This window comes from Antechinus flavipes, chromosome 1, assembly GCF_016432865.1.
Source record: "Antechinus flavipes isolate AdamAnt ecotype Samford, QLD, Australia chromosome 1, AdamAnt_v2, whole genome shotgun sequence".
NCBI lineage: Eukaryota > Metazoa > Chordata > Mammalia > Dasyuromorphia > Dasyuridae > Antechinus > Antechinus flavipes.
The window spans coordinates 541,257,877-541,329,965 of NC_067398.1; the positions used below are offsets into that span (position 1 = coordinate 541,257,877).

The window sequence follows — 72,089 nt, forward strand, 5'->3', positions numbered from 1 at the left end:
ATATATATATATATATATATATATATATATATATATATATATACATATATATATAATTTGCTTTGATCCCCACACAATTCTATATGGTAAGTACTATTTTCATCTTAATTTTTATATAGCTACTTTGAATACTTTTATTGAGATCAAAACTGTGATTTTTCATTGTTATAAGAAACTTTGAGTGAGGAAGTTCTACTTCCCCCACATTAATCTTTTTGGCTATTATATACCATTATAAAATTTGTTTTCAACATTCATTTTTGTATGAGAGTTTGAGATCCAATTATTTTTCCCTCTCTCATCTCTCCCCTCCCAAGATTATAAACAATCTAACTTAAGTTATATATGTACAATCATTTTAAATGTACTTCTATTCTTAGTTCTGTTATGAAAGAAGAATCAGAACAAAAGGGGAAAAATCAGAAGAAAGAAAAAAAGTACAAATAGTATGCTTTCATCTGCATTCAGAAGCTATTGTTATTTCTTTAGATATGGAAAGCATTTTTCATCATGAGTCTTTTGGAATTGTCTAAAATCACTATTACTGAAAAAAGCCAAGTCTCTCCTAATTGATCATCACAAAACATTATTGTTATTGTGTACAATTTTCACCTGTTTCTGCTCATTTCACTCAACATCACTTTTTTTTCTATTTTCTATGAATTTTGTATACATACTCATCTACAAACCTGTTGTCTCCATGAGAAAATGTGAGTTCCTTGAGGGCAGTGACTTTCATTTCTATCTTTGGAAACTAGCACAGTATCTGGTACAGAGTAGGCATTAAATTAATGCTTCTGTGTTAATTTAGGAATAAAAGACATATATATATGCATATATACATATATGTATATATATACATATATATGTATACATACATATATATGTATATATACATACACACACACACACACACACATATATATATATATAGTATTCTTTGGTTAGAAACATTAAGACAAGAGGTGATAGAGTGTGGTCTCACTTCCATAGGACTATATTACACAGTACAAGAGAAACTAGAAAGACATGAAACATGAAAAATACATCCATGAAATACCTACATAATGAAAAGTTATTGAGTTAATTCCTCAATACAAAGAAAAAGGAAAAATAGATTTTATAGAGTGATGACTAACAGAAGGAATCAAGAGATGTTAATGGTAGCAAGTTAAAACCATAGGAATATAAATAATTCTGTTCCTGAAAACACTACTCAGAATAACTGGAAATGATTACTCTATCCATTAACATTATTATTTTCCCCTATACTATAGCAAGTAAAAGAAATTACTATTATCTTATAGTATAATGCAACTGCAATGGTCCCTGGGTGTAATGACAAAAATTAACCTTCAGGATGTCATTCCCAAAGCACTTTCTTTCAAAACTCAAAAATTCTACTTTAAACAAATAAAATAAATAAATAAAATTCTGGTATTTTCCTCATTTGGCTCAAAAATTCATTTCAAAAAACATTAATCTTTTACTCTACTGTTTTTAGTCCAATTCTTAGATAATTTTATCATGTGTTAAGGGGAAAAAATGTGGTTCCATCTGTATCTTTACAAATCCTCCAAAATTCTTATTACTTACTGTCATATATTGGTTTGGTGTTTCCATAACAGTCTATTGCCCAAATATATTATTCAAAAAGTACTTGATAGGTACACAGTAAAAGTGATGAGGTGAAAGCAATGTGATTCTTATAGGCCCCTCACCACCTGACCTCCTGGCACCTGCTGGAAGAGGGCTTTGCTGAAAATAAGCAGTTCAGATTTCAATCTGATAATATGTAGAGACTATCCCTCTGGAGACTATTTTCTCAATTCCCAACCATTTTGGTGGACCAAGTCCAAAGAAGGACTACCAAAACTCCCAGTGTTCCAATCATAACCGGTCCCTGAGGGAATGGAGCTATATCAACTCTCTCTTTCATGCATCACATATCACTCAATCAGTAGACACAAATGAATTAATGAATAATAAAGCTTGTTAAATACTTTCAATTTGGCAGACATTATACTAAATACTAGGGATACAAACTGCTCTCCCCAAGGACCTTATATTCTTTTTTTTATTTTCAATATTATTTTATTTTTCAAATATATGTAAAAATAGCTTATTCATTTGTGTAAGATTGTGTTCCAAATTTCTTCTCCTTCCATCCCTTATCTTCCCCCTCCCCAAGACTGCAAATAACTTGATATAGGTTAAATATATGCAATTCTTTTAAACATATTTCTATATTTGTCATATTGTACAAGATCAAAAGAAAAAAATGACAAAGGAAAAACAACAAAAAGTGAAAAAATTTTGCTTCAATACATATTCAGTCTCCATAGTTCTTTCTCTGGATGTGAATGACATTTTTCATCCCAGATGTGTTGGAATTGCCTTGAATCAATACATTGTTGAGAAAAGCTAATCCATCACAGGTGATCATCACATAATCTTCTTGTTACTCTGTACAATGTTCTTTTGGTTCTGCTCAATTCACTTTGCCTCAGTTCATGTAAGTTTTTCCAGGCTTTTCTGAAATGAGCCTACTTGTCATTTCTTATAGAACAATAATTCCATTGCATTCTCAAACTACAATTTATTCAGCCATTCCCCAACTGATGAGAATTCATTCACTTACATTCTAATGGAGAAAGATAATACATAAAAAGAGGTTGTAGGTAGGGATGGGGCAATGGAGAAGAATGTAGTACTATTTAAGAATTGCTAGAAAATGATGTAGAGACTTGGTAATAGGAAAGATAAGGTGAATGAATGGTCACCATCTATCAATCCTGTATCCCAGGTAACAAGTAAAAAGTTCTTATAGGAAAGGGATAGAGATTAAGGGGAATTTCTGGAATATAGGCAGCATAGTTTGGAAATATCTAGAAAGCAAAATGGAGGCAATTAGCTTTTGAGTAAAGGGCACTTTTCTAAAGTTCTATAGGGAAGAGAAAGTAGTCTCCAGAGGGATATTCTGTGACAAACTCTCCCACAAGCATATTCATCGAAATCCATGGGATATTGGATTCTAACTGTGTAGGTCCTGTGTGGCAAAGAATAAATACAACTCTTAGTTACTAAAAGTCTTTTATTGAGTATTTAAGTAGGGCCACATTATAAGAGATTTGATAAGACAATTAGATAAATTCAAGACATTTCTTGTATAAAATAATCTCTCTTCATCCAATGTGCAAAACAACTTCATTTCCATCTGGCTGTTCTCTGATTTCCTTATTCTTTCAGGAACCTCATACTCCTGCAAGACCTCATCAACCCTGGAACTCACATCTCTTCAAAAACCATCTTCTTTTTGACTGGAAAAGGTGGAAGATGAGACTGCTCTATTTTAGGACAACAATAAGTGAAGCCATCTCTACACTTCCCATCTGTCTGGACTCCACTGATCATTAATCCCCTTGCCAAGTACTTCTACCTCTCCTTTCACCTCCATTTTAGCTTTTAAATGAGGTGTGTGGAATGATCTGAAAGGACTAGCAACTCTGGGATGAGGACTTGTTGAGTCCTTTTCAGGCCCTGTTTGTTGGCCATCTGATTCACCCAACTCTTACCTGTGATTCCAAGAAGCTGTAGCTAAGCCAGGTTGAAGGTAACAAGGGGTTTCAAATTTGTCAGTAGCTGGGGGGGGATATCCACCTCAAACATGTAAGGACTTCTCAGGCAGAATGAAAACTTGTTCCCATGGATATGAAAGTGGCTGAAGCAAACACTGTGAAGTACTTAAGAGCTTGATCAGATACTGAAGACACCAAAGTCATCATCCACTACATACCATAGTCATTTGTCTTGACTTTTGTCCTGTCACTGGACTTTGATGAATCTAGAAGAGAAAATGAGACTGATGACTTTGTGTAATTTTTCCTCACTTAAATCCAATTCATATGAAGTCAAATCATTAGCAATGATGTCATTGGTTCTCTTGGGGGGATGGGGAGGAGGGACAAATATTTTTTTCAGTGTTGCCTCTACCCATATCTCAGTTTCACATCCACTCCAGCATTAAATTGTGAGCTCCTTCACAGAGAGGTATTTTTGCCTTTATAAGAGATAGTATTTTTTTTTAATGATGAAATTAAGGGGTGAGAGAGGAATGTACTGGGAGAAAGGGAAAGAGAGAAGAAATTCTCTGCCATAAAAAAGGCAAGAAAAAAGTTTTTACCAGTGGAAAAGAATGGGAGGAGAAGGTGAATGAGTGAACCTTATTCTCATCAGAATTGGCTCAAATAGGAAATAACATACATACTCAATAGAGGTATAAAAATCTATCTAATCTTGCAGGAAAAAAAGAGGGGAATGGGATATAGGAAAAGGGCAGAGTGATAAAAACAAGGGCATTTTAAGGAAGGAAGTACTCAGTAGCAAAACACTTTTGCGGAGGGATAAAGTGAAAGGAGACAGAGAATAAATGGGGAGAAATACAATTAGCAATAGTAATTTTTTTTCCTTTTTTAAAATAATTATAACTTTTATTGACAGAACCCATGCCCGGGTAATTTTTTACAACATTATCCCTTGCACTCACTTCTGTTCCAACTTTTCTTCTCCCTCTCTCCACCCCCTCTGTCAGATGGCAAGCTGTCTATACATGTTAAATATGTCACAGTATATCCTAGATACAATATATGTGTATAGAACCGAACAGTTCTCTTATTGCACAGAAAGAATTGGATTCAGAAAGTAAAAATAATCCAGGAAGAAAAACAAAAATACAAATAGTTTACATTCATTTCCCAGTGTTCTTTCTTTGGATGTAGCTGCTTCTGTCCATCATTAATCAATTGAAACTGAGTTAGATCTTCTCTTTGTCGAAGAAATCCACTTCCATCAGAATACATCCTCATACAGTATCGTTGTTGAGGTATATAATGATCTCCTGGTTCTACTCATTTCACTTAGCATCAATTCATATAAGTCTCGCCAGTCCTCTCTGTATTCATTATGCTGGTCATTTCTTACAGAACAATAATATTCCATGACATTCATATACCACAATTTACTCAACCATTCTCCAAATGATGGGCATCCATTCATTTTCCAGCTTCTAGCCACTACAAACAGGGCTGCCACAAACATTTTGGCACATACAGGTCCCTTTCCCTTCTTTAGTATCTCTTTGGGGTATAAGCCCAGTAGAAACACTGCTGGGTCAAAGGGTATGCAGTTTTTGGTAACTTTTGGGACATAATTCCAGATTGTTCTCCAGAATGGTTGGATTTGTTCATAACTCCACCAACAATGCATCAGTGTCCCAGTTTTCCCGCATCCCCTCCAACATTCATCATTATTTTTTCCTGTCATCTTAGCCAATCTGACAGGTGTGTAGTGGTATCTCAGAGTTGTCTTAATTTGCATTTCTCTGATCAATAGTGATTTGGAACACTCTTTCATATGAGTGGAAGTAGTTTCAATTTCATCATCTGAAAATTGTCTGTTCATATCCTTTGACCATTTATCAATTGGAGAATGGCTTGATTTCTAATAAATTAGAATCAATTCTCTATATATTTTGGAAATGAGGCCTTTATCAGAACCTTTAACTGTGAAGATGTTTTCCCAGTTTGTTGCTTCCCTTCTAATCTTGTTTGCATTAGTTTTCTTTGTACAAAGGCTTTTTAATTTGATATAATCAAAAATTTCTATTTTGTGATCAGTAATGGTCTCTAGTTCATCTTTGGTCACAAATTTCTTCCTCCTCCACAAGTCTGGGAGGTAAACTATCCTATGTTTTTCTAATTTATTTATAATCTCAGTCTTTATGCCTAAATCATGGGCCCATTTTGAACTTATCTTGCCATACATTATTAAATGTGGATCCATGCCTAATTTCTGCCATCCTAATTTCCAGTTTTCCCAGCAGTTTTTGTCAAATAATGAATTCTTATCCCAAAAGTTAGGATCTTTGGGTTTGTCAAACACTAGATTGCTATAGTTGACTATTTTGTTTTGTGAACCTAACCTGTTCCACTGATCAACTAATCTATTTCTTAGCCAATACCAAATGGTTTTGGTGACTGCTGCTTTATAATATAGTTTTAGTTCAGGTACAGCTAGGCCACCTTCATTTGATTTTTTTTTTCATTTTTGAGATTCTCGACCTTTTGTTCTTCCATATGAATTTTGTTGTTATTTTTTCTAGATCATTAAGATATTTTCTTGGGAGTCTGATTGGTATAGCATTAAATAAATAGATTAGTTTACAAAGTATTGTCATCTTTATTATATTTGCTCAGCAATATAATAAAAAAATAATATTTTTCCAATTATTTAAATCTGACTTTATTTGTGTGGAAAGGTTTTTTTGTAATTTTAGCAATAGTAATTTGTAAAAAAAAAAATTTCAAAATGAGTTTCTCTGATAAGCCTTCATTTCTCAAAGGCAGAGGGAATTAAGTCAAATTAATAATAATAAAAAAGAGCAATGCCCCAGTTGATAAATGATCAAAAGATATCTATAATTCATTCATATCCTCTGACCTATCACCATCACTACTAGGCATGAATACCAAAAGAGTTTTTGGGGAAAAACAGGGAAACAAAGGAAAATGTCCTAGATGTACAAAAAATATTCATAGCAGCTCTCTTCTCAGGACCAAAAAAAAAGTAAATTGAAGGAATGTTCATTAATTGAGGAATGGCTCAATAAACTATGGTATGTGTTTGTGATGTGATATTATTGTTCTCTGGGAAATAATGAGCAGGATGATCTCAGGAAAAAAATACCTGGAAAGTCCTCCATGAAGAAAGTGAAATATACAAAGTAATAGCAATGTTCTAGGATGGCCAGCCGTAAATGACTTTGTTATTCTCAGGAGTACAAATATTCATAAATACTCTGAAGGACTTATGATGAAAAACCCTATTCATACCCAGAGAAGGAACTGATTATGTCTGGATGCAGAATGAAGCATTTTTTTATTTCTCTATCTCTTTCTTTTTAACTTAATTTTTCTTGAAGGTTTTTTTTTTTTATTATTTTCATTAGGTTAGGAGATCAATGTTTTCTTTTTTTTCTCACAATTTGACTTTTATGGAAATGTTTTACATAACCTCACATGTGTTTTCTTAATTATAAGTGGGGTTAAGGGAGAGAACCTAGAATTCAAAAATATTAAAAACAAATGTAAAAAAAATGTTTTAAATGTAACTGGAGGAAAATATTAAATAAATTACTTTTTAAAAATAAAGAAAATTGCCACATCTCAAACTTAGCTTCTTTCAATGAAGTAATACTGATATCATCAACAACAAACATTTATTGAGCATTCACTCTTTTGAAGGCATTATATTTTCAAAGATCTTATAAAATAGTTGGGAAAATAGCATATATCTATAAAAAGATAAATAGCAATACAGAATCATAGAATGTTGGAGTTTAAAGGGACCTTACAAATTTGAGTTCAAAACCTAATGTCTGATGCTTATTACCTGAGGGATACTGGGAAAATCACTTAACCTCCCAGGGCTTCAATAGCCCCATGTGTAAAATAAAGAGAATCTACTAGAAAATTGTAAAAGTACCTGAGCTACAACTCTAAATGGATTATCCTATGTTCTTGTCCAACTCATATTTATATATGAGGTGTAGAGAGGAAGGATGACTTACCCAGAGTCAAATAGTAACAAAAATGAGGATTTGAACTCATGTCTTATGACTGGGAAACCTCCACTCCACCATACCAAATCAAGGTAGCCCATGTAAAAAGCTAAACTTATAAATGGTAGAGACCCTAAGGACTATAAGACTCACGCTCATTTATTTCTTCCTCTTCCTGACCAAGAAAAGATGCATGATAAATTGACAATGGAGGATATAAAGTAGGTATTTTATTTAGGTACCTATAGATTCACAGAATAAAAGAAATGTCCACTTGAAAAGTAACAGCACGTGGTGCAATTTGTACATTTAGGAGTTAATAAATGAGTCTCTTTATATGAGTTCACATAGATCAGTAAATCAATCAATATTTTTAGGTACCCACTATATGCCAGACACTATGCTAAGATATATAGATATAGAAATAGATATACTATATGTATATGTGTGTGTGTATTATATATACTATGCTATATTAGAATATACTACTGCTATACTAAAATAAAATCACAAAATGCTACATTATAGAGATTTGCTTTAAATGTAATTTGAAAATGTGGAAAAGAAAGTCAACATGTTGTGAGAGAAAAAGTGGGATAACTTATAACAAGGCATCACCTCCTGTATCCTAGTATATACATCCATACCTACATATACATACACATTTAACATTTTATATATTTATTTTATATTTATAACAGATTATATATAAATATATAATCTGTTTTGCACAGTCCAACACACAATATCCCACAGTTCAAAGACAACATGGTATCATGCCCCTGTCACGATAATGAGCTGCTCTGGGAAGACACTGTGGTGCAGCCCAAATTTCCAAATTTGGAGTGTAGAGATGAGTTCAAAACTTGGCTCTGCCATTTACTACCTGTTTGACCTTGGAGCAAGTCACTTAATCAATCAACAAGGAGTTATTAATTACTTCCTCTGAGTAAAATACTGTGTTAAGCCTTAGGGATATGAAGGGGGGCTAAATCAATAGTCTCTGTCTTCTAGGAATAGATTCAACCTCTTAGAAAAGAGGTTAGTAAAGAAACAGAAAAGAAAAAAAAAGTGTTCTTTCAAGGAGCTTAGTTAACCATAGTTGCCCCATTAAATGATTTGGACGAGATTACTTCTAAGGTTCCTTCCAGTTTTAAATCGATGATTCTAATTCATTGCTGTTCTTTCCAATGCATCCATATTTTTCTTCTTTTCTTTTCTTCTTTTTTTTTTCTCCTTACTTTTAAATGGCCAAAATAAATTAAAAATAAAATATCTACAACAAATATGTGATAAAGATCAAGCTCATGTTGTGGCTGACAGAAAAGATCAGATACTAGGCCAACCATAGAAACAATCTGTTCATTCAACATTATGATTTGATTATATGGAATCCATTCAAAAACATTCTTAGAAAAAACTCACCTTCCTCTCTTAGCATCTCAATAAGTATGCTGCAGATCGTGAATCATGATAGTAATTATAATAGCTTGGCCATATGCCTTCTAGAAGACAGTGTGGCACACCCTTGTGCTAAAAACATGTTCATCATCATCATCATCCTTTGAGCTCTTTTCACAGTTGAACAGCACATCATGTCATTGCTGTTTATTATCATAAATAATGGGGGGTGTAGAAAGTTAATTGCAATTAACAATATCAACCTACAACTGCTCTGTGACATGTGATCTAAATAAATATTTACACACAGCTCTATGGAAATACATCATATCACAAAGTAACCTACATATAATAAATGCATGAATAACCTTGTAGTTTCCCCTTAAAACCTAAATGAATTATAAAGTCTTATCTCAATGACTTCTCATTGCCATGCTATGCGTATGCTGTAAGCACTAAATTCAATAGCATTTATTCTTTTAACCTTGAGATTGGAATGTTGGGTAAGTGTCACAGTATTGATTACCATGAAGGTTAAGATGATTATATAGGGGTTAAAGATGAGGAGCCATTTCCAACCTTTAAATGTGAAAATATTTAAGATGTGTAGAAATGTAGCACAATATGTCCACTCATCTATATCATTTATAATTATTAATTTAAATATAATTTTCTAATAAAATAATAATTATAAGGATTCTAAGTCCAAATAACTATTTCCATGTCTGAGTATGAGGTCCAGATTTCTCGATATGAAAGTACTATTCAAAATAGTTCTACTCTTCATGTGTGATGGATTTATGTTTCTAAATTCTACTCACTTATAGTGTAAGAGTTTTCATTGGTGATAAACTGACCCAAACAAGCCATAAATTCTACCCAGAATAATATTTTTCTTGGTTTTTATTGAGCTAAAATGTCTAGATAGCCTTGCTTACAAATCAAAATACATTTTTCCAGTTGGAAACTTGGCTTTCCAAAGGTCTACCACTTCATCTTTTTATTGACTGAATGTGCTCAAACACTGCGCATTTTCATAAAGAGATTTCAAGACAAAAATGCGGCCAACATCATGTGACCCAGTGAGGAGCTGCTATGCTTTTAAATAAAGAATGTAAGTCTAACATTTGGCTTTTTCAATTCCCAATCCATATTGTATTATATAATCAATAGATATTCAAAGTGTCTTAAAAGGAAAGCCAATATTTAAAACAAACAAACCAAAAAAAAAAAAAAAAAAACTCAACACCAGATTTTTTGGATAAACAAACCATGAGCTACATCTCAATTTTCACTTATCAAGGACTATTAATTTGCTCAATATTATCCTTATACAGTAATGAAGAAGAACATCTCAGACCTTTACTTCCCAGGCATGCATTATATTCCCAAATCTAAAATTATATATTATCAAATATTAACTCTTGCTATGATCTTAGAATGCTTGGTGAAGATCTAAATTTGTTGCTACTGTAAACATACAGACAAAAGAAGCAGCTCCACAATCATCTTTTCTCATCCAGAATAAATAAAGGATGGGAGTAACACAAAAATTTGGAAGGAAAGAAGGGAGAGAGGGAGGGACAGAGGGAGAGAGGTAAGAAAGAAGGGAGGGAGGAAAAGAAGAAGGGAGGGACAGGAGGATGGAGGAGAGGAAAGGAGAGAAGGAAAGGAAAAAAAGAAGAAAGGAGGGAAAACAGAAAGGAAGGAAGATGGAAAGACAGACAGAAAGAAAGAAAGAAGAAGAAAGAAAGAAAAAGAAAGAAAGGAAGGGAGGGAGGAAGGAAGAGAGGGAGGAAGGAAGGGAGGAGGGAGGAAGAGAGAGAGAGAAAAGGAGGGAGGAAAGGAAAGAAGGAAAGAAGGAAGGAAGGAAGGAAAGATGGTAGGAAGGAAGGAAGGAAGGAAAGAAAGAAGGAAGGAAGGAAGGAAGGAAGGAAGGAAGGAAGGAAGGAAGGAAAGAAGGAAGGAAGGAAGGAAGGAAGGAAGGAAGGAAGAAGGAAGGAAGGAAGGAAGGAAGGAAGGAAAGAAGGAAGGAAGGAAGAAAGGAAAGAAGAGACATAAGGATATAGTGGCTAGAGCACCAGCTTTAGAGTTAGAAAGATTCAAGTTTACATTCTGACTCCAATACTATTAGTCTGTCCATGGACAAGTACCTTAACCTCTCAGTGTCCTATGTCCCTGACTGACAGGAATCTGAATTGACAGATGAAGTTTCCATAACAAATATTCAATATTGATGAAATCACATATCAGGACCAAAAACTGCATCCATCTACTCATATACACATAACATATATATTATGGTGGCATGGGAGCCACCAATTTTCTGCTTAGTAGATGCTCTTTATTTAGTTTAGTAAATAATTAAGTCTCAGTGTCTCCTATCTTCTGTGGTTCTAGATGGCCCACAAAAAATATGGCTGCCTAGACTGAGCTTAAACTTGATGAATCCATTTCTTTCTGTCATGCCAAATAAAATACTAAATATCTTACATAGTCTGTGGATGTTCTGCCCAGGTCACTGACACCATTCAAGTAAAATTCAGAAGGTCAAAATGAGAAATTAATGACTTGATTTCTAATCAATAGACATCAGGACCCTGTGTATCTCCTCTCCCAGTCCACCTCAGTTTTCATCTTCCTTTTGTGTGTTGTTTTTTCACATTAGATTATAATCTTGAAGGCAGTAACTTTTTCTTCTTTGTATTATATTTCTAGCATTTGATGCAGTGCTTGGCACAAAGTAAGACCTTAATAAATGTCTATTTACCTTAGAACAGAAGTGCAAGGAGAAAGACAGGGTCATTAAACTATACCTAAGGATCCCTGTGGACTGTATATTTGCTTGAAAAGCTACATATTCATATATTTCTTTTTATTAATATATTAACACATTGAAATCAGATAGAACTGCATTTTAATCTGATTTGGTCAACACTTGAGACTGTTGTGGTTGCATGGAGCTTACCACATATTTAATACCTCTGCTCTGGAAAGCAACTTATTATTCCTGTTAAATATTTGTTCAAAGCTTTTGAGCCAAGATAGGGATTTGGAGAGGTATGGGCAAAATTACATAATTCCCCATAGTATTCCATTCTCAGGTGATATTTTTCCTCTATTAAACTCTTCTTTGGTTCACAGAAATTTTCCATATTCAGGTAAACCATCTCTAGTCTGGCTCCCAATCTTATCATTCAAATAAGTATGTTTTCCCCAAAGTTACCAATTATCTCTTTACTGTCAAATATGATAGTTTTTTCTTAGTTTTCATCCTTCTTGATCTCTCTGTAGTATTTAAAACTTCAAGAATGCAGCTAGGTGCCAGAGTTCATGGAGCAAGATACATGGAGCAAGGACTCAGAAACTGGAAGATTTGAATTCAAATCCTGCTGTATTTTCTTGAACAAGTCATTTAATCTTTCTCAGCTTCAGTTTCCTCATCTGTAAAATGAGGATAATAATAGCACCAACTCCCAGGATAGTTGTTAGGATATTTATAGTATTTATTAAATGTTTTTCAAACTTTAAAGCACTATATAAATTCTAGTTGATGATGATGATGATGATGATGATGATGATGATGATGATGACGTCACTCCCTCCTCCAGGAGTCTCCTTCCTCTGTGGTATTTTAAGACTGTTATATAGCAGTAATCCTATATCTCTGACTGGCCATTCTCAATATTTTTTGCTAGATCACTATCCATATTGTAGTCCCTAATAATAAATCCCCAGGAGTTCTCATAAGCCCTCTTCATATGTCTTTCCCTTTCTTTTCCTTTCTTGTGTCTTTGCAGTCTCCTCTTCCCTCATGTTTCTTTTCTTCCTTCTCCTCTTCTTCCTCCTCCTCCTTCTCCCTCCATCTAATTCTGTTTGTCTCTCTGTGTGTCTCTGACTCTGTCTCTCTCTCCTTTTCCCTCTTTCTTCCTCCCTACTTCAATCATCATTTCTATGATACAAATGCCTCAAAGACTTATCTGTACAAGTCTTTTTATCTTCTTTTGAAATATAGTCCTACAATACTAATTCCATATTGAGCATTTTTAAGTGGATATTGCAGAGGTATCTCCAAGTCAGTGTATTCACAATAGAAATCATTGCCTTTCTCAAAAATCCAAGCTTCTTCTAAGCTCTCTGATTTCTGCTATACTTCTTGCCACCCATCAGCAAATTCAGAGTCATCCCCAACTTCTCATTCTCACTCACCACAGAAATCCAATCACTTATCAAAACTTGTTATTTCTACCAATGTGCTATCTCTTGCGTCTTTCCCTTTCCTTCTACTCATAGAACTCTCACCCCAATTCAGAAACTTATTACCTCTTTCCTTGTTAGTGAAATAGCTCCCTAATTGGTGTCCTTGCTTTCCTCAAATCCCTCTCCAATCCAACAATCATTCAGCTACCAATGAGATATTTCTAAAACTTATATCTGATATCCTATTCAATAACAACTTCCATTAGTTCCTTAATTAGCTCTGGGATGAAATACACATTCTTTTACTTGGTAAATTACCTCCACAATCCAACTCTAATTCACCATGGTGGTCTTATGATGATTTCCTCCCCTTCACTGTACAATCCAATCAAATTGGTCTTTCTGTTCCTCACATATGGTATTTTTTTATTACAATATATGTATATTTATATATGTATGTATTTTATGTTACTTATATTTGTACATGTATCATATGTACATAGAATGTAAGCTCCTTGAGAAAATGAACCAATTTTTCTTTTTCTCCTCACTGTCACATAGATAGATAGATGATTGAAAGAGACTGATAAAGAGTCATGTGACATTAACCTGGGGTTTATTGAGTGTTCTGGAAAGGCTAGCACCTCTGGTATGAGGGCTGCTAAAAACCTTCCCAGCACTGCTCATATGCATGGTCTAATGTCACCAAACTCTCACCTGTGGCTCCAAGAAGCTGTAGCTTACACAGTGACCACAACCTGATAAAACTGTCTGGGAAAACAAGCCAAAGTATATTGAAAGTAATAGAGAGGCCTCAAACTCTGTAGTGAGTTAGAAAGAAGTCTATCCCAAACATGTGAAGACTTCCCTCAGCAGAATGATGGATAAGAACTAGTTGTTTCAAAAGCCATGAAGGTGGATAGAACAGGTGTCGCGGAGTACATAGGGCTTGGTCATTCAAGGAAGATGTCAAGTCATCTACTGCATCCTGGGCCATCCGCAGTCATCCTGACTTTTGTCATACCACTTGGACTTCAATGACTCTGAAAGAGAGAGTAAGCGTGATGACTTTGTGCAACTTTGCTTCCCTTAAATCCAATTCACATGTGAGTCAAGACATCATTCTATGATGCCATTGGTCCTCTCTGAAAACAAAGCACAGATAATAACAACTACAAAAAGACAGATAAAAGTTAGCAAGTCATCCTATGTCCCCAAGGAGATTATATATTAACAGAATAAGGCAAAGACTGAAAGTGGATCAGGGAAGAAGGGTCTAGTACTCTTCCTTGGAGGGTGCAAGATGGTAGCAAGACCTGATTTCCAACAAAATAAGATAAAGGTCATCGATAGGGGCCAAGTAAACCAGGGATAGAGCCCAAAGTTTTGTGTTGTCTCCTCTGATAAAATGTAAACTATTTCAAAAGTCATGGGGAGGGGCAGCAGGGGAGAAGAGGATGATGGTCAGGCTGTATAGGTAGGTTCTAGAAGGTAAAGTCAAAGTATATATTCTTAATGGATATTAGTGGAATGGTTGTGATTGAATTTGACCCAGTAAAGTTTATTAAGTACCAACTATGCATTAGGAGGCAGCTAGGTGACATAATAGATATAGCATAGGGCTTGGAATCAGGAAGACCCATTTTCAGGAGTTCAAATCCAGCCTTAGATATTTTCTAGTTGTATAACTCTGGGTAAGTTGCTTAATGTTGTTAGACTCAGCTTCTTCAACTATAAAATAAACTGGCAAAGGAAATAGTAAACCATTCCATTATCTTTCCCAAGAAAACTCCAAATGGGGTCATGAAGAATTATATATAACCAAAAATTATTAAGATGTGCTAAGAACTGTTAGGTTCTAAGGATATTAAGGCAAAAATTCACATAGTACTTTCACAAAAAGACCTTACATTATACTATCTTAATTCACATAAAAATAAGAAAATACAATATAATTTTTGAGATGAACCCCAAAATCAAGAGAGGCTCAGAAAACATTTTGTTTAGGATGTAGCAGATGAGCTGAGTTTGGAGCTAGAGATTACCAAAAGGCTTTTCCAATGAATTCACATGGAGGCTACCCCTTAAACAAGCAAGGAAACAAGGTTGTACCACGCCCAGTTTCAGCCTTAAAAATACAAAGACAAAAATAAAATAATCTCTCTTCTTAGAAAGTTTACATTATATCAGAGGAGACAGCACACACACACACACACACACACACACACACACAGGACATAGAAATAGAAAATGGTGGGGGAATGAACCTGGGATTTCATTATTGAGGGGGGTCTCACTGCATCATTGCAAGTTAGCACCTTCTTAATAATTTGTATTCTTAGAGTTTCCATTTACACAAAACAAATAACAAGTACTTGTGAGACAGGAAAAAGTCTGAATTGGAGTATCTAAGGGATAATGGCAAGAGGTATAAACTCTTCTTTCCATTTATTCCTTTACCCTGATAGGGCATAGGTAATATATTTCATTATGGACCCAAACCCTGTTACTTCATAGAACTATATAGTTCATTATGGTAAAAATTTCAAACTAAAGTTCAATAGAGAACTTTAATTCTTTCTCTCTCTTTTTCTCTTTAAAAAAAATAGTGACCCTTATTTCATACAAGATAGAATATGATTAAGTTCTATAGGAAAGATTGAAAAAAATATTTTGAGAACAATGAGACAAAGAAAAGGACACACTGCATTATTTTTCTTAACTTTTATTTATTTTTCTACAACTATTCTAGTATGAACTATCAACTCAACAAGAGATATTTAATGCAGAAAGACAGGTTATCAATAGTGACAAAAAAGTTAACATCAGAGACTAGCTAGACCTGTTAGACACATAATTTTCACAGTAATCCAGAAGCACTTTTAGTAGTAACTGACCTTAAGTGGCTGAAGATAAAATTGTGTTGATTTCCCTTCAAAAAAAATTTTAATAGAATGTCTTTCTGACTTCTTCATATTAATAAGCATCCTAATACATAGTATAGAGCAATCAAAAGATTCAGGCTTGTTTTCTTCTATTTGGGTAGATTTAGTATTACATTGTATATGTGTGTGTCTGTGTGCATCTGTGTGTGTACTCCCTGGACATTTCTTCAAAGAGATCATAAGCCCTCCAAATCTTCTCATCCATTATAATTCTTGCCTATATATTTCCATTAGACATATGTAGATAAGTAAGACAAAGTTGACGGTGATAGTCAAAGGAGTGATCTACCTCAGAAGTTTCAAATATACCTCACAGGCTATATTGTTATCTAAAACACTTGGAAGTGCTGTCCAAACTAGATTAAAATATAATTGAGATATATTTAATGAAATTAAAAACAATGGAATATAAATAATGTTATTATGTGGTTTTTCTAAGTCAAAATATGGTACCTACTGATTTTTACTTAAGATTTAGCAGCCTCAAACTTGGAAAAGGTCTCAGAAGCTACTAAACCAATTTATACTGATTATTATTCTTGTCTAAAATGTACCAAATAAGTGGTCAATAAATCATCTAGTTTTTGAAAACTTCAAGTTAGGAAAGCCTACTACTTGCTAAAGAAGAATATTCCCTTTTAAGACTGCTATAACCTTTAGCAAACTTTCTTTAAAATATATAACTAACAATAGGGAATAACTAAATAAATTATGCTATATGAATGGAATGGAATACTATTCTGTCATATGAAATAAGGAAAGGAATAGTTCACTCCAAGAAATTTGGAGTGAACTAAAGCAAAATAAAGTGAGTTTTAGCAAGAGAAAAATGTATATAATAGTAACAGCATTGTAAAGACAAAAAACTTTGAAATACTTAAGAACTCTAATCAATGTAATGACCAGTCACAATTTCAGAGCACTATATCCATTTTCCTACCAGAAAACATATATTTTTGGACATGGTCAATGAAAAATTATTCATATTTGTTAGAAAGATTTCCACCCATCCTATCATGGATGAATAAGCAGATGAAAAAAAGAAAAAAAATAGTGCTTATTAATTGAAAAAATTAAAAATATAAAAACACACAGAGAAAGAAAAAAGCAAAAGAATAATGACACTTGTATATAGATCTGGATCCTGAAGGAAAGATGATGTTGATTTGACCTCATTTTTTCACTGCTGCATTCCAGATGTGCTCCACACATGTGGTTAAGAGGAAAATGGCTGATGCAATAACTTGCTACATATACATCTTTTTTCCCAAATGCTAGCTTTCATAGAAAATTAACAAAATTCTTAAATCAGTACTTCTTAGGTATATGAAAATAACAAATAATCTTTTTTTTTCTAGGCCTGACTTTCTCTTCAATAAACAAGGTTTTTCCATTTGATATTTCTGTTTTCTTGGTTTATAAGGCATCTCTCTTGAAGAGTTGAAAGCATTTCCCTATCTACTTTAAAATTCCTTAATTGTACATTTATTGGATTATTAGCTATCTATAGGAGGGAGAAAAAATTGTAACATAAGGTTTTGCAAAGATGAATGTTGAAAACTGCATATATTTTAAAAATAAAAACTTTTTTTAAAAGGATAATTGACACATCCCTTCCAAAAGAGAGAGAAAGAGAGAGAGATATTACTCAGTTATATAGACTCCCTGAGATAAGGAGAATGAGACATAACTGTTCTTGTTTTACAAATGAGAAAAAGTGATTAAAAGATGAATACAAGGAATCACAAGAAATGGAAGCTCAAACTCAGAATTTTTGGCTCCTACTCCAATATTCTTTTAACATGTAGCCTGGGTTTCTGAGCATGCTTGGAGCACGCTCAGTTTGTGTAACTTGGAACTTGTTTTGTTCTCTACATCACATACATAGGGTTAACCTCTTTTGACTGTCTATGTCTTTAAAACTGGTGAGACCTATTTGCTTGATCTTTTCTGCCCCTATTTTGAACCTGTTCTTTTTGGATAGTACTATCTGATGGGGCCAATAAAAACACTATGAATTAGAAGGAAAATTCTTTTCCAATTTTTTTCTTTTGCTCTCAGCTCTGAAAAAATGTGCCTAGGGTTGTTTGTTTCTATTCTGTGTTATTTGTTCTCAGTTTCAGGTGCCAGAGCTGTTCTACACAAAATGGGAGTTTGAAGCATGATGACCTAGGAGCCAAAACTGCAGGCAAGGGTCATACAGACAGCTAGGCTAGCATAGAAATCCCAAAAAGCCAGGGAAGCTGGCATTCAATTCTAAGGAAAAATAAGGATTTGGAAGTGGGACTATATTCTATAGAATATAGTGGACTATATTCTATAGTCCATAAATATAAATATATATTTATGGAACTAAACTAAGCTACAAGCCTAATACTCTTCCCTCCCCCCAGAGATTGCAGGAAATAGGATTGTGCCTCCCACATATGGGAGGAATAAGTTTATATATTTATTAACATGCAATTTGAAGTAAACATTCTTTTGTAAAAGATCCTTTGTTATATGTGTCTGGGAAAACTGGGCCCTTTGCATTTATGGGGATCTCTAGAGAGATTTTCTGCCCAAAACTTTAGTTTTTCAGATATTCTGAACTGTAAAATCCTAAAAAAAAAAAAAAAAAGTTGGCAAATTTTTTTAGGCTCTAAATGTACAGTTGCTCTTCCCCTCCCTGCTCCAAGAGTATCTTCTCACAAGTCAGTACCATGGGTATAAATTTGTGAACTTTTCCTGACTGTTAAGTACTGATACTTCCTGGTTTGTTGAATTCTGTATAGTCTTGGTATAATGATGTGTTCCATAGGTTGAGACTTATAAAAGTATTAAGTTTACTGTGTGAAATTTGGAACCATTAAACTGCTACTATCTAGTAAATATTTGTATTGCTTTTGTATTTAAAGATACATACAATGCTTACCTTGTGAAAGCAAAATGACTTACCATCATGTAGCATAAGAATTACCTGTGCCTTAAATTTACAAGTAGCTGATATTCAGGGAAGGGGGATTAGTTTTATACCCTAGTTTTGTTCCTATAGATCCAAGTCCAAACATCCCCCTCATGCTCAAATATTGGTACCCTAACTCCTCAGGGTTACCATGACAGAGGCTGGCTGTACTATACAGTCTACAATTCTGGCTCCAATATTGATATGGCTCAAACCTCTGGTCCTATGGGAATCCTCTCTGGCACGTGAAACTGAGGATGACAATTCAGAAAGAAACAAATAGCCCCAGTCCCTTTTCTGAAGTGAGGATAAAAGAGAATGAGCAGGGGGTGGCAAATTCTTCCCCTCTCACTGATTTAGTTCATGGCATCTACAGTGGCAGCAGAGTTGCTAATGGGAGTCACTGAAAAAGAGCAGATAAAGAAAATGGCTAGTTTCCACAAGTCCCCAATCAAGAGAAGCTTCTCCCATCCACATGGCAGAAGACATTGCAAGATACCCTGTTAGTCAAATTGGGTGTGCTAGAGAAGCCCAGGCTACACATGTATTGCTGCTGTCTCATTAAATCTAAATCCCCTCTGGTGTACCAATTCACAAATTCAGAAAGGTCATAACCAACCTAGGGACATTGTCATTATAGATTACTCTTTCTGGGATGATTTTGATCCAATATATTGGGGGGGGGAAGCGAAGGATCTTTTACTTGTAAATTCAAAGAAAACAATTCTTTATTCTCTCATGAACGAAAATTATTCTAAATTTCTTTTACACATGAAATTGGAAAGGCATTAGAATCAGGTCTAAAAATAAAGAGAAGGAAGAGAACCAGCATTTAAGGAGGAATATCTGACAACTATACCGTATTGCTTACATTGTTTTCTCACAAATTCTCAGAACATATCACAAAGTTAAATGGCTCAATTTAAATATTAAGTAATTATAGTAAAGGGAGAAAGGGAATTAGTTGGTTTCAGCAAAAGAGGAAAGAGGTTTTCAGATGAGATTTGGTGATGAAAGCACCAGCAGATGAAAATAGCTGCATATTCAAGTTTCTGGATTGATGGAATATGTGCCCTTCTGATGATGCTGTGGACTACAAAAACTTCTTTCAGGCGGAAAAAACAAAAAACAAATGAATTAACAATACAGAACTGTTCCTCATAAGAAATGATATGATAAGCAGAATTACAAGTAAGAATTGAACAAAAAGGGGCTAGGAGGCAGAATTGTATGTAACAAGGCTCTCTAGTTAAGTTAGAATATAACAAATAAAAATAAGCAGTTACTCTTCAGGGCACTCTTTAAGTTGTTTTGATTTTGATTTTTTGCCTGTCCTGTGCTTCTTACATTCATGGCAGAGAGAAATATGTTGTGCCATAAAAGAGGATTCCCTCCTACCATATTATTCAGTTTGCCAAAAATGGAAGGCAAAACATGAGAATGGCTCCTCTTGCTAAGTCTGCTTTGGTTACATTTCCTATCACCAAGTAGACAGGAAGTATTCTCAGACTCAAAAGCCAGAGCTAAAAGTAGATGCCTCATACTGAAAGAACGGAAACCAGATGGGATAAGGTTACTTTTCTGCTTCTTGAAGACTTCAGGTGACTTCAAATTAATGGGAAATTTTTTCAGTGAGGTCTCTAAATCCTCTCACTTTCTCTCCTTTCTTTTCCATCCCTTCCTTTTCATATATATGTGTGTGTGTGTGTGTGTGTGTGTATAGTACTGTGCCAGTATTTCCAACCTATTAAGTTATTTCAGCATTGTAAGAATCTGATCCTCTAAGGGTTTACCAGATGCCATATGTAATAGGGGAAGACAGTCTCTATCCTTGGGGGACTACTGTCTAATAAGTTTTGTAAGATAGAAAAGCTCATACAAGTACACACAAAGAAATATCCTACTTAGCAGAAAGGAGACCTAGAGTGGGATGTTGTTACATACAATTAATTCTTAACCTGTTTTCACAAGAATCCACCCCTGAAGGAAATGGAAGTTTTCTTCCCATTACAGGCTTTGGGATAGAGCTTTCCCTTTTCATATAAATAAGGCTCTCCTCTCTGCATACAGAAAACCAAACAAATGTCTGTATAAATATTGCTCTCTCAAGAAACATTTCAAATATGTGTTATTGAAGAGAGAAGGCGAAGGTCAAAAATGAGAAAGGATAATATGGCACAGGGACCTGATTGCCTCCAACATTCACATTCTTTTTCAACATTCCTTCTCTTGCCCATTACCCCAGTCATAAGCTCTGAACTTCCATCAGGGGAGAAGGGAAGCCACTGAGAGAAGATGAGATTTGGAGGGAGAAGACACCAGGGGACTGTTTACTATTTACTAGAATTTGAACAGTGATTTAAATACACAAATGCATGCCAAGAATAATATCTGCTAGAAAGGCTAACAGTATTTATCCATTTAAACAACATGGTGACAGAAATCTTCAGGCTTCAGTTTACATATTGATCAATTGTTTTGGTAAGAATTAAGGGGGTTTTGTTGCAAATCAATACCTGTACAAGACTCAAATTTTACAAAGGAAGATGGGTTTAGAGCTATCTAATTCACCTTCTTTATTTTACAAACAAGGACTTTGAAACCCAAAAAGTGTAAATGATTAGTCCAAAACTATATAGGTATTGTAGCAGAAGAGCTAAGATTCTAACCCAACTCTTTTCATAGCAAAATACTGGGCTAACGATTGTTTATTTAAATAAGAATTCTAATTTATTCCTGAAAACTATCAAATCTAACCAAGAAAATAACATCTTACCATAATGCAGGCTCAAATAACAGATTCCTATTCCTTTCTCCCTCCAGCTCTCCACCCCATCTCCATCTCTACCCCATAATGATGGCATGACATGAAATGTGAGCAGATGTTGATATATAAGTCCTAGCATAACTTTTTAGCAGTTGAATTAAAATGAATTAAGAATTCTCAGTGCTACAGTGCTAGAATGTGTTCTGGAGCTTATAAATGATTCCAAAAAGTTTTTTTTAATCAAAATTTGTTCATGTCTGAGACAAGTACAATGGGGAAATTCATTGAGTGATTCTACTCCTGGCCCTCATCCTGACTTTCTGAATTTCAAAATCATGCCTTTTCTATGTCTGGCTCATTCTAGAGCTTATTTCCATGCCTGTAGCCTCCTTGCCCTCAAATAACCCAGTATCCCTTTGGCTGTTCACTCTAAAATAACCCTTCTCAAGGCTAATACCACTTTTCCTATTAATAGGTTCCTCCAGGAGTCTCTATTTTGTGGCATGGTCCAGGTTGGCCTCCCTTTATTCTTTTCCTAACCTTATGCCTGACTTTCTGGATTTCAAAACTATGCCCCAAGCAAGTTAGAATACATTCATTTGTTCTTCCCTCCCCCTCAACCACTTTTAATTGCCTTTTATGTATTGTCTTCCTGCAATGTCCTCATTATAACTTGAGTTTTTTAAGGGACTGTTTTTTGTTTTGCTTATATTTATACACCCAGCAAATAGTTTAGTATTCCACATATAAATAAGTACTTAATAATTTCTTTTTACTTCTTTGCTCCTTTCTTTGTTTCTTTTTTCTTTCTTTGTTCCTTTCCTTCTTTCTTTTGTTCCTTCCTTCCTTTCTCCTTTCCTCCTTCTTACAATCTCCTTCCGTTTTTTCTTCGTTTGGAGAGAGGTTATGGCTCTGGAAATGATACTCTAGACAAAGGCAGAAGAATATGCAAAATTTTTGCACTTTCACAGCTACTATCTACTAATATCCACTCATTAAGTGACCGCCATCACATAATTAGTATCTTTAGCAACTGATATTGAATAAAACATACTCTATAAGTTTTGCTTTTATGTATCTACTGATAACAATGCCGTTTTGGAAGATCTGAAATTTGAGAAAAGATCATCCAGTAAGATTATGGCAATGGTACATTTTAATTCTTGAATAGTTCCATTTCAATATCATGATGAATATTGTCCATATTGCATTTTATGCATTTTAGAGGTATCCCAAACCCATCTGTGGCATTCTTTTTTCTCCCACATTCTTCTTAGTTTGTTAGTGTTTCAAGAGTTATTACTACAACAAAAGTTTGAATTCATTTTATATTTGTGATCATCTCAAAGTCTCATAGCATCAATACAGATATTAGCATCAGCTCCCATAATGCATAAAAATAGGGTTTTCACTTTGTACAAAGAATTAGGAAATTCATTAAATTTTACCTCAGCCAAGGTGGGGAATGGGGAGTAAAGCAATAGATGTGATCAGACTAGCTCCACTAGAAAACCACACATAAGAGACTTATATATATGTGTGTGTGTGTGTGTGTGTGTGTGTGTGTGTGTATGCATGTGTGTACATGTGTGTATGTATGTATATGTATATATAGCTATTTATAGATATGCCATTTTAATGAACACACTCAATATTCCAAAAAAAGCCTGTACTAACTAAAACAAAAAGGATTATTTCTATAAATTTTTCAAATATTCACATTTAACATCCAAAGAAAACATACAGGAAAAGACAGCTGGTATTAAGGTAGTATACTTATAATTTCTAGAGAGTTACGAAGGTGGCTTAAAGTTATTTAAACCAGATTGTGTATAAAGTGGAACTGGGTGTGTGCTTTCTAATACACACACACACACGATGACAAATCTTTGCCCTCCAAAAACTATGTCAGAGACCAGGGATCCAAGGCCCTTTCTTTTTTACTACCATCTCTCTCCTCTCATGTTAATGGCTTGTGGGATCTCCAGTGTAATTTCCTTAGGCTTCCAGTAAATGAGATGAAGTTTTGGACTCCTTCCTGCTAAAGCACTTCAAGAGCTGGGATAGAACAGGGGAAGCAGCTCCATCTCTCCCCTTTTCTATTTAGTTCAGAAAGAAAGAAGTTTCTTCTTTGTTGTTCCTGTTTCCATGACATAAGTCATCCACCTGGACCAACTCTAGGAGCTTGGGATAAGATGTGGGGTCATGACCTCAGGAGCTTGGGCCAGTTTTAGACAGACATCTTAGTTCTCCCTTTCTTTAGCTAGACATAAGATAAGGGATACTGAGAAAAATTACTCATCTCATGCATAGTGCTTTTGGTCAGCACATCCTTCCTGATGCTATTAAATAGCATGGAGAATAAACTTTAGTATGAGTCTCTTGGTTTAAGACAAGAAAGATCATTTTTAACATATGATGATTCTCCTTGCTTTATGGATTCCATCCTCTACTTCCATGGAACTGTGTTTAATGTCTTTTCTTTTTTTTTTTTTTTTTTTTTTTTTTTTTTGGTTTTTTTTTTTTTTTTTTTTTTTTTTTTTTTTTTTTTTAATTTTATTTTATTTAATACTAACTTCGCATTGACAGAATCCATGCCAGGATAATTTCTACACGACATTATCCCTTGCAATCACTTATGTTTCGTTTTTTCCCCTCCCTCCCTCCTCCCCCCCCCCCAGGATGGCAGGCAGTCCTATATATGCTAAACATGTTGCAGTATATCCTAGATACAATACATATTTGCAGAACCAAACAGTTCTCTTGTTGCACAGGGAGAGTTGGATTTAGAAGGTAAAAATAACTCGGGAAGAAAATCAAAAATGCAAATAGTTCACATTCATTTCCCAGTATTCCTTCTTTGGGTGTAGCTGTTTCTGTCCATCATTTCTCCAATGAAACTCAGTTAAGTCTCTTTGTCAGAGAAATCCACTTCCATCAGAATACATCCTCATACAATATCGTTGTCGAAGTGTATAATGATCTCCTGGTTCTGCTCATCTCACTTAGCATCAGTCCATGTAGGTCTCTCCAAGCCTCTCTGTATTCATCCTGCTGGTCATTCCTTACAGAGCAATAATATTCCATAACATTCATATACCACAATTTACCCAGCCACTCTCCAATTGATGGGCATCCATTCATTTTCCAGTTTCTAGCCACTACAAACAGGGCTGCTACAAACATTTTGGCACATACAGGTCCCCTTCCCTTTTTTAGTATCTCTTTGGGGTATAAGCCCAATAGAAACACTGTTGGATCAAAGGGTATGCACAGTTTGATAACTTTTTGGGCATAATTCCAGATCGCTCTCCAGAATGGCTGGATTCGTTCACAACTCCACCAACAATGCATCAATGTCCCCGTTTTCCCGCATCCCCTCCAACATTCATCATTGTTTTTTCCTGTCATCTTAGCCAATCTGACAGGAGTGTAGTGATATCTCAGAGTTGTCTTAATTTGCATTTCTCTGATCAATAGTGATTTGGAACACTCTTTCATGTGAGTGGTAATAGTTTCAATTTCTTCATCTGAAAATTGTCTGTTCATATCCTTTGACCATTTATCAATTGGAGAATGGCTTGATTTTTTATAAATTTGAGTCAGTTCTCTATATATTTTGGAAATGAGGCCTTTATCAGAACCTTTAATTGTAAAGATGTTTTCCCAGTTAGTTACTTCCCTACTAATCTTGTTTGCATTCGTTCTGTTTGTACAAAGGCTTTTTAATTTGATATAATCAAAATTTTCTATTTTGTGATTGGTAATGGTCTCTAGTTCATCTTTGGTCACAAATTTCTTTCTCCTCCACAAGTCTGAGAGATAAACTATCCTATGTTCCTCTAATTTATTTATAATCTCGTTCTTTATGCCTAGGTCATGGACCCATTTTGATCTTATCTTGGTATGTGGTGTTAAGTGTGGGTCCTTGCCTAATTTCTGCCATACTAATTTCCAGTTATCCCAGCAGTTTTTATCAAATAATGAAATCTTATCCCAAAATTTAGAATCTTTGGGTTTGTCAAACACTAGATTGCTATAGTTGACTATTCTGTCTTGTGAACCTAACCTTTTCCACTGATCAACTAATCTATTTCTAAGCCAATACCAGATGGTTTTGGTGACTGCTGCTTTATAATATAATTTTAGATCAGGTACAGCTAGACCACCTTCATTTGATTTTTTTTTCATTAATTCCCTTGAGATTCTCGACTTTTTATTGTTCCATATGAATTTTGTTGTTATTTTTTCTAAATCATTAAAATATTTTCTTGGAAGTCTGATTGGTATAGCACTAAATAAATATATTAGTTTAGGGAGTATTGTCATCTTTATTATATTTGCTCGGCCTATCCAAGAGCACTTAATATTTTTCCAATTATTTAAGTCTGACTTTATTTGTGTGAAAACTTTTTTGTAATTTTGCTCATATAATTCCTGACTTTCCTTTGGTAGGTAGATTCCCAAATATTTTATGCTATCAACAGTTATTTTGAATGGAATTTCTCTTTGTATCTCTTGTTCTTGGATTTTGTTGGTGGTGTATAAGAATGCTGAGGATTTATGGGGATTTATTTTGTATCCTGCTACTTTGCTAAAATTATGAATTATTTCTAATAGCTTTTTAGTAGAATCTCTGGGGTTTTCTAGGTATACCATCATATCATCTGCAAAGAGTGATAGTTTGATTTCCTCATTGCCTACTCTAATTCCTTTAATCTCTTTCTCGACTCTTATTGCAGAGGCCAGTGTTTCTAATACAATATTGAATAATAATGGTGATAGTGGGCAACCTTGCTTCACTCCAGATCTTACCGGGAAAGGTTCCAGTTTTTCCCCATTGCATATGATGCTTACTGAAGGTTTAAAATATATGCTCCTAACTATTTTAAGGAAAAGTCCTTTTATTCCTATGCTCTCAAGTGTTTTTATTAGGAATGGCTGTTGGATTTTATCAAATGCTTTTTCTGCATCTATTGAAATGATCATATGGTTTTTGTTTGGTTGGTTGTTGATATAGTCAATTATGTTAATAGTTTTCCTAATATTGAACCAGCCCTGCATTCCTGGTATAAATCCTACTTGGTCATAGTGTATTATCCTGGGGATGATTTTCTGTAATCTTTTTGCTAATATTTTATTTAAGATTTTAGCATCAATATTCATTAGGGAGATTGGTCTATAATTTTCTTTCTCTGTTTTCAGCCTACCTGGTTTAGGTATCAGTACCATATCTGTGTCATAAAAGGAGTTTGGTAGGACTCCTTCAATCCCTACTTCTTCAAATAGTTTATTTAGCATTGGAGTTAATTGATTTTTAAATGTTTGATAGAATTCAGATGTAAATCCATCTGGTCCTGGGGTTTTTTTCTTAGGGAGTTGATTGATAGTTTGTTCTATTTCTTTTTCTGAGATAGGAGTGTTTAGGATATTTACTTCTTCCTCTGTTAGTTTAGGTAAGCTATATTTTTGGAGGTATTCTTCTATTTCATTTAAGTTGTCGAATTTATTGGCGTAAAGTTGGGCAAAGTAACTCCTAATTATTGCTCTAATTTCCTCTTCGTTAGTGGTGAGTTCTCCCTTTTCATTTTTAAGACTAACAATTTGATTTTCCTCTTTCCTTTTTTTAATCAGATTTACTAAGGGTTTGTCTATTTTGTTGGTTTTTTCATAGAACCAACTCTTAGTTTTATTAATCAATTCAATAGTTTTTTTACTTTCAATTTTATTGATCTCTCCTTTTATTTTTTGAATTTCAAGTTTAGTGTTTGATTGGGGGTTTTTAATTTGTTCCTTTTCTAGCATTTTTAGTTGCAAGCCCAATTCATTGACCTTCTCTTTCTCTATTTTATACAAATAGGCCTCTAGAGATATGAGATTTCCCCTTATTACCGCTTTGGCTGCATCCCATACATTTTGGTATGATGTCTCATTATTATCATTTTCTTGGATGAAGTTATTAATTATGTCTATAATTTGCTGTTTCACCCAATCATTCTTTAGTATGAGATTATTTAGTTTCCAATTATTTTTTGGTCTACTTTCCTGTGGCTTTTTATTGAATGTAATTTTCAATGCATCATGGTCTGAAAAGGATGCATTCACTATTTCTGCCTTACTGCATTTGAGTTTGAGGTTTTTATGTCCTAATATATGATCAATTTTTGTATAAGTTCCATGAACTGCTGAAAAGAAGGTGTACTCCTTTCTGTCCCCATTACATTTTCTCCAGAGATCTATCATATCTAATTTTTCTAGTATTCTATTTATCTCTTTGACTTCTTTCTTATTTATTTTGTGGTTTGATTTATCTAATTCTGAGAGTGCAAGGTTGAGATCTCCCACTATTAAAGTTTTACTGTCTATTTCTTCTTGCAGCTCTCTTAATTTCTCTTTTAGGAATTTAGATGCTACACTACTTGGTGCATATATATTTAATATAGATAGTTCTTCATTATTCATTCTACCCTTTAGCAAGATATAGTGCCCTTCCTTATCTCTTTTGATTAGATCAATTTTTGCTTTAGCTTGATCTGAGATCAGGATGGCTACCCCTGCTTTTTTGGCTTCACCTGAAGCATAGTAGATTTTGCTCCAACCTTTTACCTTTAACCTGCATGTATCACCCCGCTTCAGGTGTGTTTCCTGTATACAACATATTGTAGGATTCTGGCTTTTAATCCATTCTGCTAACCGCTTCCTCTTTATAGAGGAGTTTACCCCGTTCACATTTATGGTTAAAATGACCAATTCTGTATTACTTGCCATCTTGTTAACCCCGGTTTATGCTTTTCTCCCTTCTTACTCCCTTACCCCCTCCCTTACCCCCCTTCCCAGTATTAAGCTTGTGAGCTCCCCTTGCTTCTCACAGCCCTCCCTTTTTCAGTATCCCTCCCCCCTCTTAGAGTTCCCCCCCCCAACTTACCCCTTTCCCTCCCAGTTACCGTATTCCCTTCCACTTAGCTTATTCCTTCCTTTTTCACTTTTCCCTTCTCACTTTTCAATGAGGTGGGAGAAGTTTCACCATAGAATGAATATGTCTAAGATTCTTCTCTTACTGCCAATTCTGAAAGCAGTAAAATACTCACTATTTTCATTCCTCTCCATTCTTTCTCTCAGATTTACTAGGTTTTCTTTGCCTCTTCATGAAATGTAGTACCCCCACTTTCCCTTTTTTCTAGTACAATGTCCTTTCCACAACTAGTTTCTAGAACAAGGTATACATGTATTCTTTATACATCTTTACAGCCGAAATATAGTTCCCAAGATTAATCTTTACCTTTTTAGATTTCTCTTGAGTTCTGTGCTTGTAGATCAAATTTTTTGTTAAGTTCTGGCTTTTTCATCAGAAATAGATGAAATTCGCTTATTTTGTTGAATGTCCATCTTCTTCCCTGGAAAAAGATGCTCAATCTCGCTGGGTAAGTTATTTTTGGTTGCATACCAAGTTCCTTAGCCTTTCGGAATATCATATTCCAGGCCCTTCGATCCTTTAATGTGGATGCTGCCAGATCCTGGGTGATCCTTATTGTGGCTCCTTGATACTTGAATTGGGTTTTTCTAGCCGCTTGCAGTATTTTTTCCTTTGCCTGAGGGTTCTGGCATTTGGCCACTATATTCCTTGGTGTTTTGATTTTAGGATCCCTTTCAGTAGGGGATCGATGAATTCTTTCAATGTCTATTTTACCTTCTGTTTCTATGACTTCTGGGCAGTTCTCTTTGATAATTTCCTGGAAGATAGTGTTCAGGCTTTTTTTTTCATCATACTTTTCTGGAAGTCCGATGATTCTCAGGTTGTCTCTCCTGGATCTGTTTTCCAGGTCTGTTGTCTTCCCCAGAAGGTATTTCACATCCTTTTCCATTGTTTGATTTTTTTGGATTTGCTTGACTGAATCTTCTTGTCTCCTCGAGTCATTCAATTCCAATTGTTCGACCCTGATTTTCAGTGAGGTATTTTCTTCACTCACTTTTTTAAGATCTTTTTCTAATTGTCCAATTGAGTTCTTTTGTTCTGTGGAATTTTTTTCCATTTCGCCAATTTTGTTTTTTAGAGAGCTGTTTTCTGTTTCCAGTTCACTAATCCTATTTTTCAAGGATTTGGTTTCTTTATCCACTCTCTCTTTAACTGACTTCTCCAGGCTCTTTTGCCAAGCCTCCCTCTCCTTTTTCAGAGCCTCCCTCTCCTTTTCCCATTTTTCTTCTAGCTCCCTTGTGAGAGCCTTTTTAATTTCCTCCATGAGATTTATCTGTGCTGAGGGACATAAGGTCTCTTCCTTCGGGGATTCACCTGGGGACTGTTTGTTTTTAGTCTCCTCAGGGTTTGGAGTCTGCTCTTTATCTGTATAAAAGCTGTCCAGGGTTAAATTCTTTTTCAGTTTCTTGCTCATTCTGTCTATTTATCAAAGACAAACTATCAAAGAAACAGAAGGAAAAAAAAAAACCCCTTGAATGGAGGCTGCTTTCTTTGGGGGAGGGGCAGGGTATTCGTGAGGCACGGGTCCTACTGTGCTATGGCGCCTGCGCACTGAGATCCGAGCGCTCTGAGATCCGAGCGGGCTAAGACACTGTGGGGGAGGGGTGGCCAGGTCCCGAGAAACTCCAGCTGCTTGGGATTGTATTCTTCACCCCCGGTGTTTTTAGCTTCTCTGCTGGGCTGCTGACTTGCTCCTATAGCAAAGCTCTCACCGCAGAGCTCACGGCTGCGATCGCGTCCTACCCCCACTCCGCTCCACCCGGTTCTGAGCTGCTATCTGTGCTTTGGTTGCCGCTGCTGCCCGCAGACTGCTTCCAAATACCGTCCCCGCCCTCGCGCAAAAACAGACCTTTCTTGACGAGTCTCAAGGATGGTTTCTCTTGGTAAGTAATTGTATGGTTTTTTTTCAGTCGAGCATTAATTCAGAGGCATGAAATGAAATGAATAGTGAGAGAAAAACACGGAGATTACACAGAAGTGTATTTCCTCTCCGCCATCTTGGCCGGAAGTCGATCGTTTAATGTCTTTTCAATGTCTGTTTAGCATAGGAAAGAACAGCCTTCTAGAGCATAAAAAAACTGGTATGCTTTTCAGCAAAGATTGAATGTCCCAAAGTTAACCACTAGAGAGAGTCTTAAAAGAAGGATTCCTTATGAACAGTCTCATAAGGAATCCTTCTTTTAAGACTCTCTCTCCTTAAGTCCTAGAAAAATTTATAAGAATTGATGCTGAGTGAAGCAAGCAGAACTAGGAAAACATTGTATAGAGCAAAAGCAGGATTGTGCAATGATCAAATATGATAGATTTTGGGGGGGGGTTTGGCAGTTCAGTGATCCAAAGCAATCCCAATAAACTTTGGAGGGAAAATATCATCCACACCCAGAGAGTGAACACTATGAAGACTGAATGTAAATCAACATATACATTTTCATCTTTTTTTCCTTCTGTTTTTATTTCTTGTGGCTTTTCCCTCTTTTTTTCTCCCAACATGATCCTTATGGAAATGTTTTTTTTTTAAATGATTGTATATATATAAAACCAAAAAATAGTTTTTAACATGCAGCTGAGGAAAATATTTTTTAAATCCTTTCTACTTAACCTTGTTATGCCCTAGGCAAAAGAATAATCTTATCAGTGTTTGATGTTCTGACATTACAACCTCTCTACCTTATGCCCATTTTAATACAGGTGTTCATATGGGAATAAGCTATATCCTCCTACCAAAATTGAGAGGAATCTGACTAATTAATATGGCATCACCCACCTAGCCCAAAAGAAAACTACAGGAAAGGAAAAGGAGGAGATAGAAAAGGCTCAAGTGAGAGCTAGCCCCTTAGTGGGAGGATGTGTCTGGTTTCTGCAGGTAAGGTTGGCTCCAACTCACTTCCTCCTCCTTCTCAAAGCAATCATTGGAAACACTCCCACAAGGCCTGAAGCTCTTGGCACCCTTCCCACAGAAAATCCAAGCCTCTGAAGACTTTCTTATCTGATTAGGGGCCTCAGTTCTATTGCTCTCAATCCCCCTTTGGGTCCGAAATGAAACTTCCCTGTCCTATCCTTGAGACCAATCTGTCCAACGAATAAGACTCAACTATCCAAGCCAGTACATGCACCAAGTCGGCAGTAGGGCCCATCAACAAAGGTGGGCAGTCTCTCAAGTGAGAATCCTAGGTCCCTCCAGTGGTGCCCTTTATCTCTTCCTACAGCCTAAAATAGACAAAGGCTAGTAAAGTGCATTTTAAACTTCTGGTTATTATTACTGATTGTCATATGCAATAAGACTTAAAAATCTACTTTCTATATATCTAAAGATATGTATAAGTGTTTTGGGAGGAGATCTATCTCCTCTGCAGCTGATTCATTGAAACTTCCCTGTCCTATCCTTGAGACCAATCTGTCCAACGAATAAGACTCAACTATCCAAGCCAGTACATGCACCAAGTCGGCAGTAGGGCCCATCAACAAAGGTGGGCAGTCTCTCAAGTGAGAATCCTAGGTCCCTCCAGTGGTGCCCTTTATCTCTTCCTACAGCCTAAAATAGACAAAGGCTAGTAAAGTGCATTTTAAACTTTTGGTTATTATTACTGATTGTCATATGCAATAAGACTTAAAAATCTACTTTCTATATATCTAAAGATATGTATAAGTGTTTTGGGAGGAGATCTATCTCCTCTGCAGCTGATTCATTTCAGGTTCTTTGGACCAGTGCCTTTCCCAACATAGGTGAGATTTCCCTTTTAGGCTTAGCACCTTGAAGATCCTAACACTGCCCTGGGGTGGGCTAATAATTCAACAATCTCACTTTGTGTTTGAGAAATCCTGGGATGGGGGGAAGGGGGTGTGAAGGGAATAAAGAAACAAAAGAAGTGACTTTGCTAATTTTTCTCCTACATCTACAAACCCTTTGTAAAAAGTTTTACTAATGTATGACCAGAACCAGGCCAAGGAAATGGATCTTAAAGACTCAGGAAACCTATGCTATGCAATGCAATGTTTTCTTTAGATCTTGGATCCAATGACCCAAACAGATATGAGATGAAACCATTAAGAACCTTAGATTATTAAAGGTCCCCAATATTATGTATAGCTTCCTAAACTTGGGGGAAACAACTATGAATTGAGTGAAGAGGCTAAGTCCTGGAGTTGGACAGGTCTTCATCAAAGAATGGACCAAATCTCTGTAGCTGAAATATAGTGGGAAGGTAAGGTCCCTGATGATGGCAAATAGAATCATTGAACTCCCCAAATGCTTTAGAAACTCTACTGAACTGGGTTTTGTTTGTATGTTTGTTTTTAAGATGTTTCTCTACTTTTCTAGAATATTTATATTTTCTTTTTTCCCTTTAAAAAACATCCAAAAAAAAGAAATAAAGAAATCTGTGGGATCCAGGAGGCAAGGAGGAAGCAACCCTCCCCCTCAAAAAAATAATAAAACCAAGAAAGTGTTGTCTGGCTCACAAAGATGGCAGTTAGTAGGTGACTCACTAATGATGTGAAAAGTGGGCGACATCTCCAGGGAGGCAACAGGGGCCTCAGTAGGATACCTCCACGGTATGATTGAGGTATCCCAGGGTCTCCTTGCTCTCTGAGTAGGTGCAGGCCCAGAGGTAAGAGTCCTATACAGAGCTGGTACTGGAGAGAGAGGCAGTACTGGTTATCAACTGAGTCATAATGGCTGAAGAAATGTAGCCCATGCCTGGAATGAAGTACTTAAAGGCTTCAGTCAGTTTTCTGCACTAGATTTGGGAAAATCCTCCAGAGTAGGTCATTTTCAAGAAGGCAGTATTGTTTGGGTACAGTTTGCAATTATACTTGACCACTTCATCCTCTGCAGTTGCATTGTTCCCCACCATGAGCATTACTTGGCAGGGAAGGGTACTGGAGTTGGGGACTTTCCTGGGCCAGTTTATGTCCAGGTCTCTTTAGCTGCTGTACATGTTCCAGAAGAGTTGAAGGTTAGACCGATTCACCATGGTACTGATCTGTTACTGGGAGCTTTGCACCAACTCTGTGTTGTTTACCAGCTCCTCCTGGCTAAACAACTGAGAAAGAACTATGTGAGGTAAAGTGCCAGTCCAGTCTGAGAATGTGGTGGCTGCCCATCCTATCCATCCTTTGTCAATAGGGTCGATGTTCATGAGGTCTAGCCTTCTACACGGTCAGGGAAAATCAGAGCAAGCTTGACCAGCTACAACTCCAATGCCAATCAAATACTTAATTCAAAGTGTTAGATCATGCTGGGAATCATAGTAATGAGCTGCTCCACTGGGGGAACTTGTTATCCCTGAATGAACTAGGATGCACCCATTTTTTTTTAGTTTTGTCTTGACATTACTTTATTAATATAATGTTGGTCAAGTCATGTAATCTTGCTTTTTTAGTTAGTTTGTGTAGAAAGACCTATCAATACTTATTCTCTTTACCTTCTTTTTTTTAAAAATAACTTTTTATTGACACAACCCATGCCATGGTAATTTTTTACAACATTATCCCTTGCACTCTCTTCTATTCTGATTTTCTCCCTCCCTCCCTCCACCCCCTCCCCCAGATGGCAAGCAGTCCTTTACATGTTGAATAGGTTACACTATATCCTAGATACAATGTATGTGTGCAGAACCGAACAGTTCTCTTGTTGCACAGGGAGAATTGGATTCAGAAGGTATAAATTACCCAGGAAGAAAAACAAAAATGCAAGCAGTTTATATTCATTTCCCAGTGTTCTTTCTTTGGGTGTAGCTGCTTCTGTCCATCCTTGATCAATTGAAACTGAGTTAGATCTGTTTGTCAAAGAAATCCACTTCCATAAGATGCACCCATTTACTGACCATGGGCATCCATGTGACATACCATAAAGTGCTTGGTGATCTCCTGCATGTCTTCAAGGTGAAAGAAAGAGTTGAAGTAGAGGTTGTAGGTGAGGTCTACTTCATGGAAGATAAGGATGGCAGAATGGTAGAGCCCTGAATCACTACATAAAGAGGGTCATATGGGGTCTCTGTCACATTCCTTCCAGTCCATGTCTACAGTAGAGAGGAAGGCATCAGAATTCTCCAGCTCAGCTTCTTGCCCTTTTAAAGTAGTATCCTCTTTTCAGTGAGTCGTAGCTTATGGAGTCCTGCCTTGGTCATGTCCTGGAACAGCAGTTCACTCACTGCCCTTTAACTGCCTCCATCTCCTGTCACCTGTGCCAGCCCACTAGGGAAACCCCTGTGACATTCTTAAGACAAAAGATGTTAGCTAAATAATTTCTAACAATCTAAGCCTTGAGAGTAAGTAGTCTTTGTTAAACTGTACTAGTTTTTTTTTTTTTAATTACAATACATGGATTTTCAAAATTTTTCCCAGATCTTATTTTTTAATTTGTGTCGCTCCTCACCCCTAAATTCTACATTTGGTTCTCTCTTATATTTCAAAATTAAATTTATCTAAAGCCATCAATGTTTTGATAGGCAGTTATGTGATATACTGAATAGTTCTGGAGAAAGAAAAATCTAAGATCAAATACTGCCTTAGATGCTCGCTTAGCTATGTGACTGAACAAATCATTTAAACTGTCTTTTGTTTTTCTTTATATCTAGCACACTTAGCACAGTGCCTGGCATATACTAGGTTCTTAATCTCAACTGTGAAGTGTTTTTTTTTTCTTTTTCCTAAGCAACCCCCCCTTTTTTTTAAATAACTTTTTATTGACAGAACTCATACCAGGGTAATTTTTTACAACATTATCCCTTGCACTCACCTCTGTTCCGATTTTTTCCCTCCCTCCACTCCCTCCCCCAGATAGCAAGTAGTCCTATACATGTTAAATACATCACAGTATATCCTAGATACAATATATGTATGCAGAACTGAACAGTTTTCTTGTTGCACAGGGAGAATTGGATTCAGAAGGTATAAATAACCTGGGAAGAAAAACAGAAATGCAAACAGTACATTCATTTCCCAGTGTTCTTTCTTTGAGTGTAGCTGCTTCTGTCCATCATTAATCAATTGAAACTGAGTTTGATCTTCTCTTTGTCGAAGAAATCCACTTCCATCAGAATATATCCTCATACAGTATCGTTGTTGAGGTATATAATGATCTCCTGGTTCTACTCATTTCACTTAGCATCAATTCATATAAGTCTCGCCAGTCCTCTCTGTATTCATTATGCTGGTCGTTTCTTACAGAACAATAATATTCCATGACATTCATATACCACAATTTACTCAACCATTCTCCAAATGATGGCATCCATTCATTTTCCAGCTTCTAGCCACTACAAACAGGGCTGCAACAAACATTTTGGCACATACAGGTCCCTTTCCCTTCTTTAGTATCTCTTTGGGGTATAAGCCCAGTAGAAACACTGCTGGATCAAAGGGTATGCACAGTTTGATAACTTTTTTGAGTATAGTTCCAAATTGCTCTCCAGAATGGCTGGATATGATCACAATTCCACCAACAATGTACCAGTGTCCCAGTTTTCCCACATCCCCTCCAACATTCTGCATTATCTTTCCCTGTCATTCCAGCCAATCTGACAGGTGTGTAGTGGTATCTCAGAGTTGTCTTAATTTGCATTTCTCTGATTAATAATGATTTGGAGCATATTTTCATATTGCTATAAATAGTTTTAATTTCTTCATCTGAGAATTGTCTGTTCATATCATTTGACCATTTATCAATTGGAAAATGGCTTGATTTTTTTATAAATTAGAGTCAATTCTCTACATATTTTGGAAATGAGGCCTTTATCAGACTGTAAAAATGTTTTCCCAGTTTATTGTTTTCCTTCTAATCTTGTCTGCATTAGTTTTGTTTGTACAAAAACTTTTCAATTTAATATAATCAAAATTTTCTATTTTGTGGTCAATAGTGATCTCTAGTTCTTCTTTAGTCATAATTTTTTTCCTCTTCCACAGGTCTGAGAGGTAAACCATCCTATGCCCTTCCAATTTATTTATAATCTCATTCTTTATGCCTAGGTCATGAATCCATTTTGACCTTATCTTGGTGTACAGTGTTAAGTGTGGGTCAATGCCTAGTTTCTGCCATGCTAATTTCCAATTTTCCCAGCAATTTTTGTCAAATAATGCGTTCTTATCCCAAAAACTGGGGTCGTTGGGTTTGTAAAACACTAGATTATTAAAGTTATTGACTGTTTTATCCTTTGAACCTAACCTATTCCATTGATCAACTAGTCTATTTCTTAGCCAATACCAGATGATTTTAGTGACAACTGCTTTATAATATAATTTTAGATCTGGTACAGCTAGGCCACCTTCATTTGATTTTTTTTTCACTAATTCCCTTGAAATTCTTGACTTTTTGTTTTTCCATATGAACTTTGTTGTTATTTTTTCTAGTCATCAAGATAGTTTTTTGGGAGTCTGATTGGTATAGCACTAAATAAATAGATTAGTTTAGGTAGTATTGCCATCTTTATTATATTTGCTCACCCTATCCAAGAGCATTTAATATTTTTCCAGTTTCTTAGATCAGATTTAATTTGTGTGGAAAGTGTTTTGTAGTTTTGCTCATAAAGTTTCTGATTTTCCCTTGGCAGATTGATTCCTAAATATTTTATACAATCAGTAGTTACTTTAAATGGAATTTCTCTTTGTAACTCTGTTGGGTTTTGTTAGTGATGTATAAGAATGCTGATGACTTATGTGGGTTTATTTTGTATCCTGCAACTTTGCTGAAGGTGTGGATTGTTTCTAATAACTTTTTAGTAGAGTCTCTGAGGTTCTCTAAGTATACCATCATATCATCAGCAAAGAGTGATAATTTGGTTTCCTCATTGCCTATTCTTATTCCTTTAATCTCTTTCTCAACTCTTATTGCCAAAGCTAGCATTTCTAATACAATATTAAATAGTAACGATGATAGTGGGCAACCTTGTTTCACTCCTGATCTTATCGGGAATGGTTGAAGTTTGTCCCCATTACATATGATGCTTACTGCTGGTTTTAAATAGATGCTATTGATTATTTTAAGGAAAAGTCCATTTATTCCTATACTCTCAAGAGTTTTTAATAGGAATGGATGTTGGATTTTATCAAATGCTTTTTCTGCATCTATTGAGACGATCATATGGTTTTTGTTAATTTGGCTATTAATATGGCCAATTACACTGATAGTTTTCCTAATATTGAACCAGCCCTGCATTCCTGGTATAAATCCTACTTGATTGTGGTGTATTATCCTGGGGCTGATTTTCTGTAGTAGTTTTGCTAATATCTTATTTAAGATTTTAGCATCAATATTCATTAGGGAGATTGGTCTATAATTTTCTTTCTCTGTTTTCAACCTACCTGGTTTAGGTATCAGTACCATGTCTGTGTCATAAAACGAATTTGGTAGGACTCCTTCATTCCCTATTTTTTTCAAATAGTTTATAAAGCATTGGGGCTAATTGTTCTTTGAATGTTTGGTAGAATTCACATGTAAATCCATCTGGTCCTGGGGATTTTTTTTTTAGGGAGTTGATTAATAGCTTGTTCTATTTCTTTTTCTGAAACGGGACTATTTAATCAATTTACTTCCTCCTCTGATAATCTGGGAAGCTTATATTTTTGGAGGTAGTCATCCATTTCACTTAGTTATCAAATTTATTGGCATAAAGATGGGCAAAGTAACCCCTTATTATTTCTTTAATTTCCTCTTCATTGGTGGAAAGTTCTCCCTTTTCATTTTTAAGACTACTAATTTGATTTTCCTTTCTCCATTTTCTAATTGGATTTACCAAAGGTTTATCAATTTGAATTTTTTTTCATAAAACCAACTCTTAGTTTTATTTACTAGTTCAATAGTTTTATTTTTACTTTCTATATTATTAATCTCTCCTTTTAATTTTAGAATTTCAAGTTTAGTAATTGATTGGGGGTTTTTAATTTGGTCTTTTTCTAGCTTTTTTGGTTGCAGGCCCAATTCATTGATCTTCTCTTTCTCTATTTTATTCAAGTAAGCCTCTAAGAGTATAAAATTTCCCCTTATTACCGCTTTGGCTGCATCCCATAAATTTTGGTATGAAGTCTCACCATTGTCATTATCTTGAGTGAAATTATTAATTGTGTCTTTAATTTGCTGTTTCACCCAATCATTCTTTAAGATGAGATTATTTAGTTTCCAATTACTTTTTAGTCTATTTACACCTAACTTTTTGTTGAATGTAGTTTTTATTGCATTGTGATCTGAAAAGAAAGCATTTACTATTTCTGTCTTCCTGCATTTAATTTTGAGGTCCTTATGTCATAATATATGGTCAATTTTTGTATAGCTTCCATGAACTGCTGAGAAGAAAGTATACTCCTTTCTGTCACCATTCAGTTTTCTCCAGAGATCTATCATACCTAATTTTTCTAATATTCTATTTACCTCTTTAATTTCTTTCTTATTTGTTCTGTGATTTGATTTATCTAAATCTGAAAGTGCAAGACTGAGATCTCCCACTATTATAGTTTTGCTGTCTATTTCTTCTCACAACTCTCTTAACTTCTCCTTTAGGAAGTTAGAGGCTATACCACTTGGTGCATATATGTTTAATATTGATATTGCTTCATTGTCTATAGTACCCTTTAGCAAGATATACTTTCCTTCCTTATCTCTTTTAATTAGATCAATTGTTGCTTTTGCTTGACCTGAGACAAGGATGGCTACCCCTGCTTTTTTGACTTCACCTGAAGCATAACAGATTCTGCTCCAGCCTTTTATCTTTACTCTGTATGTTCCTCCCTGTTTTAAATGTGTTTCCTGTAAACAACATATTTTAGGGTTCTGACTTTTGATCCAGTCTGCTATCCACCTCCGCTTTATGAGAGAATTCATCCCATTCACATTTACAGTTAAAATGACTAATTCTGTGTTTCCTGCCATCCTAATACCCCCAGATTATGCTTTTCTTTTTCTTGCCCTCCTTCCCTCCTTCCCTAGTATTAAACTTATTGGTCCCACTTACGTCATGCAGCTCTCCCTCTTGAGTCTCTCTCCCTCCTCTCTTTGAATCCTTCCCCTTTCTTGTACCCTTCCCTTATTACTCTTTTTCCTTTTCTCTTTTCCTCTCCCACTTTTTAATGAAGTGAGAGAAGATTCTCTGTAAAACAAATATATCAATTATTTCCTCTTTCAGCCAACTCTGATGAGAGTAGGATTCACACAATGTTCCTCTCCCTCTCTAAGTTCCCTCAGATATGATAGATTTCCTTTGCCTCATCATCGCATGTAGTTTCCGTTTTTTTATCTCCCCTTTTCCCTTTTTCTGGTACTATCCTCTTTCCATTTCTACTTCCCTTTTTTATGTTATATCAGTAAAATCAAATTACACATATGGTTTTTATGTATATCCACAACAGAAATACAGTTCTCAAGAGTTCCTTTTACCTTTTTCTATTTCTCTTGAGTCCTGTTGTTGGAGATCAAATTTTTTGTTTATGTCTTGTTTTTTCCTTAGAAACAAATGGAATTCCTCTTTTTCATTAAATGTCCATCTTCTTCCATGGAAAAAAATACTCAGCTTAGTTGGGTACTTTATTCTTGGCTGCATTCCAAGTTCTTTTGCCTTTTGTAATATCTGATTCCAGGCCCTTCAGTCCTTTAATATTGAGGCAGCTAGATCTTGCGTGACCCTTATTGTGGCACCTTGATATTTGAACTGTTTTTTCCTGGCTGTTTGTAAAATTTTTTCTTTAGTCTGGAAATTCTGAAGTTTGGCCACAATATTCCTCGGGGTCTTTATTTAGGGTCTTTTTCAGAAGGTGTTCGATGAATTCTTTCAACGCCTATTTTACATTCCGGTTCTATTACTTCTGGGCAGTTCTCTTTGATGATTTCCTGTAAAATAGTATCTAGGCTCTTTTTTTCATCATAATTTTTGGGTAGTCCAATGATCCTCAGGTTATCTCTCCTAGATCTATTTTCCAGGTCTGTTGTTTTTCCAAGTAAATATTTGATTTTTTTTCCAATCTTTCATTCTTTTTGGTTTTGCTTGACTGATTCTTGATGTCTCAATGAATCAGTCATTTCTATTTGTTTGGTTCTGATTTTTAGTGAGTTATTTTCTTTATTAGCTTTTTTTTTTTTTTACTTCTTTTTGTATATGTCCAATTGAGTTTTTAAAAGAGTTGTTTTGCTCTATGGAATTTTTTCCATTTCATTATTTTTTTTTTAGTGAGTTATTTTCTTTTTCCAATTCACAAATTCTGTTTCCCTGCACTTCTTGGGAGTTTTTACCTTTTCCATCACATTTCAGGAAGTTATTTTCTTTTTTTACCTTATCAAATTTTTCTTTTAGTGAGTTATATGCCTTTTCTGTACTCTATTGCATAGCTTCTCTTTCCTTTCCCCATTTTTCTTCTAGTTCTCTTTTAAGGTTTTTAATAGTCTCTTTGAGGAGAGCCTTTTGTATTGGAGACCAAAAATTGTCTGGAGACTGTCTGTTATTAGTCTCTTCAGGGTTGAAAAGTTGTCCTCTTTCTGTATAGAAACTATCAATCGTCCTTTTGATTTTTTTACATATTTTGTTAAAGCCTGTAGGGTCTGCCTTCAGAGCCAGGAGGTTACCAGCTTCCTCTGCAGAGCAGTGAAAGGTGTATGGACGGGTAGCAGTCCTGCCAGCTAGCTACAAAAAGCTGCCCTGGGATTGTGGGTATTAACAGTTGAGCAGTGAATGGATTTGCAGGGATTGGAGGTGTCTCTGCCCCGAGAAGCACAGTCTGCTGGGGAAGTTCTATTGCCCCAGGCCAAGCCTCCCACTCTGCCTATTAGAGGCTGCCCAGGCTGTGCCCCCCTACCATACAGATCTGTAACTGCCCCGGCAAAAACCCCAAACTGCAGGATGTGGCTGCAGGGCTGCGTTATAGTCTGCCTGAGTCACTTTCGGGTTTGAGGGGTTACAGCCAGATCTCGATTAGATTCTGGCGTTTTTTAGAGTACCTTGTATTTTAGGCTTTAATTTCTCTGCCAGTTTACTGTTTGTAGTCAAGGCAGAGCAGTTAGCCTATAGTAGAGTCATCTCTATAATTTCTCTAGCCACAGAGATCACCCCCACCCCTGGTCTGCTCAGGACCCTAGTCTCTCGCTGCCTGTGTTGGTCTGTTCCTGGCCCCTCAGGACAAACCTTTCCTGGCAATCTTCCAGACTGACTTTGGCTGGTAAGTTGTAGTGCTTCTAATCTTCATGAATTTAAGCAGTGAAGAACTATTTTTGAGGCTAAATTAAATAGTTGGCTATGAGGGGAATGAGAGGAGCTTAGAAAGTCAAGTGTGCCTTCTCTACCATCTTGGCTCCACCCCTCTGTGAAGTGGTTTTAATAATAACTACAATCTGCAGAGAGTTATAAATGAGATAACACAAGAAATTCTTTGTACCTTATAAATGCTAGCTACTTACAAGATCTAAAACTATTCTAAGGCAGTGGTCATCAAACCATTTGGTACTGACAATAATCAATCAGTGGAATGGGTTGGGTCCACAAGACACAATAGTCAATGACTATAGTAATCTAATGTTTGATAAACCCAAAGACCACAGCTTCAGCAATAAGAACTCACTATTTGACAAAAACTGCCGGGAAAATTGAAAAATAGTATGGCAGAAACTAGGCATTGATCAATACCTAACACCCTATACCAAGATAAGATTGAAATGGTTCCATGATTTAAATATAAAGAGTGATACTACGAACAAATCAGAAGAACAAAAGATATAGTCCACCTCTCAGATCTGTGGAGAAGGAATTGTGGCCAAAGAAGATTTAGAGTACATTATGAAATACAAAATGCATAGTTTTGATTATATTAAGTTTAAAAGTTTTTGTTCCAACAAAACTAGTGCAGTCAAGATTAGGAGGAAAGCATAAAAATGGGGGAGGGGGATTTTTTACTTCCAAGGATTCTGATAAAGACATCATTTCTAAAATGCATAGAGAATGACTCAAATTTATAAGGATAAAAGCCATTTTCCAGTTGATAAATGGTTAAAGGATATAAAAAGACAATTTTCAGATGAAGAAATTAAAACCATTTTAATCACATGAAAAAAATGCTCTAAATAACTATTGATCAGAGAAATGCAAATTAAGACAACTCTGAGTTACCACTATATACCTCTTAGATTGGTTAAGATGACAGGAAAAGACAATGATGAATACTGGAGGGGATGTGTGAAACTGGGACACTGATACATTGTTAGTGGAATTGTGAACATATCCATCCATTCTGGAGAGCAATCTAGAACTGTGACCAAAGGGCTATCAAACTGTGCATACCCTTTGATCCAGCAGTATCTCTACTAGGTCTGTATTCCAAGGTGGCAAGAAACTGGAAACTGAGTGAATGCCTGTCAGTTGGAGAATGGCTGAATAAATTATGGTATATGAATGTTATGGAATATTATTATTCTGTAAGAAATGACCAGCAGGATGATTTCAGAGAGGCCTGGAGAGACTTACCTGAATTGATGCTAAATGAAATGAGTAGAACCTAGAGAATATTGTATCCAGCAACAGCAAGATTATGTGATGATCAGCAATTCTGATGGATGTGGCTCTTTTCAATGAGAAGATTCAAGTCAGTTCCAATGAGCTTGTGATGAAGAGAGCCATCTATACTCAGAGAGAGGACTGTGGGGATTGAGCATGCATTTTCATCTCTTTTTTCTTGTTGTTTGCTTGCTTTTTTATTTTCTTTCTCATTTTTTACTTTTTGGGTCTGATTTTTCTTGTACAGCATGATAACTGTGGAACTATGTATAGAGATTGCACACGTTTAACATGTATTAGATTACTTGCTGTCAAAGGGAAGTGGCAGACAGATGGGAGGGAGAAAAAAATTGAAACGCAAAGTTTTGCAAGGGTGAATGTTGAAAACTATGCATATGTTTTGAAAATAAAAAGCTTAAAAATAAATAAATGCTAGCTACTGTCATTCTTAATTTTTTTAAATAGCCTGATGTTTTGTCACAGTCTTGAAACTTAGTACTCCATGGCAGGATCAGTTTGAGCTGCATTGTAGATATTGTAGTCACTCCATACTCTCTTTAAAAAAGCCCTCTCAATTTGCCATCCATATTTTCTCTCTTGTCACATTTAGTGAATACATCAGCTCTTCCAAGTTCAGCGTGTTAACATAACAGGATGAGAGCCTGATAAATAGGGAGTAGTTTAAAAGGAAATGACATACCAACATATAGAAAAGGCAGCCCACAAATTGGAGTTTTCTAGCCCCTGTGATAGGCAAAATCATCTGTGTCTGACTTTTAGGTCTCCTAAACTTTCAGAATGTAAAGTCTTTTTCTCTCAGTGTCTTCTGAAAAAGAAGTCCTGTGAGTGTTATCTTCTAAACCAGTGTTTCCCACAGTATGAAGCAGGCTTCCCTGGGAAAGTTCCAAACAAATCTAAGGAATATTCTTATTTTCCTTCAGACTTGCCAAAACCAGACAGTAGGATTCAACAGATAATTCAAAATACTGTATTTAATATATTGTTCCCTGAGAGAGTGTAAAGTTAAAGTGATCCAGTGAGGGGATTAGATCAGACAGCCTACAGACATACATTACTCAACACTATACTATGCTAACACATAGACACTGAAGAAAAAAAAAGAAGAAGAAGAAGAAGAACCAATCCACTGACTTATTGATAACACTATTCTGTACTGATCACTTGAATAGGCAAAGAATTTCTTAAATTTTCTCATTAAAACTCAAACTATCCTTAAGCAGCTGGTAAGTGATTTTGTCTCTGTTTTGCCTAGGCCAAGAAGGGGAAATGATTTTTCTCACAGGATATGAGGGAAGCAACAGTAGAGTCATGCAGAGAAGTCCAGAAATGTCCTCATTATTTTGTTATTGTTTAGTCGTTTTAGTCATGAACAATTTTTCATGACCCCATTTGGAGTTTCCTTGGCCAAGATACAGGACCAGCTTGCCATTTGCTTCTCTAACTCATTTTTACAGATGAGGAACTAAAGTAAACTGGCTTAAGAATTTTGCCAGGGTCACACAGCTAAGTATCTGAAGTGAGATTTGAATTCAGGAAGATGAGTCTTCCTGATTGCCAGTGCAGTGCTCTATCCACAATACCACCTACCTGCCAAACTCATCATGATTTCATGACCACATTTACATCTGGTCCTTTTAAATTAAATCAATATAAAGAAATTTCATTTTCCTCTCTTATGCATGAAAGGAAACAAACTAACCTAAATTCAAAAAGTATTTCCTTGCAAATAAAGAAGGGGGGGAAGGAGTACATGACAAAGTTTTCATCTGTATTTGGTCTCTTCACCTCTATTCCCTCCCGTTCCTCTTCAGTCTGCCTTTCACACAATTATCAAATTCCAAAAAAACTCATATCACTACCCTCTTTCCCAAACCTTGCCCAATGCTTACCTCCAACAAAAAAGAACAGTGGCTCCCTATTGCCTCTAGAATAAAATAAAAATTCTTAAAACTAGAATTTAAAATCTTCCACAATCTGGCTTATCTTCCTAGTCATTTCATAAAATTCCCCTTTCTATTCTTTTTGTTCTATTCAAACTGACCCACTGGCTGTTTCCTATTTGTGGTATTCTATCACCACTTCAACATCTATGTTTCCAAATGGGTTTCAGTTTCTGTAATATACTCCCTCTCTTCCTTTTACATGCATAATTTAAGTGTCAATTGCTTATAGAAAATCATTCTCCAGTTATCAATACTCTCTCCCTCTTCAATCCACACGATGCTACTCTGTATTTAACTATGCATTTATTATAGCCTCACAGTAGAATGTAAGTTCTTAAGAGTAAGAATTGTTGCATTTTGTCTTTGTATCACTGCAGAGTAGCATAGTGCCCTGTAAATAGTGGAGTCAGTTAGACATAAAGATTGAAATATAGATAAAGATGGATCTATATATACCCATATATATATATATAGCAATACACATACATAGTCGTATTATATACATATATAATTACATGAGATATATACATAATTTATATTAGACCTATATTTACATACATACCCACAATGTAAATTATATATGATAATATTATACATAGGAAGTACATGTATTTCATATATTATAAATATATATAAAATATATGGATGAATCTCATATATGTGTCTATATATCAACATATACAAACAGACATATACACATATGCTTTAGGGACAGCTTTTTCCTTTCTTTGTATCCCTAAGCACTTAGCTCCAGTAATCTTGGTCTATATCTAGCCACTGTACCCAGATAGCTCTGGAGGAGAAAGTGAGACAAGTGACCTTGCATAGTCCTCCCTCACTTAAATCCAATTCATTTGCATGTGTCACCTCCCTAATTGTCACGGTGGTCTTCTTGAAAGAAAAGCAGCAACAATAGAAAGATACATACACATATGTATGTATAAATTTTCAATTATATTACAAAAAAACTGAAAATTTATATGAATTTTACTCTTTATTGAAACAACTCTTATTTTCAGGATCCTTGCGATTAAAAAGAATAATTGAGTACCTAACAAATCTTTTCATTTTTGATGCTCTGAGAAGTTCAGGCCACTTTTAATTTTGTGTCAGTATTTGAAAAAGAAGTGTTGAGATATTACATGAGAGTTTATGCTTCTGAAATTATTACTTCTGAAGGAAGAACCAGAATTTTCACAAGTAAAAACAGATTGCCCTCATGAGATCTGACAAAGGCTTTTGGTAAATTTTGGGATGTGACCATTTGACATTCTAGAGAAATAGCCATCTTCAACCCAAACTCCAGACAGGCTTCCTCCATTCAGATTCTCCTGTTCTAAACTAGAATATCCATTTCCTCCTATACTCTAATATTCACAGATGTGTTAGGCCATGAAGTAATCAAACAAATCCCCTCCAACACCTATCTCAGCTTTCCTTCAACTACTGATCCAAGCACCCTGATGACACCTACTGTGTATTAAAACTAGATTTGATTTCAAAGCCAGGGAGTCAGGAAAAGAGCAGAGGCCAGATCTGTTCAAAGTATTCTTTAAGACATGATTAAAAAAGAAAAAGTATTGTTCTTTCAGATTTTTTCTTAATTCTATTAATGCTTTCAAATGATTTTTCTTCTCTACTTTTGGTTTCCTTGGCCTCTGGAATAATCTCTCCTATTCTTATGGTGTAGAAAAGCATGTCTAGGTGATACATTATGATAAAGGGAAAACAAAGAGGGCCGTTCTTACCCTCATCAAGCAAAGTAACTATGCCAGGTTATAAGATCTGGGAACAGTTTAGTCCCCAAATTCACTTTTATGAAGTTATCAGGATTATGTTATATTCTTCCTATTAAATTATTTCTCTATTAGCAGTAACAATATTAAGGAAATGAAGTCATTCTTAGTCCATAACCACAAAACTTTTATAGTACACAGTGATAGTTTTCGTCAACTTTGGCTAAACTTTCACCATGAAGAATCAATTATTTCCTCCTTTAGCCTTCACAAAATTCCCATAACATTTTTAAAATCTTACTTTTTCAATGCTTCAGAGATTTTTGAGAATTATGGACTCTCCTTTTACCAACACAAATCACAAGTCCCCTAAGTTCGAAATAATGATAATGAATATTATTATTTTGAAATATATAGAATTAATTAATATAATAATAATCACCTATAGGATTTATATAATTTTTAAGGTGTGAAAAATGCTTTACACATTTTGATCTTTATAACAATTTAAGGTGAACATTTTTATTACCTCCAATAACACAGTGTCTGAGTCAGCTTTTAAAGTCAGACATGTCAGACATGTCAGAAAAGCACTCCACCTTATAACTAACCCGGTGACAAGACTCTTCAAAGTAAGGTAGACTGGTTTTCATAGTTTAGATCCTATATATACTAGGACTGTTATGAGGAATAAATAAGGTAATATTTGTAAAGCATTTACCACAGTGCCTGGCTATCATCACTATAGGCATCTAGGTCCCAGAGTAGACAGAATGCCTAGTCTGGAGTCAGGAAGACTTATCTTCATAAGTTCAATTCTGGTCTTAAATAATAGATATATCACCTTGGGCAAGACATGTAATCCTATATTTGTCTCAATTAATGAGTCAGACAAGAAAATGGCTGTTCCAATATCTTTGCCAATGGGGTCACAAAGATTCAAACACAACTGAATAATAACTGAATAAATCAGCACCATAATCATCATCATTGAATTTATGACTTGGTAAGACATGCTAAAAGGTGATATCACCTAGAATCGCTGGTATACTAGAAATGAAAAAAATCTGCACACACATATTGGTGGCAATCAAAGCTAAAAGGGTAAAAAACCTTTGATCTTTACCTGACCTGAGCACAGTATTATTAGATCCAGGAATGAAGAATTTAGTATTCAAAAACAAACCATTTGCAGAAAACCATTAATTGAGTACATTGTAAAGAGGATTCTTATTCAGATATGGGTTGAGCCAGATGACCCCAGAAGTCCCTCAACTCCAAATTGCTGATTTTGAGAAAACAAATGCACTAAGTTTACTATCTGAGCTAATTTTTTTCTTCTTTAGTCTGCCTTAAAGAACACAGTTCTGAGAGGCTCAGACTTTGAAAGTAAGCTAAGACACAAGACACAAGAGTTTTGCAAGTTTGTTGCAGTGTTCTTCTTTTCTGTTGGGTTGAGTGTTCTTACTTTGCATTCTTTGGGTCTTTAAAATGTGTCAATGTAAATACCTCATTTCTAAAATGAATAGAGAATCAACTTAAACTTATAAGAATTCAAGGTATTCTCCAATTGACAAATGGCCAAATTTCAGGTAAAGAAATTAAACCCATTTATAGTCATATGAAAAGATGCTCTAAAGTATTATTGATCAGAGAAATGCAAATTAAGACAATTCTGAGGTACTACTACACACCTGTCAGAGTGGCTAAGATGGCAGGAAAAGATAATGATGAATACTGGAGGGGATATAGGAAAACTGGGACACTGATGCATTGTTGGTGGAGTTGTGAATTGATCCAACCATTCTGGAGAGCAAATTGGAACTATACCCAAAGGGCTATAAAACTCTACATACCTTTTGATCTATCAGTGCTTCTACTGGGCCTGTATCCCAAAGAAATCATAAAAAAGAGAAAAGGACCCATAGGTACAAAAATGTTTGTGGCAACCCTTTTTGTAGTGACAAGGAACTGGAAACTGATTGGACGCCATCCATTGGAGAATGGCTAAATAAGTTATGGTATATGAATGTTATGGAATATTATTGTTCTATTAGTAATGATCAGCAGGATGATTTCAGAGAGGCCTTACATGAACTTAGACTGAATGAAGTAAGCATCACCAGGAGATCATTGTACATGGCAACAGCAAGATTATACTATGAACAATTCTCTTGGACGTGGCTCTTTTCAACAGCCAGATGATTCGGGGCAGTAAAACAATTATCACAATGGACTTGCATCCAGAGAGAGGACTATAGGACTGAGTGTGGATCACAACACAGTATTTTTACTTTTTGTATTTTTGTTTGCTTGCTCTATACTTTCTCATTTTTTCTCTTTAATTTGGTTGTTCTTGTGCAGCATGATAATTATGGAAATATGTATAGAAGAATTACATGTTTAACATATATTGGATTACTTATCATCTAAGAAGGGGATGGAGGTAAAAGAGGAAAAAATTTTTGAAAAATAAAGTTTTGCAAGGGTGAATGTTGGAAATTATCTATGCATATGTTCTGAAAATAAAAAGCTTTAATAATAAGTAAATAAAAAGAATTTTAAAAGAACTTTAAATTTCAAGATACATGAAAAAGAAGATAAATGACTTTTTAAAATAAATGTATTATGAAAAATATATCAATGACAGCTAAGCAGCAAATTTAGGGATGAAAATTTACATACTTGTCTATTATATGCAGATTTTTGCAAATGTATGGACAAGTAGGAGGAAAATTCCACAAATGGTAGTGTTGATTAATTAAACAAGGAAGCAGTCTAAAAGGGATGTTTACTTTAAATAGGTAAATTGTCAAAAAGACATGACATAGATTTGCGGATTTTTTAAAATTCTTCCCCAATTGCCTCCATAAAAAAAAAATCAATAAAAAGAACTTCAGATCTGTAATCAAAAGAATCCGTTTCAATTCCAAATCAGCTACTATTCTCTGTGTAACCTCAATCAAAACACAATCCTTTCTGATAGTGCCATTATTCTGAAATTGACAATTTAGTTTTAGCCTCACAATAGCTTATGATGGTATTATCCCTAACTTGCACAATAATTATACAACTTGCTAGTAGAGGGAGTTTCTGTCATTTATTCCCTTTCCCCCCATTCTCCCATTAACTTATTCCATATTCTATTCCTGCTCACCCCAGCACACATGAGAAAAGGACCCTTATTGGACCATGCATTCTATCTTCACTTGTTGAAAATATTGTCCATGTTTCAACAACTAGTCTGGAAGCTCCCTCCCCTATGAAACCTTCCTGGATTCTTCTAGCCCAGGGCTTCTTAAACTTTTTCCACTGGAGAAATGTTTACACCATCCTAGGCATATGGGAATATAAAATAAGTTTACAAATCAAACTTTACTGATAACAAATCATAATTCCACTATCCCTACATTTAGTTATACAATCCCATGAGGTCTCAACCCACACTTTAAGAAGTTTTGCTCTAACCAAAAGCAATTTTCTTACATCCAGGACCACTATGGCTCATAAGATTCTAATCTGCATTATAATTACTGCATATATGTCATTTCCTTTTTTGTATAAAAATAAGGGTAAAGATTATAGTTTATTTCATCTTTCTATCTGTTACTTGCAATGCTTATTAATGGATGAATGATTCATTCAATAGATGAAGGTCAGATTTCCTCACCCACTGATTCAAAATTCTCAAACTTAGAAAAATAAATTTTACTGTTGGCAATTTTGTTGTTTTCAAATGATTGTCTTAGTCATTTTGCTTTAGAGTGTATAACTATGTCTTGTCTACCTCTAATTCTAACTACCCAGGCTTTCTTAACTTTTTACATCACAGAAATTTTTCATGCCACCCTAGGTATATTGGTATATAAAATAAGTATACAAATCAAAAGTAGAAAATTAGAGGTAGGCAGGATATAGTTATCTGGATTTTTTTTTCTTAATGGGATTTTAAAAATGTAACTTTTGAATAAACACGCCTATTTTGATCCATGGTACATAAGGATTTGTTTGTGATAAGCCAAGGTGATCACTTCACTGAATCCTGTTTCAATGCTTTCCAGACACACAGGAATAACAGATATTAAACTAAAGAGGGCAAAATTGAACTCTAACCACAAAACTAAATAATAAATAAAATAAAATACATCACAGGTTGATAGTATTTAGAATGGGACAAAACCACTGAAAAGAGATTGCTAGTGAGCTACCTCACTTTAGGAACTCAAGGAAAATGAAATGTAATTTGCCAGGTCATATAGTTTCCAAAATTTACTACTCTTTTTTCCTCCTATACTATATGGTGTCCTAAACCGTTGTTATTGTTCATTATTTCAATCATGTCTGATTCTTCATAACTCCATTTGAAGTTTTCTTGGAATGGTTTGCCATTTCCTTCTCCAGCTTGTTTTAAAGATGAGGACCTGAGGCAAATAAGGTTAAGTGACTTGTCTAAGGTCATAAAGCTAGTAAGTATCTAAGTCCAGAATTCAAACCAGAAAGATGAGTCTTCCTGACTTCAGATCTGGTATTCTATTCACTGCACTATACTAGCTGCCTTCTATCTTCACACATTTCTTTGGATGTTCTAAAAAGATAGGTTGTGCAACATTACTTCAAAGTAGACACTTAAAGCTACCAAAAATTATGGACATAGAAACATAAGAATATTTTTATCAGTTTTTCAAAAAAGCCAACATATAAACTAGTACCTTGTCATTGGTCATTACCTTATATTTTAAAAGCCCAATTACCCAAAGTCTTATAAGAAATCTGCTAAACTTCAAGGAACATCAATCCAACACAATTTGTTAGCTACAATAACATTTTTTCCCTTGCGATGGATGGAGAGGGTCTTTTTCTGCAGCATCACTTTAATTACCTCAAGTATTCATGTTTTCTTCTTTATTTCCTATTTGATCTTAATTTAAACTTTTTCTCCTTTTTCTAATTTCTAGAAATTTTTTTTCTCCCTTGTCCCCAGGAAACCAGCTAGTGTTTTCCTGTTTACTATCTGAAAGGTGTAACCCTAGCTGTTCCCATTGCAGGGTGATGATAAAACATAGTTTGCAAAAAGCAAAGGAAAAAGGAGACCAGTTCAAGATTACTTGATCTGATAGAGTGGACCTGAATCTAAACCTGTTCAAAGAAAAAAAAAAAAAGGAAGAAAGAAAAGAAACCGGTTTTTTTTACTGTTCTATAGTAAAGACACTAGTCTGTCTAGACAAGAGTAACTTACACCGCTAGCTGATACATGGAGGTGTGCACCAATCATGTGAGGAAGTCATGACCGCCCATGCACCTGCTCCAACGGTGGGAGTACAGCCTGTGGCTTTTCCTTGATTGATGTTGGTCTAACTGCTTCACAGTCTCTAGGGGTGAAGGGAAGTGGGCTCAGCTCAAAGCAGTTTGTGGCCCTAGTACTTCCACCTCACATCACATAAGGAATGGCAAGGTACAGAGAGACGTATGCATATGAAGATACCCTGTACCCACATCGACACTTTGAAAAAGTACCCAATCTTAAAATAAATTGAAAAAAAAAACCCTTTTAAAACCAAGAAATGAACCAAAGAAGGAAGCATCTGTCACTGACATGTTGAAAAACATAGATTGATGACAAGAAAATAGAAAATTACAAATGACCACTTGTTGCATTGGTTTAAGTTTTGTTGAATTCCTTTGATCATTCTTGATTAGGCAAACTTTCTTCTCATCCAAAATCCAAAATGATTTTGTAATCATTAAGTAAAAGATTCAATGTATACAGCCTTAAGCCTGCTTTAAGTAAGTGTTTTAATCCAAACTTTCCTTGCTTGCCTTAGAATCATATCCTTGAAATAACATATTTGAATATTAGCATTTACCTTTTGTTCACAAGCAAGCTATCCCTCCAACTAGATAGTTATTTCTCCTTCAAGGGCAAGAATTATGTCCCATATATCTTCATATCCATAGTTACTATAGCAGTAGACATATAAGCACTTAAAATGTTTACTAATAAAGTCCCTGATAATGGCTTGAGATAAATTAATAATGATGAAAAATAAAATGAAGTTTCAAGCACCAATTTTAAAGATAACTGTCATAAAACTTTGCCTTTAAAATAAGTACAGATGTAAGGTAAAGGCATATGAAATCACTTGTAGATTTTATAAATCAATCCATACTAGTGCCAAATCGTGGAACTTGGACAAATTCTCATAGAGAATAAGACCTAACAATTCTTTTTGCATGAACTTTAATATAAGACTAAATTTGAATGATTTTTACAATGTGGAAAACTAGACCAGTTTGTCTTTCACATACCACCTTGCTTGCCTAATATAATCCCTTCTCCTTTCCTTGGGCCCAATTTCCAGTGCTCTTATTGTTCTCTATTATCCCTTTTAATTTAATCCAACTGGATTCCAAGTTTAGAAGTAGCTATCCAGTCCCCATTTAAATACAACTTTTTCATCAATTTTCCAACTTTACATATTAGAATAAAAGCAGTCTCAAAGTAGTTTATCCTGCACATTAGTATCTCCCAGGAATATTTGTTTTTATATTTTGTTTCTGAAGGCAAAACATGTAATTCAAAATAATGATTTTTTTTTAATAGTTAAGTCACAGAATAGTAGAAGGAGACTTTTAAAAAGTAAAATGGATCCCCTTCTGGCACCCTTTTTAATCATACCACACCTATATACAGGTAAGGCAAGTACTAGTTATGAAGCAAAAGAAACTCACTTTATTAAAATATTTTCCATTTCCTCTATTCAAGAGTCTTCCTCCCTAATGGTAATATTCATTTATTCAAGATGAATTTAATACAACACATGATTCTAATGTTTAAACACATAATTGGGCACATAGAAACATCTGGTTTGATTTTCTGCTTTATAATCAACATTCAAAACTACTCCTTACCTTTCATATCTCTTCCCTTATTCCCTCGTCCCCAAAAATGCCTTTAGCCTGTAACATTTTAGAACACTTTTAAAACCCTTTTCAAGAAGAATTTAAGGAAGATACAAGCATAACAGTTTCCCAGTAACCGTTTCCTAGTTAACAAATTAAAATTATCCTAAGAAATGAGCTACATTACACATTCTTTACATCATGAAACAAAATAATAGGATTTAGTTAACTTCCATACCTAAAGCAAACAAATTTTATGCTTAAACATAAGTAGAATAAAGGAAAATATATGGAAAGAACTGTATTTCATAATTTCATTTGTAAAATCTAAGAAGCAAACTGATCTGGAAAGGCAGCCAAATGGAAGCTGGCAGTCTTTGGATGAAAGTCAGAGGTTGGGCATGAGAGGGTGGAAAGGTGCCACTTGAGTATGCTAATATGGAAATTATGTCCTTTGAAATTTCAGTGAATCTGCATGCACAAATTATTGATAGTCTGTCATACATAAAATAGAATCACAAGCTCAATGAAAACTAAATTTAAGGAAAAATAAAAAAGGCTACTCATATTGATGTTTCTGCTTCTATACTTTCAAACTTTCTATCACAACCCTTCTCAGATCATGTTTTTTTAATTTCAATCTGTTAATTCATCTTTTTTGCATAAAATCTTTCAGAGGCTCCCTACTAACAGTTGAATAAGGTCAAAACTCTTCTTTGTCATGCAAGGCTCTACAAAATTTGGTTCTGCTCTACTTTTTAAAACTCTTGTAATACTATTACCTTCCTTGTGCTCAATATTCCAATCAATTAGAACTATTCACCAACCAATTAGAGCTATTATCTCAATGTTTTCCTCTCTATGAGCCTTGGCTTATTTTTTCCCCCCACTGTTTAGAACACAACTCAGATTTCACCTTTGTCAAAAGGCTTTTTCTACTTGGTAAAGAAACTTGTCCCCACTCAGACCACACAGGAATTTTCTTATTTCTCTCTTGTGCATTGACTATGAATCATCTGGAAATTAGCTATGAAGAGGGATGTTTCTACTACTCACCTCTATAGGGTTGTTCAAGAAAAGTGCTTCAGAGCCTTTAAATTGTTATTTGAATACAAGTTAATATCACAACATGAATGTATAAAAAAGACAAAGAATATTGATTCTGGAATCAGAGGATCTGAGTTAAAATCTCACCTCTGTCACTTAGTACCTCTGAGTGCTTTAGCCATGTACTTAACCCTGCTGGGCCTGTTTCCTCATTGGTAAAATGGGGATTTGTTTTCAATGGTCTCTCAGATCCTTCCAAGCGCTAAATTTGTGATTCAAATTCAATGATGACATGTTCATAGTAATGGTATTTACATTAAAGACTTCCTGTAGCCCTAATATTCTAGCACTCTTCAAAAACTCTGATTAGTGTCACCCACATTTAGGAAAAAAATATCAGAGCAATAAAAATTTTTGGTCTTCTTCAAAAAAAATTTAAATGTTTTGAAAATCTGTAACTACCTTAGTGTGGGCATTGCCTGCCACATTGCATTTCTATACTCAGTAGATGGTTTTGAGTAGCTTTGGTTGAAGAACTCTTCACCTGGTGGCCTCCCTAGGGATAAAGCACTGTGAATCTAGTCTGTCAGTAGGCCTACAGTCAAAGGCCTTCCAGATTGTCAGGGCTTGCCAGAACTTGAGCTCCACTGGCACAGCCCTCATGAACCCAGGCTCACCTCCATGCTGGGATGAGGCATCAGAAGATGATGTCAGTTAAGCAACCACATGTGATGATATTAAAAATCATCTCATTTTGCACTTTCAAACCCAGCAACTGAGCAATATTTAACACAGCAGATAAAAAACAATAGTATGTATAATAGGAAAATTATGAGTGAGAGACAGACAACTGAGTGAGAGAGGTAGACATGGAAAAAGAAAGAAAGAAAGAAAGAAAGAAAGAAAGAAAGAAAGAAAGAAAGAAAGAAAGAAAGAAAGAAAGAAAAAGAAAGAAAGAAAGAAAGAAAGAAAGAGAAGAAAGAAAGAAAGAGAAGAAAGAAATAAAAAAAAGAGAAAGAGAGAGAGGAAGAAAGAAACAAAGAAAGTAACAGAGAGGAAGAAAGATAGACACAGACCTCGGTAAAGAGAATGCAAAAAAAGACATAAAGACAGAGAATGAGTAAGAAAGAAAAAGAGTATAAAAGAGAAAGAAAGTGAGTGAGTGAGAGACCAGAATAAAAAGTGAAAGATAGGGGCAGCTAAGTGGCACCGTGGATAAAGCAACAGCCCTGAAGTCAAGAGGACCTGAGTTCAAATCTGGTCTCAAACACTTAACACTTCCTAGCTGTGTGACTCTGGGCAAGTCACTTAACCCCAATTGTCTCAGCCAAAAAAAAAAAATAGTGAGAGACAGATGGAGAGAAAGAAACAGAGAGCTAGTGAAAGAGTGAAATGGAGTAAAAATGAGATAGAACAAGAGAGACAGAGTGGGAGAACTAAGCAGTGAGACAGAAAGTAAGAAACAGTCATAAAGAGAAAGAGAGAGTCAGAATGATAGACACACAGAAAGAGGTCTTGAGTAAGATATTCCTACAATTTGTTAGCTCCACACACCATTGACAATTCTGCAAAGGTAAGTCACAAAAACCAAAATGCCTAAAGGAGCCATTATCCCTTTGACCTTCTTTGCCTGTCTTTCCCCTTCAAGTGTGATGATTTGGCAATGCCAGAACTCTTCTGAGAGGAGTCAAGATGCACTGTGCCAGCCCCAGCTGTTCCAATCTTAGCCCAATCTGTTCTGTACAGTTAGCTATGTTATAATAATAACATGGCTACAACATCACCTTCCTTTGCTGCAAAGATCATTCCCTATCCCTTTGAGAGGAATGGTAGCAAAGAGAGTGCCTGAGGCATAATAAATAAAAGCCCCTGAGTAACATTGCTCAAAAAAGGCAAGACTGTGCCAACACAGCCACTTGACATGTTCTCTAGCCAGTGAGAGAGGAAGAAAATAAGTGGTATAGAAAAAAAGAGATGGAGGGGAGGGAGCAGAGAGAGGGAGAATTAGGGGGAAAAGGAAAAACTGGGGAAGGGTAAACATATATGTGCATGCAAAAAGGATAGAAGGAAAGAAAGGGATAGGAGGAGAAGAAATAAAAGTAGTAACCAAGATAACAAATAATGCCACAGTGATGCAGGAGTTGGCATGAATCAACATGTTCATATCTTTACAATTCTGACACAGAGAAGGAAACAAACTCTGCAATAAATAATGAGAACTATTAAACTATTAAAAAAAATAAAACATAATCCCATGCAAGGGCTTGGGAAATTTTATTTTACCACTTCTGGAGATTCATTTCTGCATCCAGTAACATGTCTGATTTCCCATGTACAAGGGTCTTTAGTAACATGGTTCAAGAGAACATTACTTTTTTTTTTTCATTGTTCTTCACACATTACCTTACTTCTGTTATTTCCTTCTTTTTTATATACATATAAATATACATACTAATGTATTTATACACATATATGTATAATACATATACATATATGTGTATGTGTATATATATATATATACACATATATATAGGTTTTTTCCCAACACAACCTGACAGTATTATTTTTGTATTTTGGTATTTTTCCTTATCCTCTCTTCCCAATAGGTTGGCAAACACCAACTAGCAAACTGGAGTCAAATTCATATCACAGATCTCTTTTTTAAATCTCTATCATTTTTTTTGGAACAATAAAATTAAGTATTTGGGATAAAAAGACTTAAGTCTTCAAGATATAGTCCCTACCCTGATAATTCCAGAATGTAAATCCCTATTATTTTACTTAATCCACTAAAAAAAAATTTAACACTGATCCAAAATCAGAAACTTTCAAATTTTAAACAACTGATGGTCAAATGGCAAAGTATTTCAGACTACTTCTAAAGATCTAAGAAAGACTAGGGAACGTACTAAGAAAAAAAGACAATTGATTTGCATTCTACACTTAACTAATTCTTTTCCTTTCACCCCATTTCATTCAGAAAATAGTCTTTGAAGATATCTCAGACTGCATTTAATGCTGTTTTGAATAAACAGTATTTCATACAATCTATGTTGCTTGTGGAGGAGTAGCTAAACTAGGTTTCTAAAATGCCATTCAGATTTGAAAACCCTTTCATGTTGCAATTACAATAATTATTCTTGCTCCATTTAGTGATAAGATTTAACTGAAAAATCTGAGTAAGGAGGGGAGCAAAGGCTAAATCATATATCACACTGGAATCTTGCTGTAGTGTTACTTGACTACTGATCAGAATTCATTATAAGTCAAGGCAGTCACGGAGTCTATCCAAGGGAATTTACTTATTTAAGTAGCAAAAGTACACATTATGAAGGAGTTCATTTGCACAGTGGCGCCATGGTATGAACCCCAATGACTGGTATAGTGAGACTTCCCTCCACCCTTCTCCATGAATAAATCAGTGAAATCCTAACCCAGACTGAACCTAAGGAAACACAGACACACACACACACACACACACACACACACACACACATACATATACACACACCCCACATGCAAGCAATGGAAACATATAACTCTTCGGAAAATCTCTTATTCTTTTCCCAAATCAACTGAAACCAGTTTATGAAAAAGCCATGAATTAACCCTTTGCTAAAAGGAGACAAATGACTGGCAATCCCATCAGCCACACCTGCAGACTAATTACCAGTCTTTGATGTGTTCTCTCTTTCCCTAGCCAAAAAGCTCAGTGGAGTCATCCTGACATTTAAAGTGCAAGGTAAAAATAATTCATCGTGAGGTAATTTAGTGTAAGCTCAGGTCATGTCTCAATCTTGCCAAACAAATCTAAATGCCAGGGATCCTTTCCTGTTGCCTTTAGACTTCAGACAGATGTGGTTGCTCACCTGGTTGGCTCCCTTCCTCCCATTGATCCATGCTTATTTCCTTTAGGTTTTAAGTGTGTGTGGCAGGCTGGGAGAGAAGTCTGACATACTCAGCCTCTTTGGCTGCTCCCAGCTCCTTCCTGGCAATCACACTTGGCCTTGATAGCTCCTGGGAAGAAAAAGAAAAAAAAATAGTAATAGCTAACATTTATATAGGGCTTTAAAGTATAATATTCAGCAGGCAAGGATAGATCTGTGACTTCCAGCCAGAGTAAATATGGCCTGCCCTATCAGAAAAGCAGAAATACTCTTTGAAGTCTAGACTAGGTCTCACCATCATAGACTCACCCCAATCCAGTGTTAATAGTGAACCATATCAACCGCATTTATTGAATGTTGGTGTAAAACAACAAAGGAACATTGTTAAACTTTGTAAGATCAGGAGTTGTGTCCTCGCCAAACTGTATCTCCTCTAGATGTATTTTACACATAGTAGGCACTTAATCAAAGTTAGTTGAAAATATTAAAATGAGAATGGATTGAGAGAGGTTTCTATCTCATGATTATATATATATATATACGTGAGTGTACAAATGTGTACACACATACACATACACAGACATATACCTATGCACCTATATTCATCTATCTTTCTGTGTGTCTGACTATCTAGCCTGTTCTGGTGGTTAGCTAGGTGGTTTAAGGATAAAGCACTGAGCCTGGATCCAGGAAGACATGATTTTTTTTAAAATCCAGTCCAAGACATTTTACTAACTATGTAATTCTGGGGCAAATCATTTAAACTCTACCTCAATTTCCTCAATTGCAAAATTGGGGTTGTAATAATATCTACCCCAGAGAGTTGACGAAAGGATCAAATAAGATATTTATAAAGTCAGAGCATAGTGCCTTGCACATAGTAGTCTCTCTATTAGTGGTAGTTCCTTTCCCCACTTAACTCTACCTGAATAAAATTCAGAGTACCAGTATAAAATTTGTGTTACTAATTTATTGTTATATAAATTAACATTTAATTCAAAGAAAAAAAATCTGATCTTATGCTTTTGTAAATCAATGTCAGTAAATTTTCCCCTTCAGGGTGAGGGGAAAAAGATAAGCTAGAGATATTAATTTAAGGTAGTGGTGGGGAAATGATTATGGAGAAGGAAAAGATATTGGATCTGTTTCTTTCTAGGTCAATCGAAGAGTTTCTTCCTAGTTGTGACTCCACAACCCCAAGAACAGAAAACACTTAAATCTACTAAATAAAGATAATATATTGAACAATTTCATGTTAAAGGTAACTTCCTATGACCCCTAAATATTTTTGAAGCAAATGTTTAAGAAGTTTTCTTAGAAGTGGATAGGAAAAGTATTAGTTGGAATGGCTGAGAAGAATGCAGAAGCACAATGAGCCAGACAGAGAAAGGGATTTCTGAAGGATACCATTTATAGGATTCAACAGAACATGTTGGGAAAAAGTAAATTATTCAAGCACATATTTTTTCCCAAGAGATAAAATCTTGTCACCAATTTACAACTACTGTATACAATGAATTTTGATTTTTGCAATCCAAATTTGTATGCAAAAAAAAAAGAAAAAAAGCATTTAATAAGCAAATGGGGAGGGGGGGTGGTAGATATTTTTCATTGTTTGCCTGCCAAGAATGACGTATGTGTTATTTAAGTGATTTTTTTTTGGACTAGTAATAGTTGATCATAATATCTCCACATTCTTCACCAGTCTTTCCCCAGAAGGACTATACCTCAGGATTACTACTTCTTTAAAAAGGACCCAAATTGCTTAATTAGGTGTTATGTTTTTAAGTTTTAGCAGTATTTTTAAGTGACCTGATATGCTTTTTTTCTATAGATCACTGTCATATTTGGGGAACCAATTTATTTTGGTAAACAAGTTTAGCACTGGCTTTTATTTACTTCATTCTAGTCATCAATATTAGGGACTATCTTATCATCAGTATGAGTGTGTTTCTTCCATGACAGTAATAAAGCATTGTTAAGTTTACTCTGCCTCATGAACCTCCTCATTCACTAAATTTAGAGCAATGAGACTTCAAGTTAGTGTTCCTCAAGGCCATAAACTCACACCTGTGCACTTAAGCCCTTCAGAAACAAAATGACCCCCTAATTTTAGTCATAACATTTGGAGACTAGGTATATTTTGTTAATGTTAAGAACATATTTTCCAAGTAAATATGATGGGCACTCATTTTATAGTTTGCCATACTAGAAAAATAATGAACACTATTTATCAGCAGTTACCTGTCAATTATAGACCTCATGTTGTTTGTGGGGTTTGTGATTTACTGCAGGAGAAACATTGATTTCCCTAATGATGGTGGAAAACTCTGCTGAATTTTGTATAATGTAATTGAAAGGACAGTAAATCAAAATCATAAAATATCCTTCATACTTATCTTAGCTCTTTCAAAGTTTCAACAAACTTTGTGTTGTCATATCATATAATTTTATGAGCTTCTCAAGACCTGCAAATGATTCAAGTGCAAAGCAATACCCCAATACATAACACCTAATTAAGCAATTTGGGTCCTTTTTAAAGAAGTAGTAATCCTGAGGTATAGTCCTTATGGAGAAAGACTGGTGAAGAATGTGGAATGAAGAAGTTTTATTAATAGATGACTAGTAATGGTAGGTTAATGTTGCCTGGAACAGCAGAAGAGTATTCTTTGACCAAAGTAATATTTTAAGAAAATAGTATTACCTTTAGAAAAATTAAAAGATGATGCCACAGATGAGCATCTCACTTGTATAGCTTTGCTGGTGTCATAAATTCAGTATAAAGGATGTTATTCAGAAAAAGGAGAGGAGGGGTCAGTTATTTTCATGAGTTTCTGACTCTTCATGACCCCATTTGGGGTTTTCTTAGCAAAGATACTCAAGAGTTTATGCTGTTTTCTTTTTCAGCTAATTTTACAGATGAAAAAACTGAGACAAACAGGGTTAAGTGGTTTGCCCAAAGTCATACAGCTAGTATCTGAGGCCAGATTTGAACTCAGGAAGAGGAATATCCCCACTCTAAGCCTAGCACTCTAATCAATGTGCCACCTGGATGGACTAGGAAAAAAACACCACCCATTCAGAAACTAGAAGGCAGCATGCTTAAACTTTTGTATACTATTTGGTTGAGTTTCCTAGTTTCCACTTCCCCACTTATAATAATGGGATTCAGCTCCTCTTCAGAAATTATAAATGGAAAGGCAATTAGAAGTCATTTAGTTTAACCCTTTCATCTCATCTGTGAAACCTGAGACCCTGATGAAAAAAATCACTTGTCTAAGGTCACAAAACCATTTAGTGTCCATAGGAGGACCAGAACTGGGATCTCTATACTCTCAGTCCATAACTCCTTATACAAAAATTGTGCTGATGAGATAGACACAAAAACAGTTTTGAAATTTTGATAAAATGATTACTGCATAGTAAAGATACAAAATCATGGAAGTTTTTACTTTACAAGTCAGTCTTAATTTTCCCCCAGATCAAGAATTTTAAAAAGAAGAAAAGAGGGATAGCTAATTGTGCTTGCCTATTTTCTCCTAGCCTTAAAGAGTAAAAGATCCTAAAGAATGGGTATCTTCAAGTGTGAAGAAGCACATATGACCAAATAAGAAAGATAAATAAACTTTTAGAAACCAGCATAGGGACTGTGGTAGCATCATGAATCAGTCATGAAGCTCTAGTCACTTTCAATCTATTGGGTATGATATTTCCTTTAGTTGCACTATTAATTCTTCCCTAAGATTTATTTTTCCATAATCCTACATTCAGACTGATATATGAAATTATACACAGGCATAAGATCCCTTGCACTTGCCTAATTTTTATGGGAACTATGCCTACTTTAAACTGTTTTCCTAAAGGAACCACCAACAAATATTACTCCCTTCTCTACCCCCACACCTTTTGAAATACTTTATTCTCCCCTAGAGTTTTTTTAACTGCGTGTTTTACTATATTTCATAAGTTCAGCCTTCAAAATTGACCATGAATAACAACTGATGGAAAAATATGCCAAGTTTAGGAATGCACTGGGGATAACAAGATAAAATCATGAAATAGTTGTGATTCTTTAGGAATTTACATTTTATCATAGAAAACAACATACCATATGAGTACATACAAAATAAATTCAAGATAATTTGGAGTGGGGGAAGAAAATTAGTAAAGACTTCCTGTAAAAAGTAGCACTTGAGTAAAGTTTTTTTATATATTTTTAAAAATTTTTATTGAAATTTTTATTTTCAAAACACATATAAGGATAATTTTTTAACAATGATCTTTGAAAATCCTTGTATTCCAATTTTCTCCTACTTCTCCCCATCCCCTCCCCTAGATGGCATGTAATTCAATATATGTTAAACAAGTAAAAATATATGTTAAATCCAATATAGGCATACATATTTATACAATTATCTTGCTGCACAAGAAAAATCAGATCAAAAAGTTAAAAAAAAAAAGAAAGAAAGAAAAGAAAAGAAAATTCAAGCAAATCATAACAAAAAGAGTGAAAATGCTATGTTGTGATCTACCCTCATTTTCCACAGTCCCCTCTCTCAGTGTAGATGGCTCTCATCATCACAAGATCATTGGAACTGGCCTGAATCATTCTAAAGTTTGAGGAAGACAGGGGCTTTTGCATTTGCAAGCATTATTACTTCAACTCAACTTGTATGTAGAGGTCAGGTGATCCTTCTGAACATTTTCTTTAGGAAATTCATTACCATGAAATAAGAATTTCAAATGAAGTATGACATTAGAAAGAGCAGGAAAAAATCTAAAGGTATCCAAGGGTGTTGATTGTGATTGATTTAAATTCTAGATATACTACTGGGTTGTGTTTTTTAATAATACTGTATTTTTTCCCCAAATATAAATAAAGGAAATTTTTAACATTAATTTTTTCAATTAAGTTCTAAATTTTTCCCCCATTTCCTCACTTTTCCCCATCCCCTATGACAATAAACAGCTTGATATATATTGCATATTGCAATAATTATACTACTATTTGACATTTTGTTAAATCCAAAATCAAAAGAAAGATTGCTTTGCTTCACTCACTTGCCTACCTACCCGTACATATAGTCACACATTTAATTGAAAGGGACCTTAGAAGTAATAATGTCCTTATCTCCTCCCCCTTTCATTTTACAGATGAGGAAACTAAGGCCCAGAGAAATTAAAGGACTTGATCAAGATCATACAGCTAGCAATTGTTCTTGATGGAATTTAACTCAGGTCTTCTTGACTCCAAATCTAGTTTTCTTTTCACAACAACAAACTCCCTCTTGGTAGATAATGAATAATTCAAACTTCAGAGAACTGATGTTGAAATATACCTCCCTCCTCTTGGCAGAGAGATGATAGACAATAGGTGTGGACTGGCTTGTCAGACATGGATATTAGTTAGTTTGCTTTGCTTAATTCTACTTTTTCATTACAAGGATAGATTCTTTTAGAGGGCTTATTGGGTGTGGTCACTGTGCACAAAACATCAAGAAAACTGTTTGTTTAAGATCCTGAGGCTACTAATAACCTGAAGAAAGAAAAATTTAGCTTCAACATTGCTTCTGCCAAAGTGTGGTCATTTATATGTTTCCTGGGGACTAGCAACATACAACAAAGATGAGTTAGCATAGCTACTTTTATTCTTGACATCAAAGATCTCCCCCACCTGCTTTTCTATAATAATATAAGATTAACTTAAGAACTTTCTCTAAAAACCCATTGATAGGGACAACTAAGTGGTGCAGTGGATAGAGCACCAACCTTGAAGTCAGGAGGATCTGAGTTCAAATCTGATCTCAGACACTTAACACACTTCCTAGCTATGTAACCCTGGACAAGTCCTTTTACCCCAATTGCCTGGGGGAAAAAACCCTATAGCTAAAATTATCTCTGTCTATGACTAAAATTATCTAGAAATAAAAGAACTAGAAATACAGACACTGAAATGTAAGGTTGTTGTTGTTTTTTTTTTTATAATAGGATAATAATAATAGAGTAACAGATAAATATTCAACTAATTCTAATACTTCCATCTCTTCTGTGAAATGAAGAGGTTGTATTTGATAGGTTCTAAGATCTCTTCTAGATCTAAGTCTGTGATCCACAAAGCAATACACAGGACAGCAATGGACAAATTCTGAGTTTCTGTGAGGTGTGATAGATAGATAGATGATAGATAGATTGAAAAATAGATACATAGGTGGATAGATGATAAATAGATGATGGATAGATAATAGATAACTAGATGATATTTAGATAGACAGATGCACAGATAAATGATAGATCATAGCTAAAGGGAGAGAAAGATGATAGGTAGATAGAAAGATGATAGACAGATAAGACAGACAGAGAAGTAGATGTAGACAGATAGATATGAATGAAAAAGAAATAAAAAGAACTAAGGGAGTACAGTAAAGAGTGTCACAATAGACAGCCAGACTGATTGCTGTACTGGTCCTCAACTTATTAAAAAAGGCAGAAGGCAGCATTCAATGGATCCTCTTTAGAAGGTTATACTGGAGGTCACAGATGAAAATCAAATAGTATAGGCAGGACAGAAAGGCTGTTCTTCATGGTTACAAAAAATATTTATACTAATTATGTCACAAATTCATATAAGAAAAGCCAATAATGAAAAATTAACATACTTATGAGAAATAGGATAAATATAATCTTAAATTATCCCCACTATTGAACAGAAACATTCTGAGATCTTAGATTTAGCATTTGACAAAGACATTTGAAGCTGTTGAGATCCCCTCATTTTGCAAATGAGGAAACTGAGGCTCAGAGAAGTCTGTGAATTGCTCGTAGTAATAGCAGGTAACACAATCAGCAATCTAAGATAGGATTTGAATACAGATCTCCCTGATTCTAAGCACCAAGTTTTGGTATTTGAAATAGCCCCTTTTTATTGCAGAAATTCTCAACAAAATTACCTTTATTTAAGCTACTTTACTAATTTTTGAGGTGAATTTGGAGAATTGCCTAACATCCACTTATTCTAATTGGTCTTTCTTCTCTGACATGACTATGAGGTGTCTTTCTTTACTGATTGTTTTAAACAATCTTTAAACACTGTCAGTCAAGCCACATTCCATACCCCTCAAACAAAACAATTGAGTGTGCAGACTATATAGTGCTGTAGACCTACTACAGAAACACAGGAAACATATAAAAATATATCAATAACACATCTGGGATAGGCTTAAATTGTCAAAATCTGTAATTATTATTAACGGCTCTTCTAAATATATCCTTAAGAACAACACATTTATTCAGATGTCACAATTTAATAAATGAATCAATATCTATTAGAACTTAGCATGTGCCAGACACTATGACAGGCTCTGAGAATACAAAGATGAAAATGAAATAGCCCTTGTCCTCAAGGAATTCTCATTCTATTATGGCAAACAATTTAAAACACAGATATATGCATATATACATATAAGTAGCTCTGGCCTTTGAGGATTTGACAGTTGAGTTGCCCAAATTACTGGAAGAAACAAATTGGAGGAATGTACCCTTTGATTGGTATAAGTGGAGATAATATGATCCAGTGGGAAAAATCCTTGACTTAGAACTCCAAAGTTAGGGTTCAATTCCTTAGCCTGATATTTTCTAGCACTTTCTTTTCTTTCTTTTTTTTCACCTTAGTGATCTCAGCTTCAGGGAATTGAACAAATTAATTTCTAAATAAGTCCTTTCTGGCTAAAGAAAGGGATCCTATAATTATATAATTGTGGAACAGTATATTCTAAGAGGTGCAGTGGATAGAGGGCTGCATTTAGAGTCAGATGACTCACCTTTATTAGTTCAAATATGGCCTCAGACACATACTAGCTGTGTGACCCTGGGCAAGTCACTTAACCCTGTTCGCCTCAGTTTCCTCATTTGTTAAATTAACTAGGGAAGGAAATGGCAAACTTTCCATTATCTTTGATAACAAAATCCCAGGTGAGGTCATGGAGACATGCCCAGAAAAAAAAAACTTACAAGAAAAATTAGTCTAAACATTATTCTAATATTATTCTAAAGGTAAAATACAGAAAAGTATATTTATTTCCATTTGGAATGTAATGAAAAACTGAAAATACCTTTACAAAATATTATGTATACCTACCTATCAATCCAAAAGACAGGAAATGTAAAAGAGAAAGCTGTTCCCAATGATATATCAACTAACACCAAAGTGATTTATTCAAGAGATAGTGTTTATGTTGGAAAGGTATACAGGATCATAAATAGTTTTTATACCACTAGTTAAATCAATAGGAACCTCATGCAATAGACAGCTCCAGCAACAATTCACTAAAACTCTACAAATAATAACCTTGTTATAAAAATAAAGGGAAAAAGATATTCCATTAGATGCTTCCTTCTTAGATGTTTTTTTGGTTTTTTTTTTTTGTTTTGTTTTTGGAGGGGGAGATTTCACTTTGTTTTTTAATTTGTTATTTTTTCTTTGAGCTGCATATTTTCATTAACTGTGGTCTAAGGAAACAGTTGTTGTTGTTAGTCCTTTGTTCTTAAAGAGGACCAGTGACAAGGTTGACACTTTTTTAAGACCTTCAGTGACCCAAGGAGTCATATTCCTCTGATCCGCCCTTTCAGAGCCTCCCAGTCAAAAGCTTAATAGTCCATAGCAGAGACCATATCATCAGACAGTTTCAAACATAGTATATTTCTCTGCAGATCAGTATCTGCCACTCCTCGCTACTACTCCTCTACTAGTGTTGTTTCCCCTTTAGAATGCAAGTTCCTTGAAGGTAGAGATTATGTTGGTTTTTTATATTTGTATCTACAATACTTAACTCAGCTAGAAACATAGTGAAAGCTTAATAAAGGCCCTCTGTTTATTTGTTTTTAAATATTTTAAGAGGACCATGCTGCACTCCCTTCAGTGTTTAACTAGCAGTATAAAAACTGTTTATGGCCTTGTATACCTTTCCAACAAAAACATTTTCTCTTGAGTAAATTACTTTGGTGTTAGTTTATGTATCACTCTGTACAGTTTTCTCTGTTACTCTTCCCGAGGTTTTGATTGATAGGTAAGTATGCAATTCATTTGGTAATAGGTTTTAAGATTGTCATTCATTGATTAACTATGAAAGACTTGGTTCTTCTAAATGGTTCGGTGATGCAAAGCAATCCCAATAGACTATGGACAGAAAATGCCATCTGTATCCAGAAAAAAGAACTATGGAGATTGAATATAAATCAATACATGCTATATTCACTTCTTTCTGGTTTTGTTTTGTTTTGTTTTCATCTCCCATGATTTTTTTCTTTTGTTCTGATTTTTCTCTCCCAACATGATTCATAAAGCAATGTGTATTAAAAATAAATTAATTTTTAAAAGTTGTCATTAATTCATTTATTCTTTCATTTCAAGGATACATTCAAAGATCTGTCTAAGCCAATCAGCCTCTCTACTCTAGACCAACTCTTCTCAAGAGGTAGAGATTCTGTGGAGCTTAAAGAAGCAGTGATGCTCCTCAAGGTTTCCAGGGACACCTGTGCCCTTGATTACATGACTGTGTTAAAGAACATCAGGATATCACCTTTATGGTATTTAATAAAATAGAAGGCATTTAATAAAACATTTTTTCACTTATTTATTCACTGTTAGACTTTTGTTCATTCATTCATTATCATTAAGCCTAATTCTAAAAAGGAAATGAGACAGCTAGAGAAACAGATTTGAAGCTCAAGAGATACTACAGGGCTTTAAATAGAAATTTGAGAATTTTAGGGATGTGTTGAAAAATGCTGGAAAATGTTTAACATTCAGAAAATGGAAGAGAAGGAAAAGGAGGAGGAAGAGGAGGAAGAAAATAAAGAAGGAAGGAAAGAAGGAAAGAAGGAAGGAAGGAAGGAAGGAAAGGAGGAAAGGAAGGAAGGAGGGAAGGAGGAAGGAAAAGAAAAAGGAGGCAGGGAAAGAAGAAACACAAGAAGGAAAAGATGATGAAAATGATAAAAATGAAGAAAATGAAGGAAGAAGAAAAGAAGGGAAAGTATTCATGACACACTTTTCATTTTAATTTGAATTAACATTTTCTACATTATTTTCTTAAGACTTGAAACAAAACAATTAATCAAGCTCTGATTTGTATCATTTGAAGATTTCAGAAGTCTAAATAGTCACAAAGAAATTTGACAAGCACACAGAAATTAGTTTTAGTTGTTTCTAAAGCTCACCCCAGCATCATTTGAGACTGATCACCCTGCGGTGGTAGCTGAAGGTATAGAAATGAATGTGTTTGCAAAAGGGAAAAGTAGATGCTGAGAAGAGGATCAAGGATAGACTAATTTCTTCCTTCTATAAGAAGGAGAAATAACATTCTCATTTTTAAGCTATGTGATTTAATGTTTCCTAAGTTAACAGCAATGGAAAGAGCTCATGATCTTAGGTTAGAAGTTCTAAATTTGAATATCAACTCTATTACTCAGCACCTCTGTGACTTTTAACTTTTGTAGGCCCTAGTTTCCTTATCTGTAAAATGAAGCACTGGACTACATAACCTACCAGGTCCATTCTAGCTCTCAATATGTGAACAAAGAAATGGTACATGAAGAAGGAAATGGAAAATCTCTCCTATATCTTGGCCAAGAAAACCCCAAATGGAGACACAGAGTCAGACATGGCTGAAATGACTGAGCAGCAAAAAAAAATGAACAGTTTGAGATTGGAGTATATTAATAAAACCCACAAATGCAGGCCTGTGATGACCACGTATTTAAAATCAGCCGGAGTCAGGAATTCAGGTTAAGGGGAAAATCTTCAATCTTTATTGAAGTGAAGAGGTGAAAAAGGATTGCGATAGCAACATGGGCAAGAAAGATTGCGATAGCAATATGGGCAGCTGCGACAGGAAGCCAGCTAGCAGAGAGGGATTGGAGATGAAGGGCGGTTGGGATAGCAATGCGAGCAGCTGTGACAAGATACCAGCCAGCAGTCTCTCTCCTTCCCCTTCCTTTTCCACTCCCCTGCCTCCACCCACCAAAAACATCATTTCCTATACAACACATCAGGACTTGCACAAAGAGTGGGCGGGGGCCATTCTTTCTCCAAGCATATATATTAATAGAGTATGGTCCAATTACTATTTAGCCTCACATGCTTGGGACCTCAGTGCATCAACTCAAGCCTCAGCCCATTACACAGGCCCAAGAAATAAAAAAGTTTTAAGGAAATTTTAAAGTGAAATAAAGTTTTGACTATTGGTTCACCAAAAAATATATGCATAATAAATCTTTCATCACTTCAAGTCCATCCTACACATTGCTGCCAAAGTAAGATTTTGTTTTGTTTTTTCAGAGCAAATCCTATCATGTGGCTTCCTTAGTCAATCAACTACAGTGGCTTCTTACTGTCTCTAAGGTAAATTATGTGTAACCTGAGTCTCAAAGCCCATTGATATGATATTCTATTTTCACTGGTAAAGATCAATACCCTGTGCCTGTATTAGAAGGCAGGGAGGAGTTACCAGAGAAGGAGAATGCAAGCTCTCTGAATCTTTTTTCACTTTTTTCAAGAGTTTCTCTTTAAGTATCTTGAGTTTCTTCAAACCCTGTAGTACCCAATTTGGGGTATTTCTGGCTTCCAGCTTTGAGAGAGAACAATGCAAACCCTACTTTAGATCACTGAAGGAAAAGATTGGGAAGAAGCTAACATAAAAGAAGTTGGAAGTCTCTATGGTGTCTCTCTTTCCCAACATTAGAGGTTCCAGGGGACTTTCCCTCAAGAGATCAGGAGATCTGTCTCTCTGTGTCTTTCTCTAGGTGTAAGTATGTCTATCTCTCTATGTCTATCTCTGCCTATGCTCCTATATTTGTGTCTGTGTCTCTGTGCATGTCTGTCTGTCTCTATCTCTCTCTTGTCTCTATCTGTCTCTCTGTCCCTCTGTCTTTGTTTCTCTCTGTCTTTCTGTTTCTGTCTCTTTTCTCTATCTCTGTCTCTCAGTCCCTCACCACAAGCACAAACTCCCAATAAGTCTTCTGTAGGATTTACTACAGATCACCAATTTACTCCCTGTCTGTTGCTGGCTTCTACCACTGGCCTGAGGGATTCAGCATGGGGCTAGTGTCTCACTGCAAGTTCTCAGAGGTACATACAAATAGAAAACAAAAGAAAGAACTTAAAGCAGCTGAGGGAATGAAATATTAGTTCTTCCACCTATGAAGTCAATTAAGTACAGCACCCTCTCCAGTCTCATGCTCCCAGTCCCTGCTTACATTGGGGAAACAGAGGATATCTGATTACTGTTTCCTTCAGCATGCTAGTGGTAATCCTGAACGGTTGGGTTACTTTTTTTCCCCTAGTACTATCATTCACAAGCCCCCATATGTTGTGTTCTGACTTAGGAAGAAATAGCTAGGCAGAATTAAATAGCTTTTAGAGGGAGCATTTACTAAGCAGATACAGCAAAAGCAGTTGTAAAAGAAAAAAAGGGTAGTTTTGTACTCCACACTAGAAGCATGTTCTCCCTTTTTTCACTATTCTAAGATTTTAAGCTCAAAACACCTTGGAGATTTGGATGGCCATATTTACATAAGAAATGCCAAGGATATGACTGGTCTGGTAGAAGAGAAAAAATAATCTTGCCCCCAAGGCTTAGATTTGTCTCTGTGCTGTGCCTACTCATCTATGTGGGAGAGCAAAACATTTTAGACTTGAGAAACTGGGGACCCTGAAATCATGGGGTGTTTGATGGATATTGAGTGAGTAATCCTTCTTATGGATGAGAACCAGGTGTAGTCTTGACAACACAGATTATAATCATGATGTATACGGAATGTTTATCATAAACTACAATGAGACCTTTGCCCAATGAGTCCTGGAATTGTATCAAAAGAGACAAGATTTCTGCCGGACACCACCAAGTGTCTTTGCCTGGGGGTAAAAAAATCAACTCTTAGAGATGAAAAGTCTCCTACTCATGAACTTGAAGGGTATAGTAAGTCTACAGAGGATAAGACTAAAAAAGAAGAGTTTTTTGGATCCATATGTTTCCAGATTTTCTTCTATCATTGCTAAGTATAAAGAATTCTAATATTAGGTGTTACTACATCTCATTGCCTGTATGGAATGATGAAGACAATATGGGGGCCATTTAGAGACTAGAGAAAGGTCAATTTATTATTTTTTGTTGTTATTATTCATTCTTGAGTTAAGCATTCTATTAGGCTTTGAAGTAATATTACTTCTCTTTACTCATTCTAAACAAAAGA

The 72,089-nt window shown here is 35.2% G+C and overlaps 1 long non-coding RNA gene and 1 pseudogene across 1 annotated transcript; both read right to left on the reverse strand.

The window, feature by feature from the left end:
• Positions 1–3,080: 3,080 nt before the first annotated feature.
• Positions 3,081–23,434, reverse strand: LOC127544121 (uncharacterized). Its single transcript, XR_007949378.1, has 3 exons — positions 22,652–23,434; positions 13,937–14,262; positions 3,081–3,844 (listed from the first exon to the last, which is right to left on the reverse strand). It is a non-coding gene; the product is annotated as an uncharacterized LOC127544121 (long non-coding RNA).
• A 9,939-nt stretch (positions 23,435–33,373) lies between these two features.
• Positions 33,374–44,118, reverse strand: LOC127544120 (protein NDRG4-B-like; annotated as a pseudogene).
• Positions 44,119–72,089: the final 27,971 nt, after the last annotated feature.